Consider the following 72,089-nt stretch of genomic DNA (forward strand, 5'->3'; position numbering starts at 1 on the left):
CAATACATAAGCAAGGAATGTCATGTGAAAATAAAAACAGTGTAGTAATAGTGTTTTTAAGGTCACATGGTACTGGTCCATCGACTGTCGCCATACCAAATCGCAACAAAGCAATGCAGTGACTTATTATGAAATAAAGTAAAGAACCTTTATTGCTGCATACAAAGACCAATATTCCTTTCTGTGTAGTAAATGTAGCATTCAGTCGTTCGATGTATATCAATAAAGTCTGTATAAGAGATGACATTACTGTTCTGTCAACTAGATGTTGAATTATCAAACACTGGTATTGGAATGTAACCCCTTGTGAGTTCATAAAAACGAGAATATCATAATAAATGAATTTCAGACCCAATGCGCTGTCGCTGAGACTAAGGTACATTGACAATACCAAGAAACGGTTCATCTTTAATTCCTTTGACGTAGTCGAAACGTATATGGAACAACCATGGAACAATAACATTGTAGTGACAATAACAAAGTTGGCTATCTTAATACTTTGCCACATGTTCAGTTATTCCATGTACAACTATTGTATTCAATTGATCTTAGCAGAAGTAGACGAAATGGAAAAAAAACGCTTTTATATCTTTACCCTTATAAAATAGTCATAAAAGTTCTTTTACAGACAACGTGACGTTTAATGAAATATTTATTAGTAGTTAGTTCAACTTGATCTTGACCTAAAAATAAATTTATCTAAACATGATATAATAATGACAATGTAATTAATTCCTTTAAAAAAATTACAGAATGATTGTGCATTTTTAAAAACCAAAAGAGGTAAAGGTAAAATATCGTCGACGAAAATAATTTGGCTTTCAGTACGTCTGATTAAATTAGCTGTGTTACGGAAATTACAATTCCTTGGTCTATCAAATCTCGAGTTTCACAACCATTCTAATAACTATAAGTTTTTACTTTTTTATAGAAAAAGAAAATAAGGCATCATTTGATAGCTATCGGCAATCTTCTTTATGTATATCCCTTCCAGCGTTGTAGCACACACAGCAAGTTGTGTTCCCTTATCGGATTATTTGTTAATGATGTTAACGTATTCAAAATAGAGAATGTTGAAACAATCCTCCACCGGAAAGTTGAACATACAAAAAAAATCATAAGTTCGCCAAGAAGTAGATTCGACAATAAAAGCAATGTCTAGCTTAATTAAGTCTTTGAACGGTCGGTACACGTTTGACTTGTGAAGAAACTGGATAGAGTTTATGTGTTAAAACGCATGATTCAAATAAAAGCCTAGTAGAGTAATTCTAAAAATCTGCATTCTTGAGGTGTTAATTAGACAATATACGTATAGTGTCTGGAAATATGAAATTTATTTGTATGAGGCTTAGAAACGGGGAAAATGCGAGGTTCTACCGAGCATTTTCCCGTTTCGTGCCGAATACAAATAAATTTTATATTTCAAGACACTATACGTATATTGTTTTTATACTGAAATCGATAAAAAATAAAAAAAAAAAATAAAAAATATGTAACAAATATTGTTAAAAAAAGTGTTTTGGAATTTCACTCTTGGGGTACCATTTTGGGGTATTTCACTATGAGCGTATGATACGGTGCTTTTTGTCCGCAATTCGCTTTTTGTCCGCTTTTGCTTTTTGTCCGATAATTTTGCTTTTTGTCCGAAACTTTTGCTTTTTGTCCGTTGCTTTTTGTCCGTTTTGCCTTTTGTCCGATTATTTTGCTTTTTGTCCGAAACTTTTGCTTTTTGTCCGTTGCTTTTTGTCCGTTTTGCCATTTGTCCGATTATTTTGCTTTTTGTCCGAAATTTTTGCTTTTTGTCCGTTGCTTTTTGTCCGTTTTGCTTTTTGTCCGATAATTTTGCTTTATGTCCGATACAAAATGTGTATATTTTTGGCAGGTTTCATTTTGAACTTCAAAATACCATGTCCTTTTAGGAGTTAAATACAGACCATACTCACATTATAAATGATTTGTACATGAAATTTCATGTCTTTTACAATATATCGCATTACCTCTAAAATGGCTCGAAGCACTAATATCCTAGACCCGTAGGTGTTGGTCAACCGAGGGCAAGGGAAATACTCTTGTATATCCCTAAGTCTAAAAAACAACTATTGAAAGCTGGCTAAACTAAGACATACTCCAGGTAGTCCAGGCGGTTAGACATTGAAATTTTAAGAAATAAGAAAGGGAAAATGAACTTAATTAATAACATTTGATACACATGGTAAATAAATTAACAATTTGAAGATATAACAAGTTTAAATACATAAATTATAATTTGACCATTGATACTACACGTTGTCATGGTTGTGACGTGACGTTGTTGATCAAATACAGTAGTTCCGGTAAGTAGGCGGGGCTTATAGGTTAATTGAGATCATTGACCTATAAAGCTAACGTTTATACGTATAGCTTTATCTGTATAGTAAAATAGCTGATTGCAGTATAAAGATGGTTATCTTCTGAATAATGTTGACATCTGTGTTAAAATGCAATGATATACTTTTGCGTTTCAAAAGTTAGTTCTTCTCAGATTCCAAAATTTAAGCTGTACACACATTAAAGCTATTGTATGTTGTATATCAGAGTTAAGCGAGCAGATATTAATGATGGAGATAGTAGAGCATATAGTTCCCACTAAATTTTTAACGGTTACTAGTTTACTATTGATAATATATATCACATGGACACATGGTGGTAAATATTTTCATTGGTGTCTTAACGTCGAGCTGCGAAACACGTTTCGTCTACATAAGATTTGTTATGTAAGTGACATGTGAAGCCATTTGATCACACTTTCACTAAACTGTCAAATAAATACACTCTACTGAAAAGTTAATGCCGATAGATATCAAATGATGCCTGTTTTTTGTCAGTTGATTAGCGATTTACCTGTCAATGTGAAAAAAGTTAATGCTTTTAAAACCCGAGATTTGATCAATCAATCAAAGAAATATAGTTTCCGCAAAAGCAAATGTAGTCAGAAGTACTAAAAGCCAGATTATTTTCGTCGACGATATTTTTTCGCTTTTATCTATCTAGATTTTTGAAATCATAAGCAGGAATATAGACAATCGTATTAAAATCTTTTATTACATTTCTACTTTTATCAATAACAATAAAATGTGATCATATTAAGATTCAGTTCAACCAAAGACCAATTACAAATAAATATTTCATTTATATTGTCTTTGTCTGTAGAAAAGAATTTTATGATAATACATTAGGGTTGAGGTATAACTTTAAAACTTATAAGCTTATATTAATTACGTACAATGTATACTTCGGCTTATATCAATTGAATTAAATAGTTGAACATGGAATAACTGAACATGTGGCAAAGTATAAAGATAGCAAACTTTATAATTGTGACTACAATGTTGTTCCATGGTTGTTCCATATACGTATCGACTATTTCAATCGGAATTAAAGAACCGTTTCTTGGTATTGTCAATCTACCTTAGTCTCAGTGACAGCGCATTGGCTGTGGGATTAATATATCAAAATAATTTAGTTTTAATGAACTCAAAAGACGTCACATTCCAATACCAGTGTTTGATGATTCAACATCTAGTTGGAGGAACTGTAATGTCATCTCTTATACAGAGATAAAATTATAAATACTGTTAATATTCGAATATCTCATTTTGAAAACAATTTTGCAATTAATAATAGGGTCCATGATATTCCGATTTCTAGAATAAAAAATAAACTTCAAGTTCTCGCAGAGCGGTTTGTATTCGTACTGGTTGTTAACTTTTGTAATAAAGCGTATTACAATAATATTAATTAATTTTGGAATGTTACAAATTCTTCTAGAGGTTTTTGAATAACATGCTTTTAATGGTCCTTTTATTTCTGTTGACAGTTATGATTTTTCTACTCTCTTTTACTTCACTTCCACACAATCTAATGACGAAAACGTTTCATATTTCATAAAATGGTCTTTCGAAAAATATCATTGTTAATTTATTTGCTGAAACTCGTTTAAAGTCTTTTCTGTAACAAAAAAGGAAAGTGTGCTAGATACACGTACTGGAAATGTGAGAATATGACTGAAGCTTTAAATTTTCTCCTAAATAACATGTATGTACGTTTCGGCGATAAATGTGTATCGTCAGGTAGTAGGTATTCCAATAGACAGTAACAGAGCCCTGTATTGCTATAAATCTATCTAAGTTTATGACCAAACTCTGTAAAAACACGCAATTGTTACATATGGTTGATACATTTAACAATACCTACCGTTATCAGGATTATATTTGTTCGTAAAATACTCCAGAGTTCTCTAAATATACAACCGAAATTTACCCAAAAAAACTGACTTTAACTAAATTTAACATAAACAGCAGCAGTTATCCTTTTTTAGATTAAGACATTTCAATTTCTAAAGGGAAACTCCATACTAAAATTTATGACAAAAGAGACGATTTTTCATTCCCTGTTGTAAATGTTTCATTTTTGTAGACGACGTTGTGCCTTTGACGCCATTATACGGTGTTAATATATCCCAACTCGCTCGGTATGCCCGTGTGTGTAGTGATGTCATAGATTTTGTGTGTGTAGTGATGTCATAGATTTTGTGTGTGTAGTGATGTCATAGATGTTAAAGAAAGTAACCAATGCATCACAGGTAAATTATTACGTCACTGGTTTCGTTACCATAAATTACTAGACAAAACGCGCGTCTGGCGTATATACAAAATTTAGTCCTGGTATCTATGATGGGTTTATTTACTTAAAACTTATACTAAATTCTTTCATAGATACAAAGATTCGATTAGTAAATTTGGCTATACCTGTAGAAAACTTAATATTGTACGTAAAGCGCGTGTCGAACTCATCGAACCTTTAAACAAACTTATAAGTAAAGGTTATCGTACCAATGTTGTAATTAGATCTCTGAATATATTTTACATTGGTGCTAACATCGATTTTGTCATTTGCAAATTAAAAAATAACTAAATTTGTATTTTATTTTCAACTGGATGTATAGAGACACATACACGTTTATTATTCTATCTATAAAGAAATTAATCCTGACTATCCTACTACCTCAATACATTTATTTTTGGAATTACACAAGTCATGTATTCTTTGACTGTTCATGACGTTAAAATACTTAATCCCTGGGATGTGTTTTAGTTGATTTTAGTCTCTGATGCATGATTTTTATTATTATTTATTGTTTTAGCTTTTAACTAGCTGTCACGTGTGTCAGGTGTCAGTAACTACGAGCACTTTTAAATCGTACTTTCTTTTTAATTTGACCTGTTGATACTATTTGTAATGTTGTTTTTTTTTTTGTTATTTAATGGTAACATTTATCATGTCTATATACTAGCTATGATTATTTGGAAACACTACCAATTTCACTTCTTCGTACAATGAACAGTTCAGTTTAAGTTTCTTGTATATTCATCAATTAATTGTGGAGCACTACCCAAGGGGTATAGTTTTAACAACTATGTACACCTTAAAACATAAGGAAACATTTAATTATATACAGATTTGGTTACAATAATCACTAAATAATAAATATCACATATATTCATAGGATTGTCATCATAAAGTTTTAAAAAATATATAATAATTCATATGTGCTGGGGTGTAAGAAAACGTTAGGTAACAACTGCATATATTTACAAATAAGAATTAAAATGGTTTCAATTTACACTTACATATAATTATTAGTTAAGAGTGCTATATATACATCGGGATCTTTAATGAAAAGGTTATATATCTTAAAACTTTTAAAAAGAGCAGATTTAATTTAATGTCTTATAAGTCATAAAATAGTCAGATGATATATAATTAGTAAGGAGCTATTTTATTTTTAAAAGGTTTCCTTATACTGTACTTGTGATCAAGTTTTTTTTTATCCTTTTTGTGGGCAGCAAGTGCATCTCATAACACATATTTCTACCCAGAGTTTCAATGTTTTCATAAAGAGTTGATTAACAGTTTATGTCTTTGCTAGTACAGTCCATTATGAACTGCAGTAAATTCCCTTGCTGTATGATCTTCTTGTATGTTGAGGTATCAATTTCATCCATTGTCTGTTTGATTTTTGAGCAATATTTAGATCTTATTTGCTCTAATTCTTTGTAGTGTGGAATAAAATGTTCTAGATCTTCATATCCCTGTTCACAGATTGTACACATCGGGTTAACTTTCGGATCGAACTTAGCTCTTTTGGCTTGGAATATGTACGTTTGAGTACTTATTCTTGCTTTTATTTATCCTGCCTTTACATCTTTACTATTGTTTTTCACACTTTTCCATATATTTTGAGCTTCATTTAATGGATTGTTCTGTATCTCTTTGTATTCAAGTGATGTTTTTTCCATTTTTTTATTATGACATTCATTTTTCTAGTATTCCTTGATCTTTATTCCTACTAGTCTTTTCCATTCGCTTTTATTCAGTGGATTTTCTATGTAGTAGCTACTAGATTTCAAATTGTATTTTGATAGAGTTTTTTATTCTCTGTTGATAAAGTCTTTTCGTTTTTGGTCTGAAAATACTATTTGTTTGCGCAGAATTTCAGATTCTATGGTTCCTGAATTTCGAGCAATATTCATGAAGAAGGTGAGTACATTTTTGTCTATGTGATGACAATAGGTTCTGCTCCTACTAGGGTATAGACAACCATATTTGCTGTATTATTTGGAAGCCCTTGAATTTGTCGGAGGATTTTTCTCTCTGCCAGTTCTAGCATATCCTTTTCTTTTGCAAGTAAGTTCATCACCTCAAGTCCGTAGATGCTTCTTGGTACTGCATATGTTCTCCATAGCTTGTATGCGACCATGGATGAGAACCCCCTTCTGACATGTAACCCAGCTGCAAGAAGGCTGTATATTGTTGCCCTACCGGTTCTTATTCTTTCTGAGATATTTGCACGGTTTTGCTCGTTTCTTTTGATACCTAGATGTTTGGTTTCATTGGTTATATTGATGTCATTGTCTTCAAATTGCAATGTTGATATGTTTGAGCCTTTTGCATTGTATAGAACAGCTTCAGATTTCGTTGGATTGATTTTGACTAGATCTCTGTTTGTATGATGTTGTGCTATGCCTAATATTCCTTGTGCATCTGCAATACTATTTGCCAGGACAGCAATGTCATCGGCACATGTTGGTGCAGAGACTTGTGTATCACCAATACATGCTCCAAGTCCACTTTTTAATATGCTATCCAGTATGACGTTGTTGTAGCATTTATATAGCGTTGTAGATAGTTTTGCATCTTGTTGAATTCCTTGTAGCACCATTACATCTTCTGTACATTGCCTTTCCCATTTAACCTTAATGATCATTCCTTTATACAAGTTTCTCAGTTGTATCCAGAGTTTCCCTTTTATTCCATAATGGTACAGCTTGTTGAATAGGATTTCATGGTTAAGCTTGTCAAATGCTTTTTCTGCATAAGTTATAAGGATCAGCAGTATCTTTAATTTCTTACTTTCTTCGATTACTTCTGATGTGAGGAATGTTGCGCATAGTGATGATACACTTCTGTAAAGCCTCTTTGCAGGGAGTTTTGTATGTTGTTAAATACAGAGTCAACTCTATCCTTCAATATACTTTGTAATATTTTTGTAAAGGTTTTAGTTACAGTTATTCCTCTATAGCTAGATGGTAATGTTTTGTCTTTTTCTTACTTTAAAATTAGTTTTTAGATTAGTACATCTAAATATGTTAAGATCAAATTTAGTAAATGAACTATAAAGGGAGTAAACTCTTCAATCCCATGTTTGTAGTGTTCTGCCGAAATTCCATCTTCATCGGGTGCTTTTCCTGCCTTAAGTTTTTGTATAGCTTTATTTACTTCCTTTACATTAACAAGATCTATGCCTTGACCTTTTTTCCTTTCTATGGATTCTATTATATTGTTTTGTATTTCTACTAGCTCTAAAATTTTCGGTGTCAAAATTTTCCTCTAATGTTAGTGTAGCTAGTTGTTGGAAATGTTCTTGCCAGATGTTCATTATCCTTGGTCCATCTTCTGCAGTCTTTTCATTTAGTTTCAGTATCTTGGTGTTAGTAAGTGGTGTTTTTCTTTGCATCTTGATAAGCTTGTAAAAAGTTTTTTTATTTTTTATCTGCATTTGAAGCTTTCATATTTTTTCCCGCTGTTGATTCTCTCTGAGAGAGATAGGCATGGACATCAAAATTATTTCACTTCTCCTTAAATACTGTTGTGGCAGCTGTACAGGAATTTTTATCAAGCATTAATTGTATAGTTTTGTTGTTGATATTCACCCCATATGTACCAAATGCTAGATAAGTTTCATTGATATACAAGAAATTTCTTGGTTTTCCTTAACGGTAGGTTATACACACAGAAGATGAAGTACACTTAACAACAAAATTATTTTTATTTACCTGTGTATAATGCGACGCCGGGTTTCTTTTTCAAAAATAATAATTTTCTAAAAATTGTTTAATATTTCACAATGGTATCTTTCTTTAACTTTGTTTAAATCTGATTATTTACTTTTGACCTGAATTATTTATCCCTTATAAATTTTATTAACTATGTATTTGCATTTAGATATCACAGATCAAATTTATTTGTTCATTTTGTGTTAATTTGCGTTTTTTGATTGAGTTAAGCCTTCAAATTGATTTTTATAGTGTGCCTTTCTATGTTGTGATGTTATACCATTGTTTCAGAAAAGGGAGAAGGTTTGGTACCATTAAAACATTTAATCCAGTGGCAAATGTGTGCACCTGTCCTATGTAATGAATCTGATGTACAGTGGTTGTCCTCTGTTAATGTAGTGCATATGTGTTTCTCGTTTTTGTATAGATTAGACCGTTGGCTTCCCCGTTTGAATTGTTTTAAACTAGCACTTATTCATGTTATTTGTGGCCCATTATAGCTTGCTGTTCGGTGTGAACCAATGCTCTATGTTGAAGGCCGTACCTTGACCTATAATGTTTTACTTTTTATAAATTGTTATTTGGATGGAGAGTTGTCTCATTGGCACTAATACCACATCTTCCTATATTTATTCATGGATATGCATCGAACGAATAAACGCTACATTCACAACACAGAAATAAATATTGGTCTCTGTATGCATCAATACAGGTGTTTAAATTTATTTTATACTTAGTCATTGCATTGCTTTGTTAAGATTTGGTTTGGCAACAATCGATGGACCAGTACCATGTGATCCTAAAACACTACTACTACACTGTTGTTGTTTTCACATGCCATTCCATGCTTTGGTATTGTTGCAATGATTTCTTTTACAATGTTGTAGTATACAGGAAGATTCGTTCGCAAAAATGTCTACAGGCAAATGGTATGACAGATAGCAAGGCCGCAAAGAAAACGGCTAATGCCATAAGAACACGTAACAATGTAATAACTCTGGGTTTGATATTTTCTGTATCAATAGTGGCAGTTCTACCTCGAAGTATACTTGTTTTCTATTTCTACGTGGGAAATAAATGTGCTATAACATGTACTCTGACAATGATCTCCAACAACTTTTTTCTTCTACGAAATCCTGTAGCAGATCCAGTTATCTTCGTCTTGCGGATAAAGACGTACCGTCAACATCTTCGTTTATTTGTATTATATATTACAAATTCAAAAAGTGTAGTACGGAATGGAGTTTCAATGATCTTAGTGTGTACTTATCTAGTGCAGAAAAATGATACAGTTTATACGTTTACTTCACTTGTACCACTGGGTCGATTCCTCTGCTGGTATATTGATAGACCCCGAGGTTCATATCATGAAAATACGTTTTTTTTTTGTCACTAAAATTTGCTGTTACAAATGTTTTATAACTATTTTAAATTAAGGAATGTATCTCCCTCGCATAAAGCGCTGATTCGTGTTCGTCTTCTCTGTCCTTTTTGGTTTATAGCTCTGGATGCTTTTAATTAGCTGGTCATTTTCAAATATTTGGCCTCGAGCAACACTGCAGAGACATTGATTGTCAAAATGAGCATGTGGTGTAGAAAAAATGGTACCGTTTCACGGGTTTGCTAATGTCTGTTAATAATGTGTTATCGAGAAAATCATTGCAAGGTCAGTATGTTTAGCTTCAATATATTAAATGAAAGGCGGGTTACTCATCAATAAATGTATACACATTTCACACACACACAAAATGTACAAAAAATGACAAGTTGGTAGACTTTACTTGCATGCAATATTTTAAACATCGACAAAAGACAGGCATTATGTTTATTAACCATATATTATTATCATTATGTTAAAAAGCTACACGAAAATCTGTATGTTGGTGATATGCATTTTTATTAATGTGTTAAACCTGGTATGTAAATGAGTCTGTTAAGAGTTATGAATGGCAATAAACATATAATTTGATTGATATATGGGGTGTTATCGGAACAAATGGGTATGCTCAATATGAGTGGTTAACTCATACGGAAACAACACATGATGAACAATGATGAATGAAGCACAAATTAAAGCAATGGAAATTTAAAATTGATAAAAAAAATCAAAAAGTGATATATTAAAGTAATATCTATTTAATCCAAAAATAGTCGCATATATCATGTGAATTCTGTTTTATGGCATGAATGACACCAATTCATCATCTACATTGGTAACCAGTATATGAATCAGAGATAATTAAAAACCAATTGTTCAAAGAACAATTGAAGGTCTTTCCACAAGTAGAGATCTATATTATTATCAAAATATCAAAAATCAATCTAAAATGTCAGTTCCTATGGCTTTATAATGTATCAATATGAATTCAAAGCAAAGATCAAAATCTAGAACTTGCAAATTACCTATGTCCTTGACCTTAATTTCAAGGTCATAAACCAAGGATCTCAAATCAAAAGACCCTAGGTCTTTATTATGTATGGTTAATGAGTTATATGACTTTACGCATAATTCTAAATATAAGATGGGCGAAAACTCCTATTTATTGTTTACGCACCCTGTCAACCAAAATTTATAAGTAACGGCATGTCTCAACTAACAATTTAGTGAAAATAAGATGTTCATATGTTATAAGGTTTTGAAAACTAGTAAAATAAGCCAAAATAAAAATTTAGAATATGACCTTGACCTTTGACCTTGACCTTATTTTAATTTTTTTGGACCAAGGATCTCAAATCAAAAGACCCTAGGTCTCTATCATTTATGGTTTACCAGTTAGAAATGCATTTCACTTATATCAAATACAAAAGGAGGAATAACTCTCAGATGGAGTCTCCGGATAGCTTCGGTCAAAACTAAACTCCTAATCCTGAAGATGTAACGAGCAATTTGGAAAAATTAATTTGTCGTAATCTTGTATGGTTGCGAGGGAGTAGTGGCCACAAGAAAAACAGTGTTTGGGGAGATAACTCTTACAACGCAAAGTATTTGGTTTACGCAGTTGTCAGTTTTAAAAGCGCATACACTTTATGATATCATATTCCAAATATCTAAGCGACATCTTTTGAAACATCAACAATACGCAAGAAAAAAATTAGGCGGAAGAAAAAAAATAATAATCAGAACAAAATCAAGAGGTCTTTCCACGGAAAGGTGGAAAGACCTAATAAAATCAACGGTACCAATTTTCTAGCACCAGATGCGCATTTCGACAATACATGTCACTTCAGTGATGCTCGTGGCCAAAATATTTAAAATCCAAAGCTTATATAAAAGATGGTATGATATCAACAGAAAATTATCACGGCACAGGCGTAAATTAATATTAAGAAATTTGAATAAATTCTTCTTGTGCTAACTTGATAGGTAAAGCGAGTTAAAAAATACTATGAGAGGTACACTATCTCGTTTAAGATCATCATGTATAGTTTTATTATCAGATTTGTAGTATAGATTGTCCAGAAGACATTACATATGAATAATAGTATCGTGGGGTTGATGTCACATTGACTTTCACTTGCGCTTTATTTATCTAATAGTCAATCAGCCCAGGTGGTCTAGTTGAAACAGAGTTTGCCGTCAGGATGAGAAAAAGTGAGGACAAAGCTAAAGCATTATATGCAAGTATCAAGGTATGGATATTACGATATTAACACTTAAAGTACACGTGTTTCATACAACATGGATACCTGTCGTTGTCTAATTGCAAATCATACTACATTTCCACATTAATACATTGTGTCTACTTAAGCAATGTTTTTAATGCTTTCCAAACACGACAAGATTTCGGATTGTCAATCTTTTGGATAGTGAGAAACCTTTAATCCGTTGTGGAACCAGCTAGGTCATCTGTGTGACCACGGCGTTACAGCTGAAACTGTAAGTTTCTTCTGATTTATTGATTGAAAACAAATAATGCATTAAATGACAGTTAACACAAAAGTTAATTTACATAAAATCCATTCAGAATATTGTACTTTGTTAATAATCCATGAAATTTATAACTAATAAAAAAATGGGAAAAAAACTTGAAAAATGCCAAAATACATTACGCACGACTTTGCCAGGTAAAATTATTGTTTATTATAACAAAAACATATTTCAGTTTCATTATACGACAATAACTTCAATAAAACCCAACTAAAAGTAAGTCAGTAGATGAAGTCAAAATATTTCCGATCTCCCTAATTTTTGGCATTGAAATTCAATACGATTCTTTTTAATTAAATTGAGTCTGCCTCACAAAATCTTGGTATGCACTATAACTACATCTGAAGCATTTGTTAAACGTTTCACAATGTCGTATCAACTATGTAAAAATGAAAGTGCTGATTATAAAATTTGTAATTTAATTTGCTCAAACATGTTTTGAAAATTATATCTGATCAAATTTCTTAAATCGTTCTGTATGATCAGGTATCTTTGCAATATGTTGCTGCCGATAATTGAAAATAAAAAAATACACTTTTTATGTTTGTTTAATTAATTGTCTGTTATTCCTTGGTAGGACAGAACCAACTTAATCCAAAAGAGTACGTCAGTCATATATTTCAAAATTCAGTGTTCCAGCTAGGATTTCAAAAGGGCAGGGTTCCAATTCTGAAAAGGGGCATTTAACGCATGATAGGATAATATGAAAAGGGCATGTTTTAATAAAGATATTAATCAAACATTGTGTTTATTCGTTGAAATGACTGGTTACACAAGATCTACATCATTAGTCCATATAGAATTCTATCTTTCTACTTTTTAGGCTGAAAGATTTGTCAAGCAGCTTGTCACACAAGTTTTTAAATCATTACTTGGCACAGTTAAGCATTATATGCAGCATGTTTTGAAAGGTATCTTGCTTCATTCTGTTTCTACAGTCCGACACACTTTACTAGTTTCACATTTCTACCTCTGCTGTGCTTAATGGCAATACAGCACAAAACAGCTGTGCTAAGTAAATGCACAATGTTAGGATATGGCAACTTTCCACATAACTCCAAATACCTATATTCTTAAGCAAGATGTATGTAGACATATAAAAAATCCAAAATTTAAATTTAAAGATCACACGAAGATCAACGGAATTAAATTTCAATGATCTTCGTGTGATCTTTAAATTTGGATTTTTCTTTATATTGACCTGTCAAAAACTTGAAAGCTACCATCATCAATTTACTACCGATAATGCCAATCGCGAAAGACACATTCGAAGTGGAATTCAAACGCATTAGTTGAAATTCAACCGAAAATGCAAGGCCACAAATAGCTACTTCAGAAAACGACCTCCTTTCGTAAAGAGCATAAGGTAGGGTAGATAACTCCAGGAAAAAAATGACTTTAAAATTGCTTAGGTCATCACTCTTATTACGCACGGGAATCACGACGGTTGGTTATACCTATTATCATTTATTGAACAACTTATTTTGACGTGAAAGGATATTGCATGACGATAATATAAAACAATATTAATATAAATACAGGTAAAAATTATTTTTGAAGCATGTTATTTGAGAAAAAGCGATTTCTCATGGAGAGTTTTTGCGGAAGACGGTAGGATTTTTTTTTTTAACGTTCAAAAAATGTAATAAAGAATTGATTATACCTTAAGGTACCTTTATTTTTCGAAGTTATAGGGACCAATCGTGCTTTGAAGTAATAATTTTGACAAAAAAATGGTGTGTTAGTATGTGGGGAAAAAAAATCATTTTGAGTATGAAATTTTTGTCCCCTGAATCTATAGTCATTTTTTTTTTTTTTTCAAAAGAAATGATAAAGCTTGCCCATAAGGCTTTTATTGGAAATATCATTCAATGATTAAATCCTGTTTTCAAAATTGTATATAAAATCTTTGATTTTGGCAAAAGGAGGGGAAAGAGGGGGGGTAGTCATTCAAAACCTAGCGGTCACCCTTAACTCATAATGAGGTCTCTGATTACAATCCTTTCTTTAACCTTACAGATTATCAAATATGATTTACCTAATTGTAAGCATTGCCTAAGGGTCACATAGATATACATATGCAGCAATCAAGGATCAATATCAATGAGTATCATGAGTACAATTTAAAGCCATGATCAATTGTCCTAATTGTTTAATGATTTATGTAAAACTAAATGTTCAATCTTCCATAGGCTAAGGCATAATATTACTAACTAGATACATGTAGAGATGTACATGTATATTGCAACAATTGACAACCTCATAAGTGACATAAGTCATGACATACTGTAAATTTTTTATATACATGTACTGCAACAAATTACAACCTTATGTACTGTAAATATATAATGCAACAGATGACAACCAGAGTAAAACATTTATTAATTATATACCGAATCACTGGCGCATGACCAGAGCAGGACCCCTCTGAGGCAGTCAGTGGGCGCAACACATAAAATTAGTTGATCTGCCACTTATAACTTCATGTAATGTCATCTGTATACTGCAGCAAATGATACAAAATGGAATTCTTTCTTTACACATCACATTTAACAACACTCTCACATTTGCTTAAACTTAATGAATGCATTTCTCAGAACATTATTGATGTATTGCCATTATCATGATTATGCACTTCTCTTTTGAACTTTTAGTCCAATAAATCACATAGAGATAACACATGTTATTGCAAGTAGTTTCAGAAGCACATAATTATACAAGTAATTTTGAAAACAAACCAGAATTCTAATTGATAAATGTATTTATACTTTATTTGTAGTTGACAGACTATAAACAACTTTTTTTGTTTTACAAAGAATCAAGATACCGGAAATATACATTTATTCCTGCTGTAAAGGTTAGTACATGTACTTTAAGCTTTAACTTTTTTAATTATAAGACTAGTGAAACTAGCATGCAATGTAATAATGCTGTATTTGCTCGCACATATTCATAGTTTTTTTTTTTTTATCTTTTTAAAGCAAGTAAAATTTGAATTCTTAAACACACTTATTGCCTACATGTAAAAAATGACTGTAATATTTTTTCTGTCTATGAAGAATTAACATAGAAAATTTGGTGCACACTGAATAACGCGCATAGCGGGTTATTTGACAGTGTGCACCACATTTTTTATGTTATTTCGAATAGACAGAAAAAATATTACACTCATTTTTTAAATGTACAAATACATGTAACATACAAATACATTTTAAAGTACTTTTTTTAGGACACCATTTGTCACAGTTTGGCCACATAGACATACTGCATCAAATACTAGTTATTAATACCATACTAATAATACTGATTCAGTATTATTTATATATTTGACCTCATTGTAAAGGTAAGTAACAATATTACACACTGTAGCATGTACATCATGTACAGGTTGTAAGCTCTTGAACATGTATTTAATTTATATAATGAATATTGAGATGTTGTGCTTGTCACTTTTTAGTTAACCAGTAACATAACAAAAACAATCACAAATAACATTACAGAAGAAGATGAAATATGTCATGATTATACTTCTAAAGAGACTGCTTTCATACATCATATAAATTCATAGAATTATTTCCCTTGAAAAAAATGCATGTTGATATTTTTTAATATAGGAAGAGACATAAACTTTTAATAACTAATATGTGGAAAACATTCATCTATTTTGGTGGATTTAACATATTATATGGACAATGACTTTATAGGCTGTTCTCTGTAGGATTAAGAACAGTTATTGTTTTTTTTATAATTTAAAGCAAGCATGCATACTTTAATGTATAACTGCTGTTTTCTTTTCTCATCACAACTGTATAATACATCTAAATGGTGTTGTGTTCATTAAAAAATGTGTAAAAGAGTGGCCAAAGATACCAAAGGCACCTTCAATCTCATAAGTAAAAAAACAAAGAAAAAGCCAAGGCTAAAAAAGAAACAGATAAACAGATAAACAGACAAACAACACACACTAAATACAACATAGAAAAATAAAGACTGAGACACACATACCCCACCAAAAACTGGGGGTGATCTCAGGTGCTCTGGAAGGGTAAGCAGATCCACATTAACCCAATCATTGAATATGTTGAATAAGTACATGAATGAAAATTATCATGGTCTAATATATTTCAAGGGAGATAATTGAATTAACATTATTAGTTAAACATTAAAATATGAATGATCTGTTCGTTGTTAAACACTTCATGCATCAACATTATCATGGTCTAAAATAATTCAAGGGAGATAATTTAACTAACTTACTTAAACATTGAAATATAAATGATTTGTTCATTGGTGAAGACTCTACCTGGACTGTCAACATGGACAACACGAATAAAAGCCCTGTTTTAATTGATAAATTGTTTTTTGTATACATTTTGGTGAAATTTTGTCACATGTACATTTACTAAATATCCATTTATTTTATATTCTTTAATTCATATAGAGAGAAGAAGAATTATTTATATATATAACCTGTAAACATAGAAGTATGTTAAATTGAGACACCAAGCTCACAGAATATTAAGGTAAGTCAGTCTTAATGTATTCACATATATGATATAATATATACTCATATATAAAGTCAGTTTTTATACACAATTAATTTTTTTCTTTGGGGGGGGGGGGGGGTATATAGGAATTACTCTGTCCATGTATGTCTTTTAACCAGAACTCAAAAATGAACTGACACTTATTAAACTTAACACAGTTGCAGTACACATCCTGAGAAAGTACATGAATTAACTTATCATGGTATAACATATTTCAAGACAAATAATTGAACTAACTTAGTTAAACCTTGAAATATGAATGATTTGTTCATTGTTGAAGACGACATGGACTAACAATATCATGGTCTAAAATATTTCAAGGGAGATAATTGAACTAACTAAGCTAAACATTGAAATATGAATGATTTGTTCATTGTTGAAGACTAAATGGACTAACATTATCATGGTCTAAAATATTTTCTAGGGAGATAACTGAACTTACTTACATATATACATTGGAATAGAAATTATTTGTTCATTGTTGAAGACTCTTCATGGACTGTCAACATGAACAACATAAATAAAAGCCCAGTTCATTGATAACTTTTTTTTTGTATGCATTTATTTTGGTGCAATTTTGTCACATGTGCAATTACTAAATATCCATTTATTTTATATCCTTTGATTTATATAGAGAAAAGATTTTTTATATATAACCTGTAAACATAGAAGTATATGTTACATTGAAAAAACAAGGTCAAAGAATATTAAGGTAAGTCAGTCTTAATGTATTCACATGTCATATAATATATATAGTCATTTCTACTTTTTTTTTGCGAGGGGGGTCGTGATATATAAAAATCCATCTGTGTGCCAATGTTTGTCATGTTTGTCTTTTAACCAGAATTCCTCAAATATGCACCGACAATGAATCAGCTTAACACAGTTGCAGTACACAACCAGAAAAAATACACACATAAACATTATCATGGTATAAAATATTTCAAGGGAGATAATTGAACTTACTTATTTTAACATTGAAATATGTGGCAACAGGTCTTGTAAACACAAATCCTCATAAATGGCTTGATTGATAATGATTTAATTTTACACAGTGGCAATACCGAACATGAAAATTGACATTAATAAATACTGTTAAAATATATTTCAAGGGAGATAATTGACTATATTAAACAGTCAAACTACATAACTTAACAGTCTAAAGCCATAATTCTGGTTTAAATAATGGTATATTTTGTGTAAGAAGTTACTTTATTCTGATTTTACAGAAAATGGCTAGATGTCAAATTTGGACAGAAGTAATACCATATTTTACTAATGCTCGTGACGCCATAATGTTTAGGTTTCTTTTTGGAGAATACTGTGATGTTCTTCAAGATAATAATATTTCAGAGGATTTATCTGATGTGTGCACATATCCAGGAGATTGTCACTGTTGTAGTTGTAGACGAAGGCAGAGTACTATAGCTGTAGCTAGTACAATTGATTCTTCTGATTCCCTATTTGCTTTAAGCAACAGGTTCTCAGACTCAATTGATGACATTGAACTTTGTAGGGAAGCAGAGGTACTTCCTTCTTCACCAATAGTATTAATCAATAGTGACAGTTGGATAACCTCTGATCCTATGGAGACTGATGTTCCTCATCAACTAAGTGAATCATTTGCCTCTGTTGACAGCAAGTCATTATTAGTTGATGAGGAACAAGTATTGGAGGAGCATTGCTTATTAGAGTCATCAAATATGTCAAAGATTTATGATGATTTTGATGGTCAATGCTTTTCTGATGATGAACACATTTTCAATCAGCCCCTTTCAGAAACAGTCGGTTATAGTTTTAGTAGCTGTGAAACTCAGTTATCAACTAATTATACAGGTGTACCATGGCCAAAATTAGTTGAACTTGAATTTAGTGATACTGAAACTCAGCCTCTAACACTTTTAAAGGATGAATTACCTTCATCAGCAGTTGTTCTAAGTTTAAGTGATGCTGAAACTCAGTTACCAGCTGCTACTGATGATTTACCATCCTTAAAAGCATTTGAAACAACTTTTAGTAATGCTGAAACTCAGGACCCAGCTTTTTTAGTTCATGAATTGCCTCTAGCATCAGAAGAACTAAGTTTAAGTGATGCTGAGACTCAATGGCCAACTGATTATGAAGGTGCACTACTTCCTTTTCAGGGTTTGGTTGGTGAACAGAACGAAGAGAGTGATACATATTGTCTTTCTCATTCTGTAAGCCTTATCAAATGCAAGAAAAGGAAGTAATTTTTTGTGGTTGTATGTGTTAGGTATATCTATTGGGACATTTGGAAATTAGTATGGCGTTCATTATCACTGAACTAGTATACATTCGTTAAGGGCCTGCTGAAGGACGCCTCTGGGTGCGGGAATTTCTCGCTACATTGAAGACCTGTTGGTGACCTTCTGCTGTTGTTTTTTATTTGGTCTGTAGTTGTCTTTTTGACACATTCCCCATTTCCATTCTCAATTTTATTTTAAGTTTATATTTTTATGATTTTTCTTTGTAAAAATCTTGCCAAATGACGTCAAATGTATTTTTGGAAACATGATGATAAAATTAACTTGTATTCACTATTCATCGTAAATAGGTACAACAATAACTGTAATAGTTAAATATTTGAAATCTTGGTCAAAACCATGTTAAAATAAATTTATGAACTACAGTTGTGCATTTTCATGTTTTATTTGTAAACTACCATCATATAACCTAGTCCCTGGATATGATACACACTTAGTTTTTAATACCAATGATGATGAATATTACACATTATGGCAAAATGAGCATATTCAGTTTAATTATAATTTGAAAGGTGAGAAATTATTTGAAATGCTTTTACTAAATTAGCATGAATTTTAAAACTTGTTTTTGCACAGTATCTTCCATTTCACCAACAGTATCTCTTAATCTATAAAAAAAAAATGTGTGCAAGACATTCCACGGACTGTAAAATAAATAAGGTGTGGGTAAGATATACATATACTTTATAATATTTTAGTAAAAATTTGGGATTAAATAAAATGTGTCATGTTTACAGCAAACATTACTACTGAGGTAAATTGCATGTAATGGATCCTAAATTTCCACCTCTTCCATTTTACATTGACTGTTTAACAAATGAAAATGTAATAAAATTGTATAATGAAAGTAAGAGCCATTTTAGAGCTGGCAGTCAGCGAATAATACACAGATGGGTATGTAGCATTTTGAAAAAACATCCAGAAGATATACATTCAGCTAGTCTCCTCAAAAGAATAAAGTCAGTAGTTGCGAAACTTAGAAAATTAAAGACCTCTAGAAACTATGAACAGATAGACCCATTTGAAAAGCAGATATTTCGAATTCCTGAAAGATTCAACGTAATACCAAAAATAAACAATGTACAACCTAAAATTAATGCTCTTAAAAAAAAATATCAGATTTATATGTAACATTGGGAAATGAAAAGAAAAAGGTTCGACGAAAAAATATAAAGATTATCAATTTAAAGAAAGAAATGGAATTTCATAAACAATTAGTAAAGACACCAAAAATGAAGACAACAATTATGCAAACAGAAAATGCAAAACCTATGATTAGCAGCAAAGGTACCCAGTGCAATCTCACAAGATTGGATGGTCAAGTACTACATCAGGAGATAAGTTATTTACAAAATGAGATAATCAGTATTTCAAATCAAGAAATATCAGACCAAACTATACCAAAATTGAGGGAAAGGACTAGAGGAAATCCGTACACCAATAAGATCCGGGAATGCGTGTTATATTGTATTTCAAAGAATGTTCCAATGCAGAACATTTCCGATGTTATTGGGAGCATTGTGAAAATTGTAAATGGACATGAAATAGACAATTTGCCCTCTGTAGCATCTATCCACAACATGTCAAGAGAGGCAAAAGCTATTTGCAACAGACAAGTAGAAGAGGCCATTGGAAACTCAGAAAACATTACTTTGATGAAAGATGCCACATCTAAACAAGGACGGCATTTTTATGGAACCAAAATAAGTGGAAGTGAAGGAGAATTTACTTTAGGTATATGATAATACTTAGTTTACAGTTCTATGCCCCCGCCTCCAGGTGCAGAGGGCATTAACTGTTACCTTTGAATGTCTGTCCATTTGTAATTTATAAGTTTAAAAAAAGGATGTAGGCCCCTACCAACGAAGTTTAAGGGGACTAGGTTTGCACTCTTGTTTGTCAGTCTGTCCGTCCGTCAGTCTGTCCGTCCGTCAGTCTGTCTGTCTATCTGCCAAATCAGCTTTACACACTTTTTGTTGTCATGCTTGAAGATATTGGTTTGAAATTTGGTATATAGTATAACCATGATAAGTTACAGATTTTTTTGAAAGAATTTTATTTAACTTAATATACTATTGGTTAATATCAGCAATATCTCTAAAATGGAGGCAGACTTTTAATACTTAAGTAGTTTCTAAGCCCCCGCCTCAAGGCGAAGAGGGCATTAACTGTTACCTTTGACTGTCCGTCTGGCTATCCTTATATTTCTTATACTATTGGTTAATATCAGCAATATCTTGGACAATTTCTAAAATGGGTGCAGATTGACTTTTTAAAAAGAGTTATGCCCCTTTGAAATATTACTTTTATGGTAAAATGTCCTAGCGCTTTCATGGTGTACAACTGTTGGCATAATTTAAGAAAACTTATACTAAAGGTTAATTATGGCAAACTGAGCATATTAAGTTTGAAAATCAGTGCCGATAATTCTTATTAGAAGAATTGTGACCCTTCGACTATCAACCTTTGATAGAACCAACACATGGACATTGGAACTTTGTTCTATTTTTATTGCTGTTGTTCTGTTCACAAACCTTTCACGTATATGGATGATGCATCTGTGTTTAAATTATTTGCTGCATCATTTGAAAAATTATGAACTCATCAGATAAAAAAACAACAGCTTCTATAATTTTCACAAAAGCCATAATTCAATTAATAAAAAAAAATCTTATACTATTGGTTAATATCAGCAATATCTTGGACAATTTATAAAATAAACCATATTCCTGACTTGGAACAGAACCTTTTTTGTTAAAAATGGTGTGTTGACCCTTGTTTATGCACATGCTACACAAGAAAAGGTTATTTATTATATGAGAATCAAGCAACCTATGCATTGCAGGAATAAAAGAGATATCAAGTGGATCTGCAGAGCAATATGTTAAAGCAACATTAGATATAGTTCATGAAATTACAGAGGAAAATGCTTTTTTGACAAAACTTACCAACTGTATGACTGACAGAAGTGCGACCGAGCTCAAGTCAAATAAGATTCTCAATCAATTAAAAAACAGTAAAGAGGAAAACAATGAGATGACCATTAATGAATTTCAGTGTTCTGTACATCCACTTCTGCAATTTGCTGATGAAGTTGAAAAAGTAGCGAAAGAAATAGAAAAAACAAATTCTGTACATTTTAATACATTATTCCGAAACAAAGGAGAATCGTATACTCATAATTTAATTAGATGTATCTCAAAATTATTTTATAATGAAAAAGTTGGAGATCCTGCATACTGTCGAACATTTTTAAAATCGAATAATATTGACAATATACCAATCCAAGACTTTGTTGGAAATAGATTTAACACTCTTTTTTATAATGCTTGTGGTGCATTCTGTCTAAAAGATCTTCTCTCCGTCTATATAAAGTCATCGAAAAATAAACCAAATTTTCTTCAAACTTCTTTACTTCAACTATTTGAAAATGATATCGTCACATCAATCTGTCAGTCTATTGGAATTATTTATATCAAAATTACAGCTCCGTATTTTTCTTTGGCGTCTCAAAATAAACCAGCTCTACAAATGAAGCCTGTTTATAACACGTTAGTCGAGGAATTGGAAAAAATTGTCAAAAAACCAGCTATACTTTTGGACAATGATTATCAAATATTTACAGTTGATAACCTTAAAATATCTGATTTCTGCCAAGGCGTATTAAAACCGTTGGATGAAAATAGCATAGTCTTGCAATGCATTTCGAAAATGACATCTGGTATTTTAGGGAAATGCCAAAATTTTTTTAAGGATTACCTTCCTGAAGGTAAATACCAAATTCCATCCGAAAATACAAAAAAAGAGACCTTAACTTGTCCATCAAACAACATTGCCCTAGAGCAAATGATGGGCCAACTAGACCGGCAAAAGACAATATCACCAAATATCAACACATCAACAATAAATACCAAACTTATGATGAAAAATAACAATACAATGGAATGGCTGGGTGGGAAAAATGAAGAAGACAAAATTCAAATTATGGCAAAAGCAAGACAAGAGTCCCAAATACTAAAAGAAAAAGAAATATCAGATGAAATTAAACTAACTAACGAGAGAAGAGCAACACTTCAGCAAAGAATTGATGAGAAAGAAGCTAAATGTATGAAAATTAATCAAGAGCGCAAAGAATTATTAAATGAAATAGATAAAATGGGAGGTAAATGGAAAAGTGAACCAGAAATGAATTCATATATTGATAATTTGAAATTTAAGAAAGATAAAATTAGTGCAATTAAAAATCAAATCATGTATAGGAAAGATGTATGTATGCAATCAGTAACTGACAAATCTCTATTTAGGCGTAATTTGGACATTAATTCTTTAAAGCAAAATTTGATAAATTTAATTCAACTTGAAAACACCAAAAATGTACCAGTTCCAATGGAAATCAATGAAAATGACAATGAGCATTCACATGAGCAGGACATTCCACTATTTTTACAAGCTTCAACATCAGGACCTCTTCATTCACCATCAATAGCCTTTTCATCAACCATAGATCCACACCTTCATGAGTCACTATCAACTGAAACATCATCAAGTACATGTACACGTTCAACCTTTCCGAAGTCACAGACAGTCTTACCTTCAGTTTCAACTATTCATCAGTCAACATCAGTCTTAAATTCAACTATTCATCAGTCACCGTCAGTCTTACCTTCCGCAACCGCAGTCTTAACTTCAACTATTCATCAGTCACCGTCAGTCTTACCTTCCGCAACAGCAGTCTTAACTTCAACTATTCATCAGTCACCGTCAGTCTTACCTTCCGCAACAGCAAGCTCACTCATCACTCATTCACCATCAAATGTCAAAGCTAAATGTCATTCCTCACCATCTTTATCACCATCACCAGCAAGGACAATGTCTCCACATGAATTATTGGAAAAACCACCATGCTGGTTTAAGAACAAATACCTTCTTCATACTTGGGATGAGGGGTCAAACAAATTAACAACTTACAATGGGAAAATAGTCCATTATCTGGCAAGACGAAAAACTTTTAGGGTAAACAACATTTCATGATATTTTGGGTGTGCATGAAGGTTCACTGTCACATCTCTTTAAAATAAAAACTGGGAAATTGATATTATTAAGTTTTGGTGAGTGGTTAATATCTCATGCCTGTTATCCTTTTTACATTAATAAAATGGTTTCCCCTGATGTTTTAAAATGGAATTAAATACTAGTAACTCAAATGATACTTGATGCATGCTTTTGATAACATACAATAACCTTTGTTTCACATGCAAGGTGTTATAGATCACACAACACCATAACCTGCATCCCTCAACAATTAATGTCAGATGAATACATAGCTGCCACAAATACAGACTATTTTAGTGTGTGGTGCAGGCATTGGCTAATTCAGTTAAATGAAACAAACTTCTATTTCCCTTGTTAAATAATGCCTTCATAGCTTATACTTTGACTAATAAACTTTATGTTGCTTTATGATACTATATGTTGCTTTGCTTATTAGTGTTACTTTATGTTGCTTTATGATGCTATATGTTGCTTTGCTTATAAGTGTTACTTTATGTTGCTTTATGATGCTATATGTTGCTTTGCTTATTAGTGTTACTTTATGTTCCTTTATGATGCTATATGTTGCTTTGCTTATAAGTGTTACTTTATGTTGCTTTGTGTTGCTCTATGATACCATATGTTGCTTTGCTTATTAGTGTTAGTTTTCTTCTTGTGCGACAATATAATTTTTTTGCTTTATATATTGTTTTTACAGCATGATTAAAAAAATGTTTGCATACTAATAACACTATCTTTAGACTGAAAATAAATCAAACTTTTAAAGACAGCTTAAATAAAATGTATATACATTATTTACAGGTTATATATTGGAATGAATCTGAGGGTCAGAAAGAGACTACAAAATTAGAAAGATACGATTTGACATACAAAGAACTAAAACAGGATATCAATGAAGGCACACTTAAGATAATGTAAGTATAACAAAATTAAATAATTTTAATAATCAAATTGAATTATTTTAAGAATCAAATTGAATTATTTTAAGAATCAAGTTAAATAATTTCTTCAATCAATCTTTAAAAATATTCAATAATTTGTTTTAGTCATTTGTTTATCCTCTTTTCTGTTGTTATGAAGTTACAAACTGTTTTCTTTTTTTTATTTTCAGAAATTAATTTTTAAAACAGACTATAGTGTATTTTGATTAATGATTGACAGTAAGTAGTAAAAAATAAGCAAGAGTTACCTCTCTTTGATAAGTTATTTTTTTGGGGAAATACCTTATGTTACTTTATTTCAAACCATTAATATGAAGCTAAAAATACTCTCCAATCAGAAAGCACTATTCTAGCATTAATAGTGAAGGACCCCTGGTGTCAATTTTGTGTAGGAAGTTCAGTTTCAGTGATTTTGATTTTTTCTTCTGAAGTAGCTACCACAAAAAAAAAAAACAATAGACAAACAGCGGTCAAAATAGTGCTGACTACTGTGCTGGTGATACTTTCGGGAACGTCCACACTCAGTGACATTGACACCTTGACTGTTGTACGAAAGATTAACGTTTCGTCTACATACGATATTACTTGTAAGTGATATGTGAAGTCATTTGATCACACTTGCACTCAACTGTAAAATAAACAAATTCTACTGAAAATGTTATTGACAATAGCTATCAAATGAATATTTTTTTTGCATTCTTTATTAAGTTGATTATCGATTTCTCTGTCAAATTAAAAACGTGTAGATAGTAACTGGTTAAAACCCCAGATTTGAAAGACAAATGCAATATAGTTTCCGTCAAACAGCTTATTCAATCCGAAGTCCTGAAAGCCAAATTATTTCGTCGACGATATTTTGTCGCTTTTACCCCTATTTTAGTCAAGTGAAATAACAGACGTTTGTTAATTAGCTTTTCCAAGATCTTAAGTAGAAGTCCATAATAGATTTTTCAAATTGTATACATGAAAAATGGACAATCGTTATGTAATCTCAAAGCCATATGGAACAAGTGAATGATGAACAATAATGTTAATCCAATTCTTGAACCAATATGCATGTATCATAAAACTAGTCTTCTGTGCACTATTTCATCGTTTTTTACCTATCCGTATCGTATAATCGTCAAACGAATATTTCATTTGGTATGTGTTATTGTAAAAATAAGACAGCTAACCAATAGTCTAGTTTTGAAACCAATGTCTACCGATTGTCACCTTTGTAAACAATCAACAAAGAAGCATGCATATTTAGGTAAGCATGTTTACAACATGTATAATGGAAAACCGTTTATTTGGATGACGGAGCAATGTTTACGTTTGTTGATTCTCTCTACCAGTTTAGTTTTCCCTTTCGCACTTGCGTATTGCGATCTTCAGATTTTAACGGGAAAGGTCATGCTCAGGTAACTGCATACGGGAAAAGCATGCCGGAGAATTGTTGGCTGGAAGGAAACAATTAAAAGATTAAATTCCTTCTACATTTGAAAAAATAAAAAAATGACTGCAGTCTTCAGAAAAAAGTTTATGTATGTAAGTTTCATAATAAAATTTAAAACTAGCCATTTAGAAATAAAGAAACATGCGCCTTATTTTTAACTTGAAATTTAATATGACTTTTATAAATGTGTTTATACCATTTCAATTTTTATTAGTAACAATAAAATGTTATTACATCCAGTTCTACCAATGCCCAGCTACAGATGAATATTTCATTATAAATTACGTTGTCTATATAAGACATTTTTATGGCTTTTCATTAAGGTTGAGGAATTTATTCGCTTAATATATCAATTGCGTATACTTCAGCTTAGATCAATTGATTATAATAGTTGTACATGGCATAACTAAACATGTGGCAAAGTATAAAGATAGCAAATTTCGTAGTTGTCACTGCAATATTATTGTTCCATGGTTGTTCCATGTACGTTTCGACTACTTCAAAGGAATTAAAGAAGAACCGTTTCTTGGTATTGTCAATGTACCTTAGTCTCAGTGACAGCGCATTGGGTCTGGAATTCATTTATCACAATATTTTAGTTTTTATGAACTCACAAGGCGTTACATTCCAATACCAGTGTTTGATGATTCAACATCTAGCTGGTGGAACAATAATGTCGTCTCTTATACAGACCTTATTGATATGCATCGAACGACTAAATGCCACATTCACAATACAGAAGGATATACTGGTCTTTGTATGCAGCAATAAAGGTGTTTTACTTTATTTCATACTAAGTCACTGCATTGCTTTGTTGCGATTTGGTATTGCAACAGTTGATGGACCAGTACCGTGTGAACCTAAAAACACTGCTACTACTATATTGTTATTTTCACATGACATTCCTTGCTTATGTATTGTTGTTGCAATAGTTTTTTGTTACGGTGTTGTAGTATATAGGATGATTCGTTTGCAAAATTTTGCTCAAGCAAGTAGTATGACGGATAGCCAGGTCGCCAAGAAAAAGGCTAAGGCTATAAGAACACGTAAAAATGTAGTTACACTGGGTTTGATAATTGCTGTATCTTTAGTGGCAGTTCTACCACGAAGTATGCTGGCGTTTTATTTTTACATGGGGAATACATCTGCTATAACAGGTACTCTTATAATGATCATCAACAACTTTTTTATTTTGTTAAATCCTGTATTAGATCCAGTTATCTACGTTTTACGGATCAAGAAGTACCGTCAATATCTCCGTTGTAAATGTCTGAAGAAAAATGCTGTTTCGGATTTAACTAATTCGACAGCCGTATCTTAGGATTGTTGAACGTTGCTCATATTCATAACTATAAGTGTAAGCGTTGTTTACATAATATAGTTTGAACTTGAAGAACCTTTTTCTTTAGATAAATCATGTAATAGATCCAGTTATCTATGTCTTACGGATCAAGAAGTATCGTCATTATCTGTTAAATGTCCTTGTTGTGTATATATCAGGTGAAGAAAAATAGTTCCCGAGATTATCATTATCACAGTAGCCAGTACTTTGGTACTGGCATGAAAGTACGGATTTTGTATAATTAAAATTTGCTGTTACATTTCTTTTGAAATTATTCAAAATAAAGAATTGTATCTCTCTCGTAGAAAGCTATGATTCCTTGCCCTGTTTGGCTATACTTGTCTGTCTCGTTCGGTTTATTAAGCTTTAGATTTTCAAATATTTGGACACTGACGAGACTTTGATTGTCAAAATGCACATCTGGTGCCCAAAAAATGGTACAGTGTCTGGTTTTTTTTATTACATTTTGTAGCATTTTAACGGATTTAAACATGTACTTGTGATTTGTTCACAAACCGGTATTGATAAAAATAAATAAACAAATGTAGAAATGTTCCGGATTTAATTAAATCTGTAATTGGGTAAGATGATGCAAGTATACGATTTTTATTGCGTCTTACACTTGGAGAAGCAAATAAGCTTTAACTACTTTAATAAGATATTGTGTAAAAACGTTAATTATGAGCTATGAAAGTCAAGTGGCTCTGGCATTTTTCTGAGGAAGTTTTAAAAAATTTCAAAGAAATATTTTTACAGTGGTTTAGCTTTCATTATTATTTTGCAAGAACGTGTTTTTGGAAATATCAATATTCTATGAACAACTTCATAGCGTGTTGCATTAGCATTTTTTGTATTTTCGTTGCATTTTGTCTGCAAATTTCTTTTTGTGTACTATGGCGCCTCCTCAATGCTAGTTTTTTTGTGATGTCTGACGTTACAAATCTAAATTTAGCAAGTTTTTTTATAATGACGGTTTATATACATATATATATATATATATATATATAGCAAAAGTAAATAAACACGGTGTACAGAATGTATATAATAATATTTTTAAATTTATATATATGAATAAAAAAATAAAAAATGATGCCAATAGATTGAAAAATACAAAAAAGGCATCAGATACATAAAATATCATTTAAAATACGTGATCATTATATCCAATGAAATCAAGAGAATGCTACACTATACATAATATTTATTTATATATTACGAATAACAAATGTTTCGAGATTTGTGATAAGATAACAGCACAGAAATGTCAGTATATATACCAAGGGAACTGCCGGGAGTACATGCGACCATTTAAATTCCCAATTGGATCCCCGAAAACGTCACCATAACCCTGGTTACTATGTGACATAGTCAAAAGTTAAACAGAACACTGAGGAATGCTAGACGTTCACAGAGGGACAAAATGACGTGCATCAGCCTATAATACATTTTTAGTACAAATTAACGCAATTTACACTTTAAATACTTAAATTTAGTATTACAAGTATTTTATAAATAACTACATAATTATACGGAAAATTTATTTTCAAAGCAAATTATAGAAACCTTCGCGTATGCATAAGATATCACGGTTGTATTTTTTCAATATATGTGTTGTAAGAACAAACCCACACACACATACAAACACAAAATAGGAAATCTAAAAACTTTTCTTAACGTAAAAAAAAAATGTCAAGATAAAAAAGGTGCATTTAATTGGATTACTTAAAATATCAATAAACAATAAGTACGTAATTAATTATTATACATGTTGCATCATAAATGTTAACCAAGTCGGCCTACCTACCCTAGAAAAAATATGTAGACATGGGTACTTCTTAATGTATTTGTAATTCAGGTTTTAGACAGGGTATATACTGTGACATTCCAGGGTTAGGGCTTATATCCCCTTCGTCTTGAGCTACGGCGATTTAAACTCTAAGCCGGACATTGCACAGTATATACATGATATACCCTGTCTAAGACCTGAATAATATATAATATTTATTCATTATATTTTCTTTTACTGTGTTTGCATGTAATACCAAATAAAACAATCTCCAATTCTAAATTGTCACATTGATAAATTAAAAATGATTTCAATGAAAAATTTAGATGGATAGTATCGAATATTCCGGGTTCTATAGTCATTATTATCGTTACGATATGATATTCAATAAGTGTGATTGCCTATGCAGAACCAATATTCAAGACCCAATACTTTTATATGCAAAATATAATTCAGTAAATGTTAAGAGAAAGAGTGGTGTTGAAAACCAAAACGTTATAATACACCAAGTATAAACATATCGTTGTTCCATAAAGACACGTACAAAACAAGCAAGTCGTGGCCTACTCATGTATTTGGAATGGATCCATGAAACATAACCGTCTCAAAAAGAAAATAAGTAATCGATATTTTGTTTCAAATTTTACTATGGAGTATTCTGTGTAAATAGAGCATTGAGGACCCAAAATTCCAAAAGCTTGTGTTACATACGGCTAAAGTAAATAAAGGCTACAGTAGTATATCGAAAGTCATCAATTGACGAAGAGAAACAAATCTAGGTTACAAACTAAAACTGATGTAAAACCATTACCTATAAGAGAAAACAATGAAATAACAGAAACACTGAGGCGCAGCAAAAAACCAAAACGACTATGTAAGACACATAGAAACGAAATATAAGATACCATTAGCCATTTTCTTGACGTGGAACAGGACATTTTAAGAAAAAATTGTAGGTTGAACCTGGTTTTGCTGCAATCAAACCTCGGGCTTTTAGGACACTGTTTAATATAAAACTAAAATGACCACATTATAGGACAAATAAATGCAAGACCACTGAGGACAGAGAAATATACAAATAAACATTGCATTAGCATGATTAGGATATTTCGACATCAAAGGTTCGAGGCTTATAATTTAATACACCATACTTGCGTTTCGTCTACACAAGTACGAAGTTGAAGAGCATTGTTGACACAAAATTCTAAAAAGTTGTGCCAAATACGTTTAAGTTTTTCTATGCCTGGGATAAGAATATCCTTAGTATTTAGAATAATTCTTACTTTTGCAAACAGTACATTTAAAAAAAATGACCATATATAAAAAAAGAAGATGTGGTATGATTGCCAATGAGACAACTACCCACAAAAGACCAAAATGACACAGACATTAACAACTATAGGTCACCGTACGGCCTTCAACAATGAGCAAATCCCATACCGCATAGTCAGCTATAAAAGGCCCCGATAAGACAATGTAAAACAATTCAAACGAGAAAACTAACGGCCTTATTTATGTAAAAAAAAATGAACGAAAAACAAATATATAACATATAAACAAACGACAACCACTGAATTACAGGCTCCTGACTTGGGACAGGCACATATATATTAAATAATGTGGCGGGGTTAAACATGTTAGCGGGATCCCAACCTTCCCCCTAACCTGGGACAGTGGTATAACAGTACAACATAAGAACGAACTATAAAAATCAGTTGAAAAAGGCTTAACATATATAATTGATGTTCATGTCAACACTGAAGTGGTGACTAACCACAGAATGAAAACGAACACGTAAAACAAATGCCTGGGATAATTTTTTCTAAAAATTCAACTTTTGTAAACAGGCAATTTATAAAAATGACCATATGATGGATATTCATGTCAACACCGAAGTGCTGACTAATGGGCTGGTGATACGCGCTCGGGGACATACGGATCAGCATCCGCTGAACTAGCAGACTTTACAATGTTTGTTATTCTTGAAAACATTTTACAACGCTTTAAACACAGACACAAAATGATTATGAATTCCAGATTGAGGGATGACGGCTGGATCATATTTAGGACTCTGAACCGCGTTGGTACTCCGAACCGCGATGGTCGCGCTGAAGTAAGATAGTCCACGCTGAAGTGCGTTGCTTAACAGTGCGATAGTGACATTGTGATGTTTACTTGTTGATAACTACGCTGAAGTGCGATGATGACACTGTGACGTTAACTTGTTGATTACAACGCTGAGAGCGATGGTGACATTGTGACGTTAACTTGTTGATAACTACGCTGAAGTGCGATGGTTACATTGTGACGTTAACTTCAGTGTCCCCATCGCACTTCCGAGTCCTACATATATATTTCAGACCTATAGAGGAACTACACGAACTATTAACAATATCTAACACTGCGCACCAGCACTAGAGGTTCACTTAAGAATTTTTCCGTAATGAACAAATATTCTTAGACACTGTCATATGCAAAGGAGAAAGGTTCTTTAACGAAGGCATACTAGACATTAAAATCCATATCAAACCAACTGAAACATTTCAATATATGCACTGCTACAGCTAACACCCGAAGAAGTAGAATAAACCTTAAAAAACAGTTGAAAGCTTTTAAAACACGTTCCCTTAAACGAGGATACAAAATATCTGAAATCAACGAATTTTTTTACAAACACAAAATAAAGAAAGGGAAAACTTGCTTGAACAAGGCCCAACGAAACGGGAGCAACCGCTAGTTACATTAACAAAATCCAACCAATCGATATAGAAACTAGAAAATATGATAATTGAACCTTATTTCAATAAACCCTCATTATAGCTTATAAAATACTTAAAATTTTACAAGGACTATTATCAAAGAATTAGCGGGTAAAGTCTTCTCGATTTTTCAAAACACAAGATGATACTAGTACTCAGTTCGAAAAATAAATATAATCAACTACTATTTTATCCAAAGACAACCGGTGTATTGTCCAATATAACATAAGAAATAAATTAAATAAGCATAAATAACACGCCAATATACAACTTATTGAGTCGACCACTGGTGAAACTGAACTCATGGATTTTCCCCAAACACGGCATAATTACCGGATCTAACATGTATGCTCATGGGTGAGCTCGGATGCGTTTATTGAAATACATTATTTTATCATCTCCAGTTGAAACCCCATTAAAAATCTAGGAATATGTTGCCTCATTGATTGAATAATATTTCTAAGACTGATCTGTGTCCACTGTCATTGTTAAAACCAAGTCAATCAAATCAAATTTGTTCATGTTTCGTAAACAAAAGAAGATTTCGTCGACACCATTTCGTAAATAATTCGTTTAGTATTTTGCTTGTTTGCCGTCTTTATACTTGCAAAGTATTTGATATTTGCTATTTGCTACTTCTGTTTTTAAAAAAGTCATATCATGTAATACAGCGATATTTACATAATTTATTGGGACTGTTATACAAGTGAGAGGTTTGGCTAGCAAAAACATCAGGATAATGACAGTTGATTTCCATTCGTTTGATATGTCTGGCCTTGAAGTCATAACACTATCGAGTCAGTTTTTTGAACTCTTACTCCAAAACCTACCAATCAAAACGTTGGATTTCATATTTCGAGCATAATTTGTGTGCTCCAATCACTGAGCAATGTTTTATGACTTCAGGCCCTGGGCTTTTGATTTTGCCATTTGATGACTTACGCCTTATTTTGCTTCTTAAAATGTATAACAAAAACAAAATAGAATTGCAATGTTAAATATAGCTGTTTATTCTAGATTTGTTTATTTAAATAAGCGATATACAATGTAAACTAACAGTAGCATTTACTAACTAAACATTAGAATACATTGGCAAGAGCAATAACGTTATGAAAATTACAATAAAAAAGATTTTAGTAACCTATCATCTGACTTGGTCTGTTGGACGAATCAAAATGTCGTGTATCTGTAAAAAAAAAAATACATCAAAAACATATAACATTATATACAAACTGTTCTCTCATTGCCTAATAATTTAAATCACGTTTTACCTAATTCAACATTATTGGTGTTTTTTTAATGTAAACTTAAACATTTGGTAAATTTAACCACTTATTCTTATTTTCTTGTATACAAACACTCACATACTACGAATCCATAAGAAGAAACAAATCAAGGTCACAAACTGAAACAAAGGGAATCGCATGATTTTAAAACGAAGCGAGACTGGAATCATTGACCGAGGCCGTGAATTCCTTTGGCTTCGTATATAATGATTATTTGTTGTATCGCCGGTATAAACAATGACCTAGAAAAGAGTGAGGAATTGTTATGATTTACTAGCTGTGTTCGTGTATTACAAAACATCATTATACAATTTATCATTCATTTGGCCGAGCATTCTTAGAAACATTTACACATAAAACAAATGGTATATCCATGAAAACATTGTTGTTATTGTTATAGCACAAAGTTAAATATTGATAACGCTAGTATGAAAGGAAACATAGATAACACATCAAACATTTATAGACTATGGATGTACACGGAGTACTACATCTAACAAAAGCCATATATTCATTTTTAGATGAGAATTTAACTTTGAAAAAAATTGCAAAACCGATATCAAACAAAATCTCCCAACATGCAGGCATATTAAATACAAATTCTATTGACGAACGACTGAAATCCTCACGTTTTTTGTTGCTATCACAAATTGCTTGATCCTTAAACCATGTGTCTAAACCTACAAGACACTTTGTCATTTATTGCATGTCACCACTATCATCAATTCGATATAACCTGAAGCGCATGATACGCTTTCGCTAACGACGCACCCAGTATCCCAAAATTTGGAGTTAATGCGATTCCATTCTTTTGTTCTGTGGCCTGATTTGCATCTTGTGAATTAGTTTATGACATTTGAACATAATTTAACTAGAGTTGCCTAGATATAGAATTACATCATTCACTGTTTGAAGGTCATAAATCAATTGAGAGAAAACAAAGCCGGGTTACAAAATAAAAAAACCGGTAAAATACATCAACTATAAGTGAAAAAACAAACGAAAAACAGGAACACTGAAGTAAAGAAAAAAGACCCCTAACATAGAAAGGAACTTTTCGATAACAGCTGTCATATTTTTGACTTGGTACATGAAATTTTAAGAAAAAATTATGGGTTGAACCTGGTTTGATGGCTATACAAACCTTCATGTGCTGGAGCATTTAAGGCATAGACTACTAACCTGGCATGTGTTGGAGCACTTAAGGCATAGACTACCAACCTGAATATGTGCTAGAGCACATACGGCATAGCCTACTCACCTGAGCATATGCTTAAGCACTAAAGACATAGACTACTAACTTGAGCCTGTACTGGAGCACTTTATGCATAGACTGATAACCTGAGCATGTGCTGGAGCACTTAATGCATAGACTAATATAGCACGAGCATTTAATGAAGTACTTAAGACATAGACTACTAACCTCAGTATGTGCGAGAGCACTTAAGGCATAGACTGCTAGATGGAATATGTGCGTGAGCATTTTATGCATGGCCTACTAACCTGAGCATGTGCTGGAGCACTTACGGCACAGCCAACTAATCTGAGCATGTGCTAGAGCACATAAGGCATAGACTACTAACCTGAGCTTGTGCTGGAGCAATTCAGGCAAAAGATGCTAACCTGAGCATGTAAGAGAGCACTTAAGGCATAGACTATTAATCTGTGGATGTGTTGAATCACTTTAGGTAAAGACTGCTAACCCGAGAATATGCTGGAGCACCTAACGCATTAACTACCAACATGAGCATGTGCTGTAGCACGTAAGACATGGACTACTAGCCTGAGCATGTGCTGGAGCACGTAAGGCATAGACTACTAATCTGAGCATGTGATAGTGTACTTAAAACATAGCATTCTAACCTAAGCATGTGCTGGAGCTGAGTTTGACAGTCCCTCTGGTATCTTTCAAACATAGCCGACTAACCTGAGCATGTGCTGGAGCACTTTAAGCATAGACTACTAACCTGAGCATGTAATGGAGCACTTAAGACATAGACTACTAACCTGACCATGTGATGGAGCACTTAAGGCATAGACTTATAACATGAGCATGGGCTGGAGCACCTAAGGCATAGACTACTAACCTGAATAGTGCTGGAGCACTTAAGGCATAGATTACTAACCTGGACATGTGGTGGAGCACTTAATGCATATACTAAAGCATCTGCTATATCATCGGCTTGGAGACACTGAAAAAGAGTATGAGGTCCAAGTATACATATCCTATGTATGCGTCTATAATGAGTATATATCCAATTTAAATCAGTTACTCGTATTTAAAAACAAATTGAAACAGTAAATTTAAAATGATAAAAACAGTAACTCAAAAATAAAAAAAAAATTTCAGATGATGTCAAATGAAACTAAAATTGAAAATGGAATAAAATTGAGAATGGAAGCCTTTTTTTCTCAAATTTCCATTAATTTTCCGTTGATTAATGACAAAGTACATTACTCCGAAATTCATGGTCTTAATAATAGTATGTATTTCATGCAAATGAAGGTATTTTACAGTTTATATAATATACCTGACATACAATGTATGAAAAACGATAGCATATAAGTAATGATGTGTTTACTGTCATAAAATGGATTATTCTTAAGTAGAAGTTTACGGTGATTTCAGCTGTGTTTCGGTAAAGTACGTCTTCTACATCTGTTGTTGCAATAATCAATTCCATGTCGTCAGGTACAGTATTAGATGGAGGATGATAGCGTTTTTGGTACGCAACAGATTGATAATCCGAAAGTCAATGGATTGAGTTTTGAAAACATGCAACACTACCTTTGTTTAATATAAATAAGAAGATGTTGCATGAGTGTCAATGAGACAACTCACCATCTAAGTCACAATGTATTAAAAGTTAACAATTATCGGTCAAAGAATTGTCTTCAACACAGCGCCTAATGTAGTTTAAGAGGGATGCTTTGCAATAAGACAACATGTATCCACACTGTATGAAACACGTATCCTTTTAAGTGTTATTATTTGATAACGTTATAATCATACCTTTATACTTGCGTATAATGCCTTAGCTTTTCCCTCACTTTTATGCAACTTTTGTGCAAACTCTGTTTCAACTAGACCTGGACTGATTGACTGTAATAAAAAATATTAAATTGAAGCACAAGCAAAAAATGCCATTATTCATATTGTTAAATTTTATTTCGATGTCAGTGCAGTAAATAGTACCTATACTAATTCATCTATTTATTTCAATTTCATTCAAATAGATGCACTACGCCAGTGTCAATACTTGATAAATCATATCTAAGGATACACTGAGTTTCAGACGAAAAAAAAGTATGTATGATTTGGAAAATGAAAAAAAAAACAGTAGTTTCTCACTATTTACACCACTGGGTCGATGCCACTGCTGGTGGACGTTTCGTCCCCGGGGGTATCACCAGCACAGTAGTCAACACTTCGGTGTTGACATGAATATCAATTATGTGGTCATTTTTATAAATTTCCTGTTTACAAAATTTGAAATTTTCGAAAACTGAGGATTTTCTTACCCCAGGCATAGATTACCTTAGCCGTATTTGGCACAACTTTTTGGAATTTTGGATCCTCAATGTTCTTCAACTTTGTACTTGTTTGGCTTTATAAATATTTTGATATGAGCGTCACTGATGAGTCTTATGTAGACGAAACGCGCGTCTGGCGTTCTACATTATAATCCTGGTACCTTTGATAACTATTGAAACATCATCAATAGATAAAGATTAGTCGTATACACGTTCCGTTTCCAACAGATTCACACTTAAAGCAGATTGCCTGACTTTTAACCTCTCTAGACATAAACAAAATAAGTCTAAAGATTTTTTTATCTGTATATAATATATACGAATAGTACTCACATATCCCGTCTTTCAGGATACCCATCATAGAGGGGTTCTGATCCAGGATCCCGCTTAATGTTTTGTCAGATTCCTGTATCCCGCTTACACAATGTACGTTAACAACTCTCATTTTTTTTTTGTAATTTTCCGTGTCCCGCTAGACTTAATTTTCCCGTTTTCATTGCAGAATAATTTGACTTTCACGTGTCACGCATACAAAAAATCGGCCATATCGCGTCACGCTTAGACCCAATGAGACCCACATAATAAAGAAATAAAATGACCGGAAGTGATTGATTGATTGATTGTTGGTTGCTTAACTTCCAGTGGCAAATATTTCATGTATATTCAGGACGAGAACAAGTTCACAATAAATACATTAGGTAGGTTGATACGATAGAGGCCATCCGGGATGATGGTCGGGGAAATTTGGACTACTACTGGGAAATGAGGGTATTTTGGATAGGGACAAAAATTTTGCCTTGCAACAGACCACCTAAGGACCCTCAAAATAGTTGTTGCAAGGGTTTCTTAACGTGCAAAGAGCGTGGCACTCTCTTTACACGAGGCATCGGATTCAACGTCCCCCTTCTGACCGGACGTGACTGCGAACTTGATACATCCCGCACAGCCAAACGGACGCCCTACTACGGCAAGCGTTTTTTTCTGCCGGTCGGGAGAAGACCAAGTGACCATATTTCTATACCCCAGTCAAACTTTGGGACGACCGGAAGTGCAATGTCTCATAGTATAAAAGTGTAAGTAACCAATCTAATATAAGATGAATAGTGCAGATCACGTGTTTAATAAGACTACAAAACACCAAAATACTAACACACAAAAACAATGTTCACTTACCGCTTTCTGGCAAATACTAAACGGTGTTTATACATAGCAACGTTCAGTTACTAACACTCATACTGTTTTCTTAGATTTATAACCATCTTAATTAGTGTTTACAGAAACATGTTTTTATAATTTAAAGGTGACCTATAGTTCTTAATTTCTGTGTCATTTTGTTGTCATATCAGCTGAAAGGCAGTCATACCACGTGTTCTTATTTTTACGTTTATATATTTTTGTTAAAGAAACTCTATCTTATCAGTTGAATTACCGTGATTTTTATTTGTGATTTCATTTCTCGCAGTTCGTGTCTGATTCCTTCTCCGAGAGCAGTCACAGCATGTTTGGTAGCTGAATAAAAATGTCCAATAGCGTAAGTAATTACTAGATGACCAGATATACTAAAAATAAAATACATTTTCTAGTTAGTATGAGTAACTTTTCTATAGACAATTTATCTGTTCAGTGCAACGTCAGGGACGGATCCAGACATTAAAAAGGAAGCTTGCTGTTCAACTGTATGTCTCCATTCAAAATCATTGATTATCAAAAATGGAGTTTCAACCCACAAAACCCCTCCCTCCAAGCTCTTGGATCCGCTACTGAATATAATACGAACCTCTTCTTATATCACCTCGTTATGAAACTTCTGCAAAATCCAATACATTTGACTACGGTGTTCAAGAGAATGATCGAGAGAGATATGAAAAAGAATCTAGTGAATACTAAAATATTATTTTTTATTTTTCGGATGTTGCAAAGATTATTTTATTATTTCTGATGAATATTTAACTGCAATTGTTTCAAATTATCTATATATGTTCATGTTATCAAATATCTGCTAGGTAAATTTTTCGAATAAGTAAGTTTGATATTTTCAGACAAACCTGTTTAGCAGAAATACATGTCCATCATTCGCGCCCTTTTCCCTCATTTGTTTGACAGCCTCTCTTGTACAAATTGTCAACCCTATGATATTTACCTGAAATTTTATAAAACATCAATTCTATGTTATAAATGACATTTCGATAATTGGTAATAAAAAATTGAGAGTGTAAAGTATCAGATTGACGTCGGAAAGTATAAAAATGCATTACAATCATAAGTGTACCTTCATGTATGATAAAAATGCTAACACGTGCTCATTTAGTAATGAAGATACATGAAAATAAATAAAACGTCATCTTTGACTGCAAAAAATCCTTAAATTTTATCAGTCCCTGAGGGTATCATCAGCTCAGTAGTCAGTATTTCAGTATTGGCATGATTTAACAGACTTAACTTAAATTATCCGTTTATAAATTTTGAAATTATTAAGAAACTAAGGTTCCAACTCCCTCAGGCAAAGTTGGCTTTAGATGAACTTGGCTTTTTATTTTTGGTATTTTTGACATATAGCTCATCAACGGTTTCGGTACTTATACATATTCGGATTTCAAATGTTTGGCTTTGAGAGTTCCTGATGAAGGATAAATCCAGGAAAGCGCTTCGAACGCAAGAAATAATTAAACGTGTTGTTTTCTATTTTTTACAAACTAAATTTTATTTGACCGTCAAATAAAAATTGTCGCTACGAACGACTCAAAGAAGCATTCAATAGAGGGTGTTTTGAAATCACTTTCATACAAGTGAGAGGTTTAATCCACAATGTTTTACAGGAGAAAATGCCTGTACTAAATCCCGGATTCGTTTTAGCCTTTTAGAGGTTGCCTTAAAAGTCAGTACGTTTGCTATTTTACTTTCTAACTGAAACTATGCAAAAACATTAAAATTTAGCACGGTTAAAAAATTGAATCTTTAACTATTTTGGACAGTGAACCCAATATTATCGAATCTATTTCACACACTGAGTTTAATTTATTTTCAAATAACGTTCAAACAAAATCAAATATGAAAGTTCTTCAACACCGCCATTAAGTCTTTAAACCAACATTGAATGTTTCTTAATTATTTTCCCTTTACAACTTACATCCACCATTTCTCTCCAATCTTTTGTTTCCCCACTGAGTAATGGAGCAGCATGCGCTAATCCAGCATTGTTGACACAAACATCTACGCCACCCAGATCTCGTTTGATCATGGTGAACATATCAATAATGTCTTGCTCATTTTTTAGGTCACATCTCACAGGTATTACTTGGCCTTTGGCAGATGATAATTTCGTTTTAAGAACCTGAATAAAAAACAATATATGCAAATATGTTATAATATTTATACATGTAGTTAGAAGAGTCAATGATCCTTTTGTACTATTGCATTGTCATTTATATATTTTAGTAATGGAACATTTTTCAGATATTTCTCAGTTGTTGGAGGTCTTGCAGTTGCCTATAACTCCTATTAATATCCGTATTATGTGAACTCTGACGTGGTGATTGTTGTTTCAGTGGCAATCATAAAACATCCCGTTTTTATTGCTGTACAAGAATATGAATTACTGTACTGATTATGACGTTATTGTTGATATAATTTGAATTCGAAGTAAAACCACCAATATTAGAGCATTCGAAGATACAATTTCCTATTATCAGCTGGGTAGGCTTTCAAATCTTGATTTCAGTAGTTGTCTGCTTGTAAAATTTTGTTTTAATTTGTGGATTCGTTAAAGGAATATAGATATATCATGAGCACTCATTCATGTCATAGATTTATTTTTCTATTTTTAATTCCTTTTTTGATATTTATTTTATGTTCTTTTATGCCGTTTTGTGTCTTTTATTTGTAACTTGACAGAGAGAAAAAAGTGTAGACACTGTGAAATAGAAAGGGTTTGCATAGTACTACACTGACCCGTGGTGATGGACAGTTAATGTTCATTTAAGGATGTTCGCTACTCTGTTTAAAAATAACAAGCGTTTTAATGGACTGTTATGAATTGATAGTATATAAATAAAAAAAACTAAAAGAGCAGAAGCAAATTGTGCGTCCGTGTGCTTGTTTTCGAGATATAAGCCATTGAAAATTTGGCGAGAAATGATTTTCTCTAGATTTTTTATATATTTACAGCTACTGAACCACTCAAGTTTCCCGTTTTTCCGTTTTCGCTCCGTTTTTCATTCGTTTCGTTTGCATGTTTCGTTCATTCCGTTTACGTGTCGTTCATTCCATTCATTTCGTTCATTTCGTTTAAGTTCATTCCGTGTTCCATTCCGTGTTCCATTCCGTTTATACACGACATAGCATGATAACAAGCGTGTTGTTCGGTAAATTGTGAAGCTAATCATTTCGTTTTAGAACGTTTACAGCGTGTGTGAACGATTATATCATTCTAAAACGAAAGGTAATTGGGTTCGTTTCACAGATAAATTTCGTATTTTATAATCACATCATCACATGTATTTTTCTTTATTAAAAAAGAAACGACAGTCAAGGTCGTTAAAAACTTCCATATATACACCACATGATGGTCACTGGCTCAGGTCTGAATATACCGTCTTTTTTAATTAAATGATGTGAAATGTTGTTAAAACTTTTTTGTTCCAGTATAGTCATTAAAAACTTGTTGAGACATGGAAATATTATATTTTACTTTCATGCTGAGATTAAATGTATCCACAGGTTCATTATTTATTTTTTGTAAAAAGGATGTTGAAAAATATCCCTACATTAAAGTGCACTCTACACATGGCTTACTGGATATACCGAGTTGCAAATATCTAACTAATTTACAATAAAACTAATGTAGAAAATTGTAGTATGGTAGTTTGTAAATAGTCTTCTTTCTATTTTAAATGATTAAAAGTAAATGCTGAATAAAATGTATCAACGATTGCTTAAAACATAGGGACAATATTTCAGTAAGTCTGTGTTTCATTTAATTAAACAAGCTAGATTTATATATTTTTTTAATACAGCTACTGTAATCTTAGTGTTATAGGGAAAAAAAATTTATTTGCATATCATAAATATCACGCATATGAAACATGTATATGCAGCCTTGTGTTTAAGTTTAGTGGACTATTGACAATAACATATTTCTGTAAAGCTAAAGTGGTGACAACGTTTTCGAGGATTTCATACATTTTTTAATCAATCCAAATAACCAGCGGGCGTACTCTGCAGGACGTCTTTTGAAAACTTGCCAGACATTTCACACTTAGCTTAGTTGTTTAACAGATAATTATTCTACTGCCAATCATTAAATGGAACTTTAATATTTGTTATTTTTAGCAAATGAGACTAATAAAGATATTTATACATTTACATTGATATTGATTTTTTTTTTGTGTTTAAAATTTGTTCAGAAATATAATTCAGTATTTTTATTTCCTTTATTTGAAATGTTTACGCTTTCAACTAATCTGACAATAACAGTGTAGTTATAACGTGATACCTATTAAGAGAATGAAAAACGAAAAAAAAGTCACAGGAAAAAAGTCTCGGGGAAAAAGGTCACAAGTCCCTAGAAAATAAAGTCACCGGAAAAAAGTCACAAGAATAAAAATCACAAGAAAATAATCACAGGGAGCTGACAATGCGGTATGGGCTTCTCTCACTGTCGAGGGCCGTACGGTGACCTTTATATATAAATTTGTTAAAATATCTGTGTCATTTGATCTCTTGGGGAGAGTTATCGCATTGCAATCATACCACATCTTCTTTTTTTATGTATGTGTTGTGCAAAAAAAAAACACAAAACCATTACAAGTTACAACCGTTGATAAAAACAGTCACGTACTTTGACGTTTAAAATTAATTTAAATAAGCTTAGCATCCTTATAGATACATGTATGTAAGTTTGACATTAGTAATTTTGAGGCCCTTTATAGCTTGTTGTTCGGTGTGAACCAAGGCTCCGTGTTGAAGGCCGTATTTTGACCTATAATGGTTTACTTTTTTAAAATTGTTATTTGGATAGAGAGTTGTCTCATTGGCACTCACACCACATCTTCCTATATATATCTAAGGGCTGTATAGCCAGTCAAGGTCTTTAAAAACTTCCATCATCATCATCAATGGCTTTTTTTTGGGGGGGGGAAGGGGGAGGTAAAATTATAGATTATGATGATATTTCTAAAAACTTGTGATCTTTTTACAAATTTCCATAAACTAGAAATTAATATTCAGCCCTAAACGTTGCCGATGAAAGCATTTGAGAAAACCATAAATAATAAAGTGCAGATATATCAGCTTTGTCTTAAAATTTGCAATAAAAAAGTACCTTCAAATATTGAATCAAAACTCTTTGAAACAAAGAAATTTGTTCAGATATATACATGTTGTATAAAGAATATTTTTTTCCGTGTTCTATTCCGTTTATGCACGACATAGAATTTTCCTTTCCTAATCAATTTTACTCATGACTAAATTAATGTGAAATTTTACAAAAAATCATCTACAAAATTGTACTTTAGTGTCAGTAAGGACAAAAAGTCATATTTAGTGTAAAGTGCAAAGTTCCAAAAAATGTAGTTAGAGTTATGAATTTTCGTTTATTCATATATATCACATTTTATAAGAAATATTAACATTAAACCGGGATATAAAAAAAATCTCAATTATACTAAGAAAAGAATATTCAAGGAATATTTACAATATGCTTCGTCGCAAATTCGTGTAAAACCTTAGACAAATAGTACAGTTGCATATTTTATCGACTGGTCAGTGTTCGGAACGTATGATAACAAATAGTTATAGCGTATTAAGGACGAGAAAACGAATAAAAAGCTATGTTTCGCAAGAAACAAATATCCACCAGAGACAAAATAGATGTTAAACTGGTCCGCCGATCCATCTATACATGTAGCTTTGCACTTCCAGGTGAACACAACAGGGGTCCAGTTTATATAGATGTGAATTATTAAAGGTCACCGTCTCAAAATCCTATGCACGTTTGAGTTTAAATCCCGCGATAATTACAAGGGTACATCAAAGTGACATATAATTAATATTCGTTAATTTTATATACTCAGAATGAATAGCTTGATCGTTTATACAGAGAATAACATAAATTTAAAATAAAAAAATATGTGGTATGATTGCAAACTAGACAACTATTAACCAGAGTAAATGACAGATGAAAGCAACCATAAGTCATCTTAAAGTATATCCTTACGACGCGCAGCTAGATTGGGCCGGATCCCAGGCTAGTAGAAAAGGGTATAAATTTGCATCTGTATGGATAGTAAGATTGTACAAGTAAAAAGTAAAACGAGTATTCCACATGGCTTAGGTGTTAATTGACTTCTTAATTTATGACTTAATAGTATTATATTATGTAAACGAATTGAGAATCTGATTTATTCTTCCCGTAAAGTGGACAACCTTAGCGTGACTTCTTCGTGACACTTACAGCTAATTTCTTTATTCATGCAGGGTAAGACTTTGGTAAGTTTGATTGCTTTGTTTGTATATTGACAATTGGAATTGTGATAACTTTCAATCAAATTATAATATGACATACACTTGTTTTAATAATGCCTGTCTATATTGTTTGCAGAAGTCAATCTTCATGATAGTGCTTGAGCTAACGTTAATACAAACAAAACAAGCAAGCCAACTGAAGTTTTACTCTACAAGCATTAGGAAATTAAATGTAATGGTACAATTAAAGCCAGGAGCATTTGAAATCTTAAATAGATTACTGCAACCAAAAACACAGCCGTAGTCCGTTTTAAAATCGTTTTAAAAAAAAAAGAACAAACAAAAAACAACAACCAGTACATCATTAGAACCCCAATTTATTCATCGTGGAAATATTGCGCTTAAAAAGAAGGTCAAGGGGCAAAAGATAGCAGCAGGGACATTCAAACTCATAAATCGAAAATAAACTGACATCGCCATGGATAAAAAAAAAGAAATAGATAAACAGACAAAAATAGTTAGGACACAAGGACTGAGCAACACAAACCCCACCAAAAACTTGGGTGATCTCAAGTGTTCAGGAAGGGAAAGCATATCCTGTTCCACATATGGCACCCGTTGTGTTCTCATATTACCCATAATACCAATTTGATTTGATAGCTTTGTTTCAATTTGTGTTTCAGACGGGAATTATTCAGTTTTTGGTTAAAATGCACACCATTGATTTTTTTTTACAAAAATTTTTTGGAGGAGAATAAAATTATTAACCCGTATGCATAAATTCTTAAAACATAGGAAACATATAGACAATAACTGTTTAGTGTCTTTAAATATCAGCTGTATGTGTACGAGGCTAAGACACCGGTGTAATGCGAGCTTTAGCGAGCTAATACTCCTGTTTCGAGCCGAGTACAAATGCAGCTTAATATTTAATGACACTAAACAGTTATTGTCTTTATCCTGCATTTAATTCTGTATTTTGTTCGTGTTTTGAAAGACACAAAACTTCACATCTTTTGCTTTTATTTTCGATTTGAAATCCCTTGTGTCCCGCATAGTAATATTAAAATCACAAATTCAGCTGAAGACGGGTTGAAAACAAAAGAATCTCGAATGGTCAACCATTATACATCGCTTAAGGTAAATTATTGTTTATTTTAACATAACAATTAATTTCAGATCTAGATCTAGGTGAGGGCGTGAAAATATTATAATTTCACCGAGGGGAGCAAAACGAAACACACTGCAATATTTGTTTATGCCAAAAAAAAAACAAAAAAAAAACGATACCTCCTGCTTTTAATTTAATCCTTTAAAAGGCACAACATTGTATAGTAATGCAAGAATATAAGGATGTAGGAGTGTACCATCTTTCAATGTATTTTGTCCTTCTGTATATACTACGTTACAGTAAAGGATTTTTTTTTTATCGTAGGCGAATATTATTCTCTCAAAATATATGCCCTCAAAATATTTCTTTATTGTTCAGTAGCTGTCAAAATTCTTATTCTATTTTGATGAACACATTTGAGCATTGTAATTTTTCGTTATATCTACTTTTTCGTCCGGAATATAGGTGAAATACTTGCCATTGTACGTTAAGAAAACGTAACAAAATAAGCTAAAAATCAATTCACAAAGCTATCATACATTATAAAATAAAAAGAATATATGTTAATCTGTTGCTATTATAAGTATTTTTTCGAAGTAATATGTTTTAATATCAATTTTGAATAAGTACCTGTTTGTCGTAAGTATAACGGTGTCGTTCAATTTTTATTCAGTAGGGGGTTACGGGGTTAGGACCAACTTTTTTTTACGATCAATGCCTTTGAATGTGGTAATATGATTGGAACTTTAATTTATCCTGAGTTGGAACCCACTTTTTAAAAAAATTGCTGGATCCGCCCATGAATATTTCCTAATTTCATCATAGATACATTGTACTTGTATTTATTATCCTTGAATTATCCTGGATTTTCTACGGAAGCGTATTAGCGCCACACATTTTTTTTTTATTTTTCTTCATATGTTTGCGTTATACGCAAACCTTTGTTTTATCTTATTTCTTATTTAAGATTCAAAGAAAACAGTAGTTATTAATGGAGGAGGCTGTATATAATAAAATTTATCACCTTTGTAGTAATTGCAAAGTAAACTGCTTGAATAATTAGATCCCATCAATGACTAATAATGAGCAGAATAATATAAGAAGATGTGGTATGAGTGCCAATAAGAAAACTCTCCATCTAAGTCACTATTCGTAAAAGTAAACCATCATAGGCCGAATTACGGTCTTCAACACGGAGCATTGGCTCACAATAAACAACAAACTATAAAGGTCCCCAAAAACGATATCCAAGTTACTACTAGTATATATATTACAAAGAAAATTGAGTAAATTGAGGTTATACCTAAGAAAAAAAAACAACCCTGCTAATATAGCTATAACCGAATATAAATATACTTCCAAAGTAAGCTCTCGTTTGAGAACTGTGTAAAGTAGGTTACATTCAAACAAGCTACCCTTTGGCAATAAATGTATAGAATGAAGATGTTTTATTAATAAAATTATGTTCTCTCTATTCAAATTGCTACCCAAGCATGTTAATAAAATTTAAAATGGAAATGGGGAATGTGTCAAAGAGACAACAACCCGACCAAATAAAAAACAACAGCAGAGGGTCACCAACAGGTCTTCAATGTAGCGAGAAATTCCCGCACCTGGAGGCGTCCTTCAGCTGGCCCCTAAACAAATATATACTAGTCCAGTAAAAATACTTCTGAATCATTATATTGAAATGAAAATTCAATGACTTTCTATCAAAGAATCTTGATCATATTCTGAGATTTTAAAAAAATGTTTCCTTATTAATAATTCATTTTAAAGCAGAGAGATCATTTTGTCTATTTGACTTGGAGGTTTCACAATTGTATGACATTATTTTTGATCTTTCAATTTTAATATGACTATATACTATATCTATTTTCTTGTTAAATTATATATTTTTCTGATGCACAAATCAGTCTTAATTTATGTATAATTGCACTTCAATTATTCCATTATTCCTATGCATATTTATTATAATGATTTGGCCTTGTATGTATGTTTCTTTTTTTATCTATTAGTAAATCACATCCGAAATGAATGACAGACGGACATATATACAAAACTTAATGAATAATTGAAATAAAGATGTTTGCGTTATAACGCAAAGGTTTGCGTAGGTTTGCGTTATATCGCAAAGGTTTGCGTTATAACGCAAACATAAGAAGAAAAATTAAAAAAAAAAATGTGTGGCGCTAATACGCTTCCGTAATTTTCAACTTAACATGACGTAAAATTGAGAATGGAAATGAGGAATGTGTCAAAGAGACAACAACCCGACTAAAGAGTCGAAAACAGCCGAAAGCCACCAATGGGTCTTCAACACATGGAGAAAATCCCGCACCCGGAGACGTGCTTAAGTTTGCCTCTAAACAAAAATATGTACTAGTTCAGTGACCTTGGACATCAAGCTTAATCCGAAAATTATAAATAAACATATTAAAATTTAGGCAATTAATAAGTTTGCTATAACAATTTTGCCAACGATTAAATCTATCTGAAACAAGTGTACAACAATTAGCAATTTTCTGATTTATTACAATTTAAACTAAATCGTAAATTATCGATGATAAATGTGATTAAACTGTTACATTATCACGATTTTCTTTTGACTGTTCAAACAACAGAAAAGTTCCCAATTGTGAAATAGATAACGACTTGTTATTTTTCAACCCAGATGTGAAGCTTCAAAGAGTGAAGATGTGATAGACGGATGCTAAAAATCAACATGTAAATTATATGGACGAGAAATAAAAAGGTGTTACATGTATGAAGTTATTCTAGAAACTGACTGTTATCAATTAGCGAGATTCCGATCAAAGCTTTGTATTTGCAATCTTCGAAGAACGCAAAAAAAGGCAAAAATAAAGAGTGATGTTATAAATGTAAAAGTTTAAAAAGTTTATTTTAACATATTTCTATTTCCAAGCAAATGGTCACTTACTCACATTTAACATAAAAACAAAAATGTTTAAATATTTCTTAAGAATATATTGTTTATAATATTTGGTCTTTATTCTACTTTTCAAGACATTTCCAATATTTGCATAGATAATTATATAATATATATATATTTTTTTTTTAGATATTCAAGGCAGTTTTATTTCTTTTTCAATAACTTTTAGAATGATTCCCTTCTCTTATTTCTAGTTAATTTTCTGTATTTTATAAACGTCTTTTTTATGTGCGTTAGATATTTTTTCTAATTAAATCAACCGTTTAATTGTGTTGAGTCATTTAGGTAAACAGAAAACACAATATTATAAATTTTCTTCACTGAATATTCTTGCTACATTATGTAAGTATATTTGTGAGCGTATAATTCGTCCTGAACATTCATGATATATATGCCACTGGACTTCAAGAAACGAACAACCAATCATTACTAGCTAGTGTTTGCACTTGAATAAAAAATAAAAACAAATACACTGTACATGCATATGATAGCGGACTATGCGTGCACATACAGATAAATTGACTGACTTTGGAAGTACTAGGTTATTTTGAAAAAGACTAAATATACGGATCATACGCTAATGTAAAAGACGGGAAATGATTACACTAAAGTCATCGAAAAAAATGTTTTCCCTCCGTGAAACTAAATAAGAATATTTGTTATCTATTTTTTGGAAAAACTTAACGGGCGTTAGTTTTAAAATAATTTATAAACACGAATAGGGTCATTCATTTCTTTAATAAAGAAAACTATGCAAATCGTTTGACGTGGATAACGAAAACGATTGACACACACATGTTTAGAAAGCATAATATAATATATTCTATTTATTTTAACCAGGGATAGCGACTGCCACTAAATTATGTTTCTGAGATACTTTTTCACGTCTTTTACGATGTACATCTCACTAACTAATATGAAAATAAATTTAAAAAAATGACAACTTTAATAATAAATATGAAAAATAAAATAAAGAATGGTTGCATCCTATTTTTTTAAGAAGAGAAGGTATTTTGATATTTAAATTGATCTTGTTTGCCTTTCATAATTTAAATATTTGTTTTATGTTACTATTTATCTATTCATTTCAGAGTTATCATTTTTATTTTAAATGCAATAACGAAGTAATGTAATGAATTCTATTCATAAATAAACAATGAGAAGTACGATATACCGATTAACTTTGGTATGTTTATTCGTTTCATTTGGAAATTTGAAAACTAGCATAATCACCAAACAACCAATCAGGTGAAATAGTATCGTTTCTGAACGAAACATGTTTGTTCACACGGAATATATTGATCGTTTCGTTCGTTTCGTTCACACACGACTTTGAGCGGAAAAACACGAGTTGACTTTAATAAACGAAATGAGTGGAGATACACGATTCTAACTGGTTTAACTCGTTCGTTCACATTTCATTCCATTCGCGTGTTCGTTCCGTGTTCGTTCCGTGTAAGAGGGAACGTTGAGTGGTTTAGTAGCTGTAACATTTGAACTTTTTTGGTTTCAAAAACTATGAAAAAATAACAAGTATTTGATAAGATTTTGAAAATTGTCTTTTTACACAATATGTAATAAGATTATGAAAAAAATAGGGGTTAGTGGGCAAAATTTGTTAATGGCAATACATGGATCAAACCAGAGGATTCCGAAAATCTGACACAAACTAGAAAAGTATAGGAGCAAACATCCTTAAAGGATTACAATACAGGAATAATGACTTGAGGGTGGTACTCACATAATCGCATTTTACATGTTTAACGAACACATTCGGACCGGACTTGGCTGCATGTGGATTTGAATTGTCAGTTTTTAGTGTACAGGAGTAGGTTTAAAGTTTTACAGCCGATTAGAAAAGTTCAGATGACAGTGTGTTTTTACCGAGTGAACCCCGTGTGACTGTTACAGCTAAATGAATATGCATACAATGTAATATCGCATTTAACGAACACATTGACACCGTACTTGGCTGTGTATTTATACATTCGGCTCAGCAAAATTTATGCAATTACATGTATTTGTTTAGTGTCGGTTTTTACCTCCGATTGTAAAATCGAGATGAAAATAGATTAAGACTATTAAACTTGAATGGATACACATACAATGTAACAACGTGTGTGTACATGATTGACAGACAGACGCAAACCTTGTATCACATATAAAACTAACGCAGTCTAACATTACTTAGTACGACAGACAACAGAATGCAAAAAAAAAACCTGCATGTTTATGTCATTTAATATTTTCAATAATAAAATTATATTGTAGTGTAGCGGTGTCTGTTTGAGAATCATATTTTGATATGCTTTTATTTTATGAGTGCAAACAAGGAAAAACATATATAAAGGACAGTTGAAGAAATAAAAATTAGAAAAAAATAAACATCATTTGCACTTAATATAGGGTTTAATGAGATAATAATTAGGTACCATATAACTAAATCAAGCTTTATTTGTTATCTTACAAAAGCTAGTCCGTCTTAAAATAACATATATTTGTAATAGTAACAGGTATAAAGCAAGTTACTTCTTTATATAGAAATCTATTTTAAAGATGTTTTTGTTTGTTATACAAAATAATTTTGCTTTAAATGCACAACCTATTATTCTTGTCTCTGTTATTGTACTGTTGTAGCTATTGGCAATTGATGCTTAATGTATTCTACATATAATGGTTTACTTTTTACAAATTGTGACTTGGATGGAGAAATGTCTCATTGGTACTTAGACCACATCTTCTAATAACTATATATCCGTTCTCTATCGTCCGAATATCAATTATTAATACAATTGCATACATTTTAAAATGCGTCTATAATGATGTTACCATGGTTACAAATTAACATAAACTTTCTCATACTATGATGTTGGCTATAAATTTAATATTTCATTTATAATATATTAAAGGGGAGTTAGAAATGGCAAATATTAAAATTGTGTGTACTTTTACACCTCACTCACACGACTATATATTAGAATATTATAGATGTACAATAATCGCATATAAATGTATTATTTAAAACATTGGTTGTTGCCTGTGCGTTACCGAAATATGTTTTCAGCACGAGATCGACATGTACAATAGCACGTCCACACATATAAGTCTGCTGTACTTACATCTGCGTGTACATGTTGTGTGTATAAAATAAAAGATGATAAAAGATATAAATATAATACCTGAATGTTATCGATATTTCTTGAACAGCCTACAACTTTCATGCCATTTTGAACAAGCTGTTGCACAATAGCGGCACCAATGCCAACAGATGCACCGGTTACAAGAGCAACTCGTCCTGCCCACCGTTCCATTGTTCTAGTTATTGAACGGCGGTAAAATGTAAGTCGGTCATGGACACTTCTATTTCAACGCGTTTAAAGATAATATTCATATAAACGCAACATTTGATTATACTTTTAATTTTCATTTCAAAACTGCAATTTTTGTGTAAAAAATGCTTCATATTGTTTTATCATCAATTCACAAAAACCATAAAAACAGAACAATCATTGCTCAATGTTTTAAAAAGTTAACAGTTGCAATAGGTACAATCAAATTAAATCAAATATCTGTATTCCTGATTAAAGGTAACTGTATTTCATAACCTAGTGATTGTTAAAGCGTTGACCGTGTGCATAATTTTAAAATGAACTTCGGTCAACGCCTTTAGTGTAAACATATTTTATTAATTAAATGCAGGTTAGATAAAGTACTCAAATAGACATTTACACACCAGCGATTAATTAACAGAATCTGGAAACAAGCTATTAACATAATATATTAATCCCTCTCCTAATTCGAATAAGAACATATTATATTGTAATACCCAAGGAGTAGAATTTAACAAAAAAAATGTTACATTAGATTATGTAGATGGAAAACAAACAACAAATGAAAGAGATTTTTTTTGATACATTGGGAATACAATGATAAAGTGCATGTTTCTGAACGGACAGAATTATAGATATACATATAGTTATCTAAGTTACCAGGCTTATTATTTGATACGCCAGACGCGCGTTTCATCTACATAAGACCATGAATAAAGACTACAGTAGTATACCGCTGTTCAAAATTCATAAATCGATAGAAACAAAACAAATTCGGGTTACAAACTAAAACTGAGGGAAACTTATCAAATATAAGAGAACTACGACACAACCTTGACACAACACTGAAACGTCACACACAGAGAAACGAACTATAATGTAACAATGGCCATTTTCCTGACTTAGTACAGGGCATTTTATGACAAAAATGCTGGGTTGCATCTGGTTTTGTGGCATGCCAAACCTCCCGCTTTTATAACATTAAAATGACATTATTACACGACAGGGTTACAATACATAGTATATATGGGACAACATATAGCACAGAGAAACAAACGAATAATAGCCATCAAAAGGTAACATGTTACAAAATACTTGTATACGCCAGACGCGCGTTACGTCCACACAAATCTATGTTCAGATGTAAAAAGTTTGAAAGCCATAACTACTACAAAGTTGAAGATCGCCGAAAACCAAAAGATCCAAAAAATTGTGAGGCCAGAGTTATTCGCCTGGTACAAAAACATCCTTATTATCAAGAATAATACATAGTTTTGCAAACAGTATTTTTTTTAAATGACTATATACTAGATATACATGATTAAACTGAAGTGATGACTAGCTATAGAATAAAAACGAATACATTACAAAATCACAACCCTGTTAGCCATAGTCAATGCAATGTCCAAAGTGACGTCACATTTAAATTTCTAACACGTGTTTTCCGAAAATTAAGAAAGAATTTGAATGAAATGCAAGATTATATTTGTATGACTTATCTAACTTTAATAACAGTGAAAATTACAATACTAATTAATATCTTATTGTAGTAGCAATTAGATAATTAATTGTATTACCTAGTTTTGTGGGTTTTTCTTCTGATCAAACTTCAAACCAAATATATATTGTTAATTTCGTTGATCCAAAATCAAATCTACCAAATTTGTTAAACAAGATGTTTATAATCATGTGACAATTGTAATCATATGACAAATCTATTGCTAGTAAGTATGAATGTTTGAATTACCAAGAATATGTCAATGTTTTGTTCGTAGTTAAACATTCCCTCTGACAAGAAATGTATGTTATTGATTTCATAAAAATGCTGTTAACGCATGAAATGAAATTGAGGGCATTGCAACAAGAAAGTTACAAAAGTAAGCATACAATTTTACAATCAATTTTTTGCATGGTTAAATTGAACTATATCTTTTTAAAACAATAGATTGTTAGAACTCATTTCTATATCCTAATATATATGTATATAAATATGAAATATACAGAAACAACTTTTTCTTGCTGAAGATTACAAAATTTCTAAAGGTTTTATCATTAAAATACGCCCAGGAGCTTCATCTATTGAAATGGACAATTCTTGCAATTATGAGATGATATCATTAAATTTTCAGAAGCAATTATCTTTATAAATATAATCGAAAGAAAAGTGGCGTAAGGAACTTTTACTGTAACTAGCAGAGGTTTAGAGATTTAACGTGCTTTATCTATTTAAATTTTGTGGGGTATTGAACATTGAATTTGAGCCTTAATTTATACATAATGGCAGATGACTTGTTATTCTCCAATAATTAACTATCAAAAAACAATACCTTTTTACGTTGAACATTAGTCTCCAAATGGAACCTGCCGTGTTCCCCATACACCATATGTAATTTGGTGTATTGCTTCTTAATTTCATTTTTTTTTTGCAAAATTGAAGGTGTATTTGCTCAATGCTATCTTCATTTTCAAATCCACATATATTTGAAGCATATAATAATAATAATAACTAATGAGTCAAAATATTTTAGAAACATCACTTTGCGAAATTCCTATTTTTACTTCAGATATACTAATGATGTCCAGTCACCGAATAACCCATATTTCAGCCAATACTTACATTTCATATATCCCAGTAAACTTGACATTAAGGATACAATGGTACGTGGTGTTTGTGTGTTGCTTTTCGGTGTTGTGTCGTTGTTCTCCTCTTATGTTTAATGCGTTTCCTTCGGTTTTAGTTTGTTACCCCGATTTTGTTTTTTGTCCATGGATTTATGAGTTTTGAACAGCGGTATACTACTGTTGCCTTTATTTATACAACTGATACTAGAAGGACTGCTTCGTACCTTTGATCTTTTTCTTAATTTTGACACATACTTCTGGTACGGTGACAAATCAGGTAAATTTGACCTATGATGGTTAAATTTTACAATTATTACCTAGATGGAGAGTTGTCTCATTGGAACCCATACCACATCTTCTAATATCTATAAACAATGGAATAAATAGCAGACTTGAAAGTCCGATACATATGTGAACTACAAACAGAGATTCACAGGAATAATACACATCTAAGGTTGCTGTCTATGTATAATCATAATACACTAACACTAGACATCAATATGGACATCAATTTGAAAAGTTAACGGAATACTAGCAAAAAAAGTTGGATGTCATCGTTTGGCGCCGACAATACTCAAAAGTTTGTCCAGACCACCATGTACTGATTGACCATTGCTTCTGAGGTAATTTTGATCCGCGGTCAATTGATTTTCACTGTAACATATGTGTGAATATAAGAATCAGCTAGAATGACAAATTTTGATACATGCATGTTTTCCCCGACCCCTTCTAATTGTTGTCCTTGGCCAATTTCACATAGAGATGACGTGTCGCATCTTGTAAGAGCTCAAGCTGCTGTTGGTGTGCCAGACATCAGGGGTCCAATAACTAAAAAGTTGCATATGTCGTGAACCGGTAAAAACTGTCTTGTGGCTTTGGTTGAAGAAATGCCTCCAGTCTAAATCATAATTCATCATGGTTGACATCTGAGGAAAAGATCTTATGAGAAATATAACTTAACTGTCATGATTTTCATGATGCAACCCTTGGAATAACTTTTCAAAAACTGTTGATTGGCAAAAAGAGGCGGCAAATAAAATGGTACATTTGTCTCTTAAGTCACCTACAGATCTTACACAAAATTACTTCACAGTCTATAGATTTTGAAAAGATCCCGCTAGAAATATTTCGTCATGTTCTTGCAAATCAAAATCACTGTAGTGCAAGAATGCATAGTTACAAATAAAGTGCCTACAAATTTTATCAGTCCATGTTTATTTTCAGGTGCACAAGGACATTTCTTATCATCTCTAATTGATCTGCATTCAATGACTTGAAGAACAATTTGGATCTACCACCATTTGAAATAAACCTTATTGTCCCTTTGACGCCTTTAATAACTGACTAAGTGGTATGGGATTTGCTCATTTATGAAGGTCTTCCGGTAACTTATAGTTATAAATATCTGTGTTATTTGGTCTCTTGTGAAGAGTTGTTCCATTGGCAATCATATCACATCTTCTTTTTATATACACTAATATCCGATGTACGGGTAGGATTGGGCGCCCGCTGACATCTTCAACCTCGCCACATTCTGCATGTGGCTGCCACAAGTCTGGAGCCTGTTATTCAGTTATTCAACTCGGGCCCTTAATAGCTGACTATGCAATAAGGACTTTGCTTAATGTTGAAGGCCGTACGGTGACCTATAGTTGTAAATGTATGTATACTATTTGGTCTTTAGTAAAGATTTGTTTCATCATACTACATACTTTTTTATTATGGGTTTAAAGCAGTCAAATCTCAGTTACTGTTGTACCATTTTACATAAATACTTTGGACATCACCAATATCATCTATATGATCAGGAGTGTACTGCTTTTTGATAAGGGAATCTCACACACCCAGCTAAAGTATATATTTCCATTCAGTATCAAATGAGATTGCATTGTAATCCTTATCCATTTGAAAATACCGTTGTCTACAAACCAGGCAAAATATTCATCAGAGAGTTTGGAATCTATTTTAAAGATAGAAATAATTTGAAATTTCGAACGATCAAACATTTTACTCGTTCCTATTAAATTGAATTAGCACTGACTATGACTTTCCGGAATTTTTTTGGAGTTGTTCCAATGTGGTTTAAAATTAGTCTTTTCGAAAAACAAGATAAAATCATCTCAAAAGTTATTAAACCTTAGTAATATTGCTATGAGACGAGGTTTATAAAAATGCTTGTAAAAGTTTATTTGTAAGTTCTATCTAACTTTTATCTATTAAAACTCTTTAAGTACAATTGAGAATGGAAATGGGGAATGTGCCAAAGAGACAACAATTCCCGACCATAGAGCAGACAACAGCAGAATGTCACCAACAGTTCTTCAATGCAACGAGAAATTCTCGCACCCGGAGGCGTCCTTCAGCTGGCCCTAAACAAATATATACTAGTTCAGTGATAATGAACGCCATACTAAACTCCAAATTGTACACAAGGAACTAAAAGTTAAAATAATACAAGACTAACAAAGGCCAGAGCCTCCTGACTAAGGACAGGCGCAAACAAGCAGCGGGATTAAACATGTTTGTGAGATCTCAACCCTCCCCATATACCTCTAGCCAATGCAGAAAAGTAAACGCATAACAATTGGTTGTTCCACTTTTTTATGTGAAAATTTAGTGTTTGTGATATATATATAAGAAATGTAATATATTTTGGCAGACGGTAAGATAGAAAAATGTTACACACATTTGAAAATCGTCCAATTCACTCAATTTATATGATGATATGATATTAAAGTTTAATGTAAAAAAAAAGCTGATACATCACTATTTTATCTGATACCAATCTTTAGCTGATATCTTCATTCGGGAATTTATAATAAGCGTTCCAGTGTTTGAAAATTAAAATTAAAAAATAACAAGAATCACACTTTAACGCGATTTTACAAAAAACAAAACGTGGGAAAACTCTTCGACAATGCTAAAATGAAAGTCTAATGTTTACTCTATCTTTATGCGAATTTTCAGCCGTGATGTATTATGGTCTATTAAACTCTTTAAATAAGCGACTTTTTCCTATTTGTCACTCCACTATTCACACTAAAATATATGACAAACAGGACAATTTCAACTTCCCAATTATCAATTTCCCATTTCTCAGCAGCAACATACCCTCTGCCCCTTCGTATGGTGTTTATATATCTCAATTGATACGTTATACTCGTGCATATTCACACTATACGGAATTCATATACAGGAGAGTGTTCAGAGAAGAAACTGCCTCCACAAAGTAACGAGGAAGAACGATGAAAAATGACACTCCGTAAATTTTAAGGACACTATCACGAATTGATTGATCCATTCGATGTGTCTCTGTCTTAACTAACTAGGGACATTTTTACCACGTCTTAGATTGTTGTTTGCAGTTTATGTCGTCTTGTCTTTTAGTACCTATTTTTTTATATTCTATTTGTATGTTAAAGTAACTATAATTAATCACCCAGTTCCTTTATAAGATTTTAGTTTGGGGCAACTAAACGTATACGATTTATTTGTTTTATAGTTTGATTTAGTAGAAATACCAACGTAGCTAGATTATACAATTAATTATCCAATTACTAACACAATTCAATCACAACTAAAATGTAATTATACATCAAATACCATAATTATAAACCTGATTTTCAACTATATCAGTAATTTAGAGAAAACAAATCCAGGTTACAAACTAAAGCTGAGGTAAACGCTTTAACTATAAGAGGAAAACAACAAAACAACAGAAACACTGAAGTGCAACAAAAATCCAAAACAACAATGCAATTCACTCAGTATGAAATAAAGTCAAAGACCAATATGTAAATGTAGCATTCAGTCGTTAGATGCATATCAACAAAGTCTGTATAAGAGATGACGGTAACTAGATATTGAATCATCAAACACAATGTAACGCCTTGTGAGTTCATAAAAACTAGAATATTAGTTAAATTATTTCCAGATCCAATGCGCTGTCGATGAGACTAAGGCACATTGACAATACCAAGAAACGGCTCTTCTTTGATTCCTTTGAGGTAGTCGATACGTATATGGAACAACCATGAAACAATAACATTGTAGTGACGATTACAAAGTTTGCTATCTGTATACTTAGCCACGTGTTCGGTTATTCAATGTTTAACTATTGAATTTAATTGTTATAAGCAGAAGTATACTCAATTGATATAAGCGACTATATACATCAACCTAATATAAAGTCATAAAATCTCTTTTATAGACAACGTGACTTTTAAAGACATATTTATTTGTAGTTGGTCTTTGAGTCAATTTAATCTTGACCTAATAAAATTTTATTGTTATTAATATAGAAATGTAATAAAAAAAAACGTTAAAGATTTCAATACAATTGTCTATTTTTTTCTGTTAATAAATTAAAAACTTAGAGAGGTCAAAGCAAAAAAATATCGTATTTATCGACAAAAAAATAACTTTCAGTACTTCTGATTAAATGAGCTATTATGTGGAAACTATATTGTTTCATTAATCATATACCGGGTTCTGACTCCATTAACTACCTACACGTTTTTACTTTTACAGAGAAACCGATAATCATCTTATGTAAAAAAGAGAAAAAATAACATCATTATTTTGATAGCTATCGGCAATAACCTTTTCAGTAGAGTTTATTTATTAGACAGTTTAGAGAAAGTGTGATCAAATGGCTTCACATGTCACTTACATGAAATATCTTATGTAGACGAAACATGAATCTTACGTACAACAATCAATGTACCAATACCACTGAGTGAGAACAGTATCGAAAGTATCACCAGCACAGCCGTCAGCACGATGTACCAATTCCACTGAGTAAGGACAGTATCGAAAGTATCACCAGCACAGCAGTCAGCACAATGTTCCAATACCACTGAGTGAGGACAATATCAAAAGTATCACCAGCACAGCAGTCAGCACTTTTGTGTTGACATGAAAAACCATTTGAAGTGGGATTTTTTTCTGCAAAGTTTTTCTTACCCGGTTCAGGATTGCTTTATCCGTACTTGATTTGAGCATCACTGATTAGTCTTAAGTAGACAAAAAAAATCTGGTTCTGGTACACTCAATTAAAAGTATTGAATGTCACGGGTAGTAAGGTCGTAATATCGAGGAAGTTGAGTACAGTGATTTTGTCATAATTTGGTTAAGTTGGTCATGGATACTTCCCAAAACGATTGCCTTAGTTATTTTCAAATGAGCAGATACAAAGTAAATTAAATGTTTGAATCTATTTTGTAAGTCAAACTATCTAAATTGAAATTGTTGTTTTTAAGAAATTAACGCAGGATAACCAAAATATCCAAATTGGTATGGCTTGGTTAAGCGATTGACATGGTTCAGTTCAGAGTCTAGAAATTCGTCATGATTTTGGTAACATCTGTCATGGTTTAGATCCAAATTAATACATATTTGTGGCACCTTAATATTAATAGTTTGTTTGAAGGAGATTGGGAACAATTAAAGTAACACAATTAACTAATTGACTAAAGAGAAAAAAAACCTTTTGACCAAATTTAGTGAACGTAAACAGCAAATCACACATTCATATATTTCTGTACCCCGCGTAATGCATTGCGGTGTTAATTGACAAATCGGTCGTCCGACCATCTGTCATTCCGTCCGTCCGTCTGTGCGTTTACAATTTCTTGCCGGATTTTTTATGAAACTAATATCATAGCTTTTAGTAATAGTTTGGGCGAGTTACTTTGGTCTGTATCGATCTGATCAGTCAAGTCTTTAGGCTTTTCAACTTTTTTTTAAAGTTTGCTGTGCTGTAACCTGTATGCCCAGATTAAGTGAATTAAGTGAATGGTTGGGAACCCGCAAACATTAAAACCACGTCATATTCTGTATATCATTGTATAAAGTCTACAGTCTGTGATGCACTGGCTGTCGTTTTTTCCTGTATATCATATTTATTTATTGCTTTTTTTAACATGAGTCTTACTTACTAAGAGACATGAGCTTTGTTAATTGTTGAAGGCCGTACGGTGACCTAACATTTACGTCATTTGGTTTAGAGTGGATAGTTGTCCCATTGGAAATCATACTGTATTTTCTTATTGTACTTGGAAAAGGATCCCAGTTACGGTAACCAGTCCGGTACCCACGAATGTAGTTCTTAAAAAAAACTATTGACTTTTCTCTAAAATGGTGTAGAGTTTTTATTTCACAAGTTCTTTTACTGAATTTAGATTTATCTGAAAGGGTGGGCTTTCTAGTTTGAATTTATGTAAAAAAACACACACAATTTGATTTGTTATATTGTCCATTACATGAATATATATAGTTGAGGGTGGGGATGTCATCGGTTTCGTTATCACACAGGAGGGGGTAAGGTGACCCTATTTCATCTGATAAGTTCTTTTGTCTCATACATGGATTTATAAGGTTTAATTTAAAGGTGGGGATCTCGACTGTTTTCAAGTTCTCAAACAGGAAGGGTGGGGTCATCACAGGGACTCCCCTATATTTCATTTGCTTTATTATATAGTCCCATGAGTATATATGGTTAAGGGGTGAGGATCTCGACTGTATCCAAGTTCACAAACAGAAGGGTGTTCAGTGACCCTAGGGACTCCTCCCATAATTCATTCGATTTGTTATATTGTTCCATACATGAATATATATACATGGAAAAAGTATTGCAACACCACATTGAAATTCATATTAAAAAAACAATCTTTATTTTTTTGTGATATAATTTGTTGAAAACGAGCTGTTAAACATTCTTTAAATCTCACCTGAGTTTTATCAATAAATATAAACTCGATAAGTTCTTATCTGCACATGCAGCAACTGTACTTGTAAACATATAACATATGTTGTTAACCTCATTGTTTTCAACACTTCAAATAATCACGTTAATAAAGTTATGTGATTGACACCTTGTAATTGGTCATCCACAACTCTTAACTGCAGCAAGATGGTAGATTATCAGCATGAGAGAAGCAGGTATGTCGCTGTGACAAATGCACGTATTGTTGGTCATTACCATTCCACAATAAGTCATTTTGTGATTAAAAATCAGGCAAGAAACGATGTTAAAGACCTTCCGAGATCAAAAAGACCCCCTATAACATCTGATTGGGAAAATCAAGCATAATGAAGGTTGGTCTAAAGGAAACCCATTGCAAACAAATCAATCCTAAAAAGAGAGGGTGGCCATACATGAGCCTTTTAACAATAACTGTTGAGATCCACGCATCGGTACTGGTTATCATTTCGGGGACCTTTGCTTACGATCAGACACACAATTGCCCGTATCCAATGAAGTGCAGAGCTCGCCAAAGTTGGAAATTAGAATCGTGGAGGAAGATCCATTGTTCCAATGGAATTTGGTTTATCTTCCTTGGCCCTATCGTAGCCCGGATTTGAACCATATCGAGCATATATGGGACACTATTGGGCGTAAAGTGCGCGAAAGTACACTCAAGTTCAAACACGTCATGACTTAAACAATGCCCTCCGTCATGAATGGTTGCTGTTACCTTAGCAACACATTAGTCGACTTATGGCAGGAATCAGAAGACGTTAAGATGCGGTTATCCGTAATTATCAATAATGTGGTCATTTTTATAAATTTCCTGTTTACAAAATTTTGAATTTTTCGAAAAACTAAGGATTTTCTTATCCCAGGCATAGAATTCCTTAGCCGTATTTGACACAACTTTTTTGGAATTATGGATCCTCAATGCTCTTCAACTTTGTACTTGTTTGGCTTTATAAATATTTTGATATGAGCGTCACTGATGAGTCTTATGTATACGAAACGCGCGTCTGGCGTACTAAATTATAATCCTGGTACCTCAAAAGCTTTGATAACTATTAAGTGGAGTCTGTGCACAAAGTACTAATTCTTTGGCGTATAACGCTAAACCATGATGTGAAGAACCATCTTAAGATTAATTTTGAAATGTCCGACATTGTAAAGTTCGACTACAGTAAAAGTTGTAAAATGCATTGTTTTGGTACAAAAACACTTCCTTTTGTTATAAAATTGTGATTAGATAAAAAAAAAATAAATTCATACATTTTTTGTTCGTTTTAATGCCAATTTTATCCTCAACTATGTTTAAATATTATTTACAAATATTTTATCATATTCCAACCAAAATAAGAGATTGATTTTTCAAGTTTTCAAAAATCAAGGTGTTGCAATACTTTTTTCCATGTGTATATATTGTTAAAGGGTGGGGATCTCGACTGTTTCCAAATTCTCAAAGAGAAAGGGGTAGAGTGGCCCCACGAACTCCACCTATATTTCATATGATTTCTTATGAATGAATGAATACTTTATTTGCAAGAAGCATATAATACATGCTATGGCAAACGAAAATATATACAATATATGATAAGTAAAAGACAGCAGAGAACAGTAGTTATATTGTCCCATAGATGAATATATATGGTTTAGGGTTAGGGGTCTCGACCGTTTCCAAGTTGTCAAACAGGAGGGGTGAGCTGATCCCCAGGGACTCCCCTTATATTTCATTTGATTTGTTATATTGTCACATACATTAATATGTATGGTTTATGCGTGGGGATCTTGACCTTTTCCAAGTTCTCAAACAGGAGGGGTGGGGTCACTGCAGGGACTCCCCTGTATTTCATTTGATTAGTTATATTGTCCCATACATGAATAAATATTGTTTATGGTGGGAATCTCGATTGTTTCCAAGTTCTAAAACAGGAGGGGGTGGGGTGAACCAAGGGACTTCCCCTATATTTTATTTAATTAGTTATATAGTCCCATACATGAATGCATATGGTTGAGGTCGGGGATCTCCTAGCTGTCCTATTGTATTGGATTTTGACATTACAATTTGTCAAAAAGAAATTTTTAGTTTCTGTACAAAATATTTTCGGCTTTTTCTTTCTATGACATATATCTTTTGGTTTTCAATTCTAGTGTTTTTATTTATTTACCATATATTTTTTTACCATGCATAGATGTATTTTGTCACCTTACCTGTCTTAAGTTGATCGCCAAAACCCGATATTACCCTTATCCGCTTCAGGAATCGGATCCGATATTATAATTGTATTCTAATGGCATCTATTTTGTTTTCAATGCTGTTTTTGTCAGTCAGATACGATTGGGTTACACTAATGACTGGACCGAATGACAGGACCGAATGACAGGACCAAATGAAAAATGCTAATAACTTTTTCATTTCGCAAAGGATTGATCTCAAATTTGAAATATAATAAGATTTCATCATTTGATAAATAGATTTAAGAAAAAAATTTAAAAGTTTTGTAAGAAACTTTAGAAAACGTGACATGACCAACTCTGATAATGACAGGACCAACATCGAGAATGACAGGACCAAATCAAATTGCTAATAACTTTTTTGTTTTTCAAAGGAATTATTTCAGATTTGAAATATAAAATGGTATGTCATATTTTGAAACCAAAATGTTATAAAAATTATAGATTTATTTTCAAAAACTTTCGAAAACGTGACATGACCATCGCTGATTGACAGGACCAACATCGACAATGACCGGACCAGATGAAATTACTAAATTCTCTTTTATTTCTCAAAATATTTTTCTAAAATTTTAAATATAATAAGATTTCATCATTTATCAAATAAATTTAAAAAAAAAATACACAAAAAATATATAAGAAACTTTAGAAAACGTGACATGACCAACTCGGATAATGACAGGACCAACTTCGACAATAACAGGACCAAACAAAAATGCTAATAACTTTTTTATTTTTCAAAAGAATTATCTCAGATTTGAAACAAAAAATGATATGTCACATTTTGAAACATTTATGTTATAAAAAAAATAATTTATTTTCAAAAACTTTCAAAATCGTGACATGATCCCATCGCTGACTGACATGACCAACCTCGACAATGACCTGAACAAATGAAATTGCTAATTATTCTTTTATTTCGCAGAATATTTCTCTGAAAATTAAAATATGTGAAGATTATACCATTTTATACATAAATATAAGAAAAAGTTATAAAAAGCTTGCTGAAATGTGACCTGGTTAACGTTGTCAATAACAGGACAATCCTCGACAATTAATGACAGGACCAAATAAAAATGCTAATTATGCATAACATTTGTCAGAATATTCCTCTCAAATTTGAAATAATGACAATTAAGACCATTTTGCACATCATATAAGAAAAATATAGAAAAAAAAACGTATTGAAAGCTTGCGGTTGTGTGACCTGACCAACATCGGCTATGATCTGGCCAATGATTTTACTGAAATTGTTCAATTCTGATCCATAATTAGTAAGATATATCTTATAAATTCAGGAAAAATATATTCTATGGTGGTTAAAATTCTTGACCTAGCTACTAAACATGCTAAACGTATGTTGGCAGAGAGTCACAGGACATGCAGAGTCACAGGACAAAAAGACAAGAATGATCACTATATTTAAGAAAGAGATCTTGAAATATTTATATGTAATTACATATAATCATTTTATAGTTTAAGAGATTGTTCATTAAACTATAGATAAATTCAGATTTATTGAATTGTCATCATAATATTTCTTGACATCATGAAGCCCAATTTAAGCCACTTTGAAAAGGTATCAAACCTTTTAAAGTAGTCCGTGAAAATGTTTGATTCAGTATATTTTATGAAATTTATTTGAAACTACCAAGAAATCATGCATTCAAGGGTCGGGCATGCTTCAAGAAATGTTTATTTGTTTATTTATTATGAGGGGGGGGGGGGAACTATCAAGATATACCCTGCATATACTCAAGCATACATGGAAATAATTATTTAATGTTCTGAAAATATTGAATAAAACAACGACATGAACTATTATGTGATTTTAATTACTGTCATCACAATCTTTATTGGCTTTATCAACTTATTTATGGCTTATGCCACACCTTTTGTTTGTTACCTTATAATTGTTTTCAGACGTGTCAGATTATGTCCGGTAATTAATATACAAAATAATCTGAATGAATGAATGAATGAATGAATGAATGAATGAATGATCTTTATTCTCAACCCAAATACATAGTTAAAGAGTTAAGATATAGCATGTGTGAAATATCAATTAATATGATAAATATTTACACCAAAGATAAATAAAGTTAGCTTTTTCCCTTATTTTCTAAAAACTTATAAATCATTCAATCTTAATGTGTGTTTTTTTAATTATTATTATTAATTTCAACCAGGATTTCTATAGTAGGAACTATGGTCATTTCACGTTTTCGCAATAATTGATGTTTTAAAAGATGAGATCACATTTTATTTTAAATCTGACATAATTCCTTTTCAAAATTAAAAAGTGAATAGCATTTTTATTTGGTCCTGTCCTTGTCAAGGTTTGTCCTGTCATTGTTAGTGTTGGTCAGGTCACATTACAGCAAGCTTTTAGTATTTTTTTCCTATATCATTCCTATTTTTATGTATAAAATGGTTAAATCTGACTATATCTCAAGTTTCAGAAAAAAATTTTCAGAAATAAAAAGTAATTAGCAATTTCATCTGGTCCTGTCATTGTCGAGGTTGGTCCTGTCAGTCAGTGATGGTTATGTCACGTTTAAACTTTCTATATTTTTTATAACATTTATTTTTCAAAATATGACATATTATTTTATATTTCAAATCTGAGAGAATTCCTTTGAAAAATAAAAAAAGTTATTAGCATTTTACTTTGGTCCTGTCATTGTCGATGTTGGTCATGTCATTATCAGAGTTGGTCATGTAACGTTTTCTAAAGTTTCTTACAATTTTTTTAATTTTTTTTCTTAAATCTATTTATCAAATGATGAAATCTTATTATATATCAAATTTCAGAAAAATATTTTGAGAAATAAAAGAGAAATTAGCAATTTTATCTGGTCCAGTCATTGTCGAGGTTGGTCCTGTCAATCAGCGATGGTCATGTCACGTTTTCGAAAGTTTTTGAAAATAAATCTATATTTTTTACAACATTTTGGTTTCAAAATATGACATACCATTTTATATTTCAAATCTGAAATAATTCCTTTGAAAAACAAAAAAGTTATTAGCATTTTTATTTGGTCCTGTCATTCTCGATGTTGGTCCTGTCATTATCAAAGTTGGTCATGTCACATTTTCTAAAGTTTCTTACAAAACTTTTTAATTTTTTTCTTAAATCTATTTATCAAATGATGAAATCTTATTATATTTCAAATTTGAGATCAATCCTTTGAGAAATGAAAAAGTTATTAGCATTTTTCATTTGGTCCTGTCATTCGGTCCTGTCATTCGGTCCAGTCATTAGTGTAACCCGATACGATTTTACTCGAATTACGTATTATTTGTCGGCGATTTTCTGTATAAATCTAGCGGTTGAACAAAATGAATATCGCTGTCATGAATAATAATGATGAAAATAAGTTTTAGATCGTTTTATTTGGAGACTTTGGTAAAAAGGTTTGCAAAAGCTATTGTTTATTTTCTTTTTCGTCGGGCATGTCGGGCGTAGCTAGCTATCAAGTCGAAAGTCCGACCGCAAAAGTGGAAGGTCGCGGACCTCGGACCACCCCTTATTTGAATCCCTGCTTCCAAATTGAAAAGATACGAAAATGTCGACTTCTAATTTAAAATTGCCGCCAACAGCATGAACAGTTGAACTTATTTTAATAGATTACTGACGTAGTTGACTACGTATTGACAATAAACAATATTTCTACGACTTTTGCAATTTGGGAAATCTAAACTACTTGTCGTTAAAGATTTTCGGTGAATAATTAGGTCTTTCCACTTTTCTGTGGAAAGACCTATTGTATTTGTTCTGATTATTAAGTCTTTCCACTTTTCTGTGGAAAGACTTATTGTTTTTCTTCTGATTATTTTTAAGTCTTTCCACTTTTCTGTGGAAAGACTTATTGTTTTTCTTCTGATTATTATTATTTTTTTTATTTTTTTTTTTCTTCCGCCAAATTTTGTTCTTGCGATATTAATGTTTGTTTCGCAACATGTCGCTTAGATATTTCTCATATGGTATCATATAGTTTATGCGCTTTTAACTTTCACCCTGCTAAGGAGAACAATTTTCTTTGTAAGAGTTATCTCCCTATTCACTGTTTACCATCAGAGTGCATCTCCTTCGTAACAAAAAAAGAAAGTGACAAATTTCTTTTTACAAATTGTTCGTTACATCCTCAGGTACTTTTGGCTAATTTTGATCGAAGCGATTCGATGAAATTTTATAGGAGTTATCTACCTTTAGCAAATAAATTTGTCGTTATGTTTTTTTAACTCATAAACCATTAACCGTATAATCCTGGAATGTTTTTATTTGAGTCCCCTAGGTACTAACTTAGAAAATGAGGTCAAGGTCAAAGGTCAAGGTCAAGTTCTCAATGTTCATTTTTCCTTATTTTGTCTTTTTCTCCGACAGCTTTAAAGATATATATAAAAGAACAAGGGCAAAATGTTTGCTTAGTTGTAATGAAGATATGTTACATTTGGTCTGAAACAATCTAATGGCATCTTATAGGAGTTATTGCCCCTGAAATGTCTAATTATCAGGTTTATTAATAATTACTTCAACATGATTCATTATATAACCAAATGACCTTTAACAAAATATTGGGTGACATATGACCTTGAAAAATGACAACCGGAAGTGACCTTGAAAAAACCGGAAGTTACCTTTTTTGCAATTTTTACTCAGAATCCATATATTTTGTCATATAGATACATAAACTGATTACTGAAGACTGAAAATGACCTCCAACAAACCGGAAGTGGCCAATTATCTCCCATTCTACATACAAAAGTATATACAAACTATATATTTTAGGAATCAGTGTGAAAGAAGCTATCATACGAGACCGGAAGTGACATTCATTTCACCGGAAGTTGCATATTATCTCCCTTATATCACAAAAAAATAATTAAACCATTATTTGTCGCATCAGTATGAAGAAACTGTCGTCTTATTAAAATTTCTTTGATGTGGAAAGACTTTCAATTGTTCTCTGAACAATTGGTTTTTAATTTTTTTTTTTTCTTCCGTCAAATTTTGTTCTTGTGATAAATGTTTGTTTCGCAATATGTCGCTTAGATATTTCTCATATGGTATCGTATAGTTTATGCGCTTTTAAATTTCACCCTGCTAAGGCAAACCATTTTCTTTGTAAGAGTTATCTCCTATTCACTGTTTTTCATGTGTGTGCATCTCCTTCGTAACAAAAAAGAAAGCGACAAAATTCCTTTTACAAATTGTTCGTTACATCCTCAGGAATTTTTGGCTAATTTGGATCGAATCGATTCGATGAAATCTTATGGGAGTTATCTACCCTTACACAATGAATTTATGGGTATGTGTTTTCAACCCATCAACCGTTAACCATATGCCCCAGGTCCTAACTAAGAAAATGAGGTCAAGGTCAAAGGTCAAGGTCATATTATAATTTTTGAATTTGGCTTATTTTCACTCATTTTCATTAACCTTATAATATATCGACAAATTAGTTTGACTAAATTGTTAGCTGCGACATGTCGTAACTAAATAATTTTAATTGAAAGGATGCGTAGACAATGAATGGGAGTTTTCGCCCTTATCATATCTAAAATTATGTGTAAAGTGATATAACTTATTAAACATACATATTAGAAACCTAGGGTCTTTTGATTTGAGATCCTCAGTTTGTGACCTTGAAATTGAGGTCAAGGTCATAGGTTAATTTGACGTTCTAGATTTTGACCTTTGCTTTAAAGTCATATCTATGCATCATATATAAAGCCATATGAACTGACATTTTAGACTGATTTTTAATATTTTAATATCAAAATACATATTAACTGGTGGAAAGACCTTCAATTGTTCTCTGAACAATTGGTTTTTAATTATTTCATACATTTATTCGTTGACATCTTACCCAAAAGCTCAGGGGATAATAAACTACATAAGGATTCCTAATGTGCTCTACTTCCTTGTGCAACTTCAAAATTTTTGGGTGATTCGACAATCATTTAAGGTTTTTCTGGTCATATTTTTTGTAATCCAGCATCAATTAGTTATAAATAACATAATATCCAGCTAGATAATAACAATGGCAAGTATTTCAGCATTTATAGGGTAGAACACAAATCTAGGATGATCGCATAAGGCAGCTCACCTGCCTAAAAATCACCTACTTAAAAAAACATCTGAAATAGTAAACACATAAATGAAGTGATTCGTAAATTTATAATTTCCCGAGGGTATCGTAATCTCTGCAGTAAGCACTGTCGGTGAACCTTGTGCCGACATGAATAATCATTTAATATGTATTCTTTTTCTGTAAATTGACTTTAATGTTGAAATACCTAAAGCAAAGTTTGTCTACTACCTCAGGTATGCATTGTCGTTACAGTATTCGACAAAACCTTTCGTAATTTTCAGTTATTCATTCTGTTCAATAGTTATCAAAGGTACCAGGATTATAATTTAGTACGCCAGACGCGCGTTTCGTCTTCATAAGACTCATCAGTGACGCTCATATCAAAATATTTATAAAGCCAAACAAGTACAAAGTTGAAGAGCATTGAGGATCCAAAATTCCAAAAAGTTGTGCCAAATACGGCTAAGGTAATCTATGCCTGGGATTAGAAAATCCTTATTTTTTCGAAAAATTCAAAGTTTTGTAACAGGAAATTTATTCAAATGACCACATTATTGATATTCATGTCAACACCGAAGTGTTGACTACTGGGCTGGTGATACCCTCGGAGACGAAACGTCCACCAGCAGTGACATCGACCCAGTGGTGTAAATAGTTATCAAAGGTACCAGGATTATACTTTAGTACGCCAGACGCGCGTTTCGTCTACATATGACTCAACAGTGACGCTCATATCAAAATATTTATAAAGCCAAACAAGTACAAAGTTGAAGAGCATTGAGGATCCAAAATTCCACAAAGTTGTGCCAAATACGGTTAAGGTAATCTATGCCTGGGATAAGAAAATCCTTAGTTTTTCGAAAAATTCAAAGTTTTGTAACAGGAAATTTATTCAAATGACCACATTATTGATATTCATGTCGGTGATACCCTCGGAGACGAAACGTCCACCAGCAGTGGCATCGACCCAGTGGTTTAAATAGTTATCAAAGGTACCAGGATTATAATTTAGTACGCCAGACGCGCGTTTCGTCTACATAAGACTCAACAGTGACGCTCATATCAAAATATTTATAAAGCCAAACAAGTACAAAGTTGAAGAGCATTGAGGATTCTAAATTCCAAAAAGTTGTGCCAAATACGGTTAAGGTAATCTATGCCTGGGATAAGAAAATCCTTAGTTTTTCGAAAAATTCAAAGTTTTGTAACAGGAAATTTATTCAAATGACCACATTATTGATATTCATGTCAACACCGAAGTGTTGACTACTGGGCTGGTGATACCCTCGGAGACGAAACGTCCACCAGCAGTGGCATCGACCCAGTGGTGTAAATAGTTATCAAAGGTACCAGGATTATAATTTAGTACGCCAGACGCGCGTTTCGTCTACATAAGACTCATCAGTGACGCTCATATCAAAATATTTTTAAAACCAAACAAGTACAAAGTTGAAGAGCATTGAGGATCCAAAATTCCAAAAAGTTGTGCCAAATACGGCTAAGGTAATCTATGCCTGGGATAAGAAAATCCTTAGTTTTTCGAAAAATTCAAAGTTTTGTAACAGGAAATTTATTCAAATGACCACATTATTGATATTCATGTCAACACCGAAGTGTTGACTACTGGGCTGGTGATACCCTCGGGGACAAAACATCCACCAGCAGTGGCATCGACCCAGTGGTGTAAATAGTTATCAAAAGTACCAGGAATATAATTTAGTACGCCAGACGCGCGTTTCGTCTACATAAGACTCATCAGTGACGCTCATATCAAAATATTTATAAAGCCAAACAAGTACAAAGTTGAAGAGCATTGAGGATCCAAAATTCCAAAAAGTTGTGCCAAATACGGCTAAGGTAATCTATGCCTGGGATAAGAAAATCCTTAGTTTTTCGAAAAATTCAAAGTTTTGTAACAGGAAATTTATTCAAATGACCACATTATTGATATTCATGTCAACACCGAAGTGTTGACTACTGGGCTGGTGATACCCTCGGAGACGAAACGTCCACCAGCAGTGGCATCGACCCAGCGGTGTAAATAGTTATCAAAGGTACCAGGATTATAATTTAGTACGCCAGACGCGCGTTTCGTCTACATAAGACTCATCAGTGACGCTCATATCAAAATATTTATAAAGCCAAACAAGTACAAAGTTGAAGAGCATTGAGGATCCAAAATTCCAAAAAGTTGTGCCAAATACGGCTAAGGTAATCTATGCCTGGGATAAGAAAATCCTTAGTTTTTCGAAAAATTCA

General features: G+C 32.2%; 1 protein-coding gene and 1 long non-coding RNA gene across 4 annotated transcripts; one reads left to right on the plus strand and one right to left on the minus strand.

Moving 5' to 3' along the window:
* The first annotated feature begins 14,277 nt into the window (after positions 1-14,277).
* On the plus strand, positions 14,278-25,390 carry LOC143044277 (uncharacterized). Of its 2 annotated transcripts, XR_012968618.1 has the most exons (6): positions 14,278-15,160; positions 15,533-15,646; positions 16,745-16,826; positions 17,485-17,562; positions 24,989-25,101; positions 25,299-25,390. It is a non-coding gene; the product is annotated as an uncharacterized LOC143044277 (long non-coding RNA). The 2 variants fall into 2 exon arrangements; XR_012968617.1 differs by lacking the exon at positions 17,485-17,562.
* Positions 25,391-26,428: 1,038 nt separating this feature from the next.
* Positions 26,429-52,131, minus strand: LOC143044278 (dehydrogenase/reductase SDR family member 11-like). 2 transcript variants are annotated; one of them, XM_076216212.1, is made up of 7 exons: positions 51,978-52,131; positions 40,401-40,604; positions 39,319-39,413; positions 38,703-38,832; positions 36,753-36,842; positions 35,866-35,931; positions 33,440-33,639 (listed from the first exon to the last, which is right to left on the minus strand). In XM_076216212.1, the coding sequence occupies exons 1-7, from the start codon at positions 52,107-52,109 to the stop codon at positions 33,598-33,600; spliced, it is 759 nt and encodes a 252-aa protein (XP_076072327.1). In that variant the 5' UTR covers positions 52,110-52,131; the 3' UTR covers positions 33,440-33,597. The 2 variants fall into 2 exon arrangements, with proteins under 2 accessions (XP_076072328.1, XP_076072327.1); XM_076216213.1 differs by lacking the exons at positions 33,440-33,639; positions 35,866-35,931; positions 36,753-36,842 and adding an exon at positions 26,429-26,570.
* Positions 52,132-72,089: the final 19,958 nt, after the last annotated feature.

This window comes from Mytilus galloprovincialis, chromosome 9, assembly GCF_965363235.1.
Source record: "Mytilus galloprovincialis chromosome 9, xbMytGall1.hap1.1, whole genome shotgun sequence".
NCBI lineage: Eukaryota > Metazoa > Mollusca > Bivalvia > Mytilida > Mytilidae > Mytilus > Mytilus galloprovincialis.

Excerpts from the sequence above, each read along its gene's own strand:
- LOC143044278 (XM_076216212.1), bottom strand. The coding sequence starts at position 52,109 with ATGGAACGGTGGGCAGGACGAGTTGCTCTTGTAACCGGTGCATCTGTT. Across the intron at positions 36,843-38,702 it reads AATCACAAATAAAAATCACG|TCAATCAGTCCAGGTCTAGT; the intron begins GTAATTCAACTG and ends TTTTTATTACAG. Across the intron at positions 35,932-36,752 it reads CATTATACGCAAGTATAAAG|TGTCTCCAAGCCGATGATAT; the intron begins GTATGATTATAA and ends ACTCTTTTTCAG.